We start from the raw sequence: 70,022 nt of genomic DNA on the forward strand, positions 1-70,022 counted from the left end.
AAGTGGAGGAAGGGGATTTTTTTAATTTGGCATATTTTTGGAATATTCCTTTTTACAGTTTAGTCATACGGGGTCTGCTAGCTCGGATGATTTTTCGGCCGGTGAAAACTGAATACAGGGTCCTCTACTCGTGTTTTAAGGGATGAAAAAATACGGGGCCTGTTAGACATGCTCTAATCGTTTGAATCCATGGTCACGACAAGTTGTCATCATAAACAGGGCGACGCATCACTTCGTAGACTGAATAATGCATGGCTCAAACTACAGCCACGGACAACTGAACATTCATTTCCACGCGCAAATTGATCAAACTGGACACAAACAGAACCATGGGGCGCGTCCGGTGGAGATGCTCTGAGACTTCTCGGTAGCAAATTGCATCTCCTCTGTTTTGTTTCCTCCAAGCTCATATATGCAGGCTGATTCGCTGAACGCCCATTTCTAACATTATTAGGCCCATTTCTAACATTATTAGGGGGAAGGTGCAAAATGTATCATGAAAGCAGAAGCACTTGTGCCGAAATTTCTTAGCTCTACTCGATCAGAGTAGAAACTTCATTTTGATGCGTGGAAACCCAACCAGACTATTATGAAGACACGACGTAAACTTGTATTTACATTACCACATCACGCTGCGCAGCGTCTAGCGCTGGCGTTTGTAGCACGAACAGAACTGACAAACTTAACTGAAGAAGAACACATACGTTAATCGTTTGAATTCATGGTCACGACAAGTTCCCATGCTCGAATTCGCAGGAGAACACAACTGAACATTCATTTCAACGCGCAAACTGATCAATCGGACAGAAACATGCCAGTACGGGCATCAATCAGGTGATCGATTATTTCATCAGTTGAATGAAAACACGAGTTGGCAAAAATATACCCTGTTAAACTTTGATAGTACTTGTATTTACATTACCACATCACGCTGCGCAGCGGCCGAGGCTGGCGATTTTAGCAGAACAGGAGTTACAGAACTGACAAACTGAACTGAAGAAGAAGAAAATCGAAGAACAAAAGAACTCTGGTCGTCGCGCGCCGATGGATGCTGGAACAGCCTAGAAATCGAAGCCACCGCCGTCGTCGAACCCAGCATCGTATCCCGCATCATAGCTGCCGGCGTCACTGATCATGTCGCCGATGAGGAGCCCGCCGAGCGCGCCTCCGAGGAGCCCCGCGCCGAGGCCCATCCCCATGCCGCCGGCCTTCTTGGGCGGCTTCACGGCCTGCTGCTGGTAGCCGTACCCGGCCGGCTGCTGCGGCGGGTAGCCGTAGCCGTACCCGCCCTGCTGCGGCGGGGGCGGGTAGCCGTAGCCGGGCTGCTGCTGCGGGGGTGGGTAGCCGTAGCCGTACTGCGGGGGTGGGGCGCCGTATGGCGCGCCGGTGCTCGGACCGGCCGCGGCGGCGGGGTAGGCGGTGACTGGCTCGTTGGTTTTGGATGGCTTTCCAGCGGGCGGGTAGCCGGCTGGTGCGGGGTATGCGGTGGATGGGTCGGTTGTTTTCCCGGCTGGTGGGTAGCCGGCGGGTGGCGGGTAGGCGTCCGCCTTGGCTGATGGTGGGTAGGCGGATTGTGGAGGAGGGTAAGCGTCGGCCTTGGCTGTGGGTGGGTACGCGGATGGAGGTTGGGCATAGGCGTCGGCCTTGGCTGCTGGTGGGTATGCGGATTGAGGCGGGTACGCGGGCTGAGGCGGGTAGGCGGCCTGAGGAGCAGCGCCGTACGCCGCGCCTGGCTGGGCCTGGGTGACCTCACCGAGCTTGTAGGAGAAATTGAGCGCGCCCTGGGGCTTCCCGGACCCGATCTTACGGACCTGGTAGGCGACGAACTTGACGGGGACGGGGCCGTCGGGGGCGCCGGAGAGCAGCTCGGAGAGCGGGATGTGGACCTCGCCGACGTCGCGGTCGCCGAGGGCGCGCTCGGCGCGGAGCAGCACGTGGAGGGAGCCCGCGGCGTTGGCGGGGACGGTGAAGCGGAGCGTGGCGTTCCATGCCGGGTTGCGGCCGCCGAGGCGGTCGGTGGGCACGCGCTGGCGCGAGCGCGGGTCGCCGGAGAGCGCGACGAGCGCGTAGACCTCCATCTTGGAGAGCAGGTTGACGTCCTTGAGGTCCTTGCCCGAGATCAGGGTCAGCTCCAGCGTGCGCTGGGCCATGGCGAACGATCGGGTCGAGGATCGGTGGGGAAGAGGAATTCGGCCTTGCGAGATCGGGTGGTTGCGGATTTGTGAATTGGTGGGAGGGGGACAGATCTGGGTGTTGGAGGAAGAAGAAGACTTGGGATTGTTGGGACGGCAGGGGCGCCTCGTTTTATATACCGTGGAAGGACTGGAGGAGGATGCGAGGGTGTTTCTCCCACGCGGATACTTCGTCTATAAGGCTGATACGTGGGCCTCGTAATGTGCGGGTCCGCCGTGTCAATGGATAGAGTATGGTAAGTGTAGGTGCTTCGCGAATACGCGTGATTTCTCGGGTCCAGTCTCCGGACACGCGGAGGATAGGGCGGCGGGAGCCGTTGGGCATGCATGACGCGTGGTCCCCAGCGCGCGGTGGGGCCCGCGAGTCATGGGAGTTCGCACGGGGGGCGGCGGCAGGTGCGTCCAGAATCTTCGGCTCCGCGCGGTTGATTGAACTCCGTAGTCCTCTCTTTCATCAGGCCAGATGGGCCCACGCGTCACCGGTAGAAACTTGGTGGGTCCAGCTTCGCGGCTGACGTCATCCCTCCGGTGTGCCATCTTCTTCTTTCTTTTGCCCCAAATGGAGGAAATCCTCACGCGCGCGCGTTGACGGCCGGGCCGGCCACCGTGCGCGTGCGTGTGGCGCTGCTTCTCGACGAATCTGGGCCGTCCTTAGTGGCGGCGGCGGCTGTACGCCATGATTATTCTGTTCCCTCGCATCGCGATTGGACTTGCAGGGTAAGAAACGAGACGCGTGAACGACAAAGGAAGCCCTCTCGACGCGGGCAGGACGCTGCTTCTCCGCCGTAGCTTTTCCAAGCACTGCACACGGATTCCCTCTTGAGTTTGGATTCTGCTCCTGCACCGTGGCTCGCTGCCCACCGCTCCGGGACAGCGCAAAGAATATGTTTTAGACAAATTTAAAATAAACTAGTACATACAAATCAAGTTAAGTGAATCACACATTAAAATAGACTAAATACAAAAAAAGGATTGAACCTTCAAATAACTTTGAACATCTTATAAATCCAAGCGGAGGGCACTACACCACAGTTGATTATTAGGGGCACTAAAAAGTGCCTTAAAATATAGTAAAAATGCCTTTGAAAATCTTTGAACGCAATAAAAAAAAGTGTTGTACCAAATGGTGTAGGGAAAAATCATTTAAGGCACTAATGAAAAGTGCCCCTAAAAATAGATCTTTTAAGGCACTATTGAAAATGCCTTTAAAAATATTTTTTTTGAGACACTTTGAAAACTGCCTTACATTATTTTTTGAGGCAATATTTGTGGAATGCCTCCAAATTTTTTATTGGCATTTTAAAAATGCCAATAAAAATAATTTATGGCATAATATAATAGTGCCTTAAAAAACACTTAAAGGTACTTTTAAAATGCCTTAAAACAACTAAAGGAAATTTCTAGAAGTACCTCCTTCAGGAATCATATCTTTGGCAGTGACATGACTAACTTGGTCACTTCAGTACTCATAAACAATGAGGAATTGCTCTCTCTTTCTATTTAGAAACTACAACAAACTTTAGGTTATTGCTGGGAGAACATTTATGTTCAGAGCATTCAGTACAATGCATTAGTTGGTAACTAAATTTCTGATCTAAACAACATCTGTGTTCATGCCTTCATGGCATCATGTGTGTTCTCTGAACCTGTCTTTAGTCTAGAGTTGTTGGTCAGTTGTCTCCCAGGAGTACATATGTTGCTACCTTTCTTCTGTACATATACCCCCCCTCGCTCCTCTTCTAGTCGTCGCATGAATTAGGTGGTAGCGGCGCACCTCCTAGAGGGGATGGCCATCTCCATCGGCCTCGTCGTCAACGTCTTTGCTGGAGGTGGAGGCAATGGCGCGCTGGACTTCATGTGACGGATTGGCCTCGCATAAAGTACAGTCTCCAGGGGAAACCCTAGATCCTTGGATCAGATGATGGTGGTGCTTGATACGTCTCCGACGTATCGATAATTTCTTATGATCCATGCCACATTATTGATGTTATCTACATGTTTTATGCACACTTTATGTCATATTCGTGCATTTTCTGGAACTAACCTATTAACAAGATGCCGAAGTGCCATGTCTTGTTTCTGCTTGTTTTGGTTTCAGAAATCCTAGTAAGGAAATATTCTCGGAATTGGACGAAATCAAAGCCCAGGGGCCTATTTTTCCACGAAGCTTCCAGAAGTCCGAAGACGAAACGAAGAGGGGCCACGAGGCAGCCAGAGCATAGGGCGGCGCGGCCCCTGCCCTGGCCGCGCGGCCCTATGGTCTGGGCCCCTCGCGCCGCCTCTTGACCTACCCTTCCGCCTACTTAAAGCCTTCGTGATGAAACCCCCAGTACCGAGAGCCACGATACGGAAAACCTTCCAGAGACGCCGCCAACGCCGATCCCATCTCGGGGGATCCAGGAGATCGCCTCCGCACCTGCCGAGAGGGGAATCATCTCCCGGAGGACTCTACGCCGCCATGGTCGCCTCCGGTGTGATGTGTGAGTAGTCTACCCCTGGACTATGGGTCCATAGCAGTAGCTAGATGGTTGTCTTCTTCCCATTGTGCTATCATTGTCGGATCTTGTGAGCTGCCTAACATGATTAAGATCATCTATCTGTAATTCTATATGTTGCGTTTGTTGGGATCCGATGAATAGAGAATACTTGTTATGTTGATTATCAAAGTTACATCTACGTGTTGTTTATGATCTTGCATGCTTTCCGTTACTAGTAGATGCTCTGGCCAAGTAGATGCTTGTAACTCCAAGAGGGAGTACTTATGCTCGATAGTGGGTTCATGCCTGCATTGACACCTGGGACAAGGATGTGAAAGTTCTAAGGTTGTGTTGTGCTATTGCCACTAGGGATAAAACATTGATGCTATGTCTAAGGATGTAGTTGTTGATTACATTACGCACCATACTTAATGCAATTGTCTGTTGCTTTGCAACTTAATACTGGAAGGGGTTCGGATGATAACCTGAAGGTGGACTTTTTAGGCATAGATGCAGTTGGATGGCGGTCTATGTACTTTGTCGTAATGCCCAATTAAATCTCACTATAATCATCATGATATGTATGTGCATGGTCATGCTCTCTTTATTTGTCAATTGCCCAACTGTAATTTGTTCACCCAACATGCTGTTTATCTTATGGGAGAGACACCTCTAGTGAACTGTGGACCCCGGTCCAATTCTCTTTCTTGAAATACAATCTCTTGCAATACTTGTTCTACTATTTTCTGCAAACAATCATCTTCCATACAATACGGTTAATCCTTTGTTACAGCAAGCCGGTGAGATTGACAACCTCACTGTTTCGTTGGGGCAAAGTACTTTGGTTGTGTTGTGCAGGTTCCACGTTGGCGCCGGAATCCCTGGTGTTGCGCCGCACTACATCCCGCCGCCATCAACCTTCAACGTGCTTCTTGACTCCTACTGGTTCGATAAACCTTGGTTTCTTACTGAGGGAAACTTGCTGCTGTACGCATCACACCTTCCACTTGGGGTTCCCAACGAGCGTGTGCTTTACGCGTCATCAAGCTAAATTTCGGCGCCGTTGTCGGGGAGATCAAGACACGCTGCAAGGGGAGTCTCCACTTCTCAATCTCTTTACTTTGTTTTTGTCTTGCTTAGTTTTATTTACTACTTTGTTTGCTGCACTAAATCAAAATACAAAAAAATTAGTTGCTAGTTTTACTTTATTTGCTATCTTGTTCGCTATATCAAAAACACAAAAAAATTAGTTTACTTGCATTTACTTTATCTAGTTTGTTTTATTTACTGTTGCTAAAATGGCCAACCCTGAAAATACTAAGTTGTGTGACTTCACAACCACAAATAATAATGATTTCTTATGCACACCTATTGCTCCACCTGCTACTACAGCAGAATTCTTTGAAATTAAACCTGCTTTACTGAATCTTGTTATGCGAGAGCAATTTTCTGGTGTTAGTTCGATGATGTGCTGCCCATCTTAATAATTTTGTTGAACTATGTGAAATGCAAAAATATAAAGATGTAGATGGTGATATTATAAAATTAAAATTGTTCCCTTTCTCATTAAGAGGAAGAGCTAAAGATTGGTTGCTATCTCTGCCTAAGAATAGTATTGATTCATGGACTAAATGCAAGGATGCTTTTATTGGTAGATATTATCCCCCTGCTAAAATTATATCTTTGAGGAGTAGCATAATGAATTTTAAACAATTAGATACTGAACATGTTGCTCAAGCTTGGGAAAGAATGAAATCTCTGGTTAAAAATTGCCCAACTCATGGACTGACTACTTGGATGATCATCCAAACCTTCTATGCAGGACTAAATTTTTCTTCACGGAATTTATTGGATTCAGCTGCTGGAGGTACCTTTATGTCCATCACTCTTGGTGAGGCAACAAAGCTTCTTGATAATATGATGATCAATTACTCTGAATGGCACACGGAAAGAGCTCCACAAGGTAAGAAGGTAAATTCTGTCGAAGAAACCTCTTCCTTGAGTGATAAGATTGATGCTATTATGTCTATGCTTGCGAATGATAGGACTAATATTGATCCTAATAATGTTCCATTAGCTTCATTGGTTGCACAAGAAGAACATGTTGATGTAAACTTCATTAAAAATAATAATTTCAACAACAATGCTTACCGGAACAATTCTAGTAATAACTATAGGCCATATCCTTATAATAATGGTAACGGTTATGCTAATTCTTATGGGAATTCTTACAACAATAATAGGAATTCACCCCCTGGACTTGAAGCCATGCTTAAAGAATTTATTAGTACGCAAACTGCTTTTAACAAATCTGTTGAAGAAAAGCTTGGGAAAATTGATATACTTGTTTCTAAAGTCGATAGTCTTGCTGCTGATGTTGATCTTTTGAAATCAAAAGTTTTGCCTAATGAAAATCATCATAATAAAATTTACTACAGCAAATGCCATTCAAGTTAGAATTAATGAGAATATAAGATTAATGGCTGAACTGCGTGCTAGGTGGGATAGAGAAGAAAATGAAAAACTAGCTAAAGAGAAGAATGTAGCTAAAGTTTGGACTATTACCACCACTAGTAATGCTAATGCTACACATGTTGCTGCACCTCCTACTAATACTAATAAAAGAATTGGTGTTAGCAATGTTTCCACTTCTAATGCAAAGCGCGAGAAACTGCTAAAATCGCTTAAACTCATGTGATAAAGCTGCTGAAATTTTTTCCAACATTGGGGATGATGATCCCATTGCTTTAGATTATAATGGTTTGAATTTTGATGATTGCCACATCTCTGAAGTTATAAAATTCTTGCAAAAACTTGCTAAAAGTCCTAATGCTAGTGCTATAAATTTGGCTTTCACACATCATATTACAAATGCTCTCATAAAAGCTAGAGAAGAGAAACTAGAGCGTGAAGCCCCTATTCCTAAAAAGCTAGAGGATGGTTGGGAGCCCATCATTAAGATGAAGGTTAAAGATTTTGATTGTAATGCTTTATGTGATCTTGGTGCAAGTATTTCTGTTATGCCTAAGAAAATTTATAATATGCTTGACTTGCCACCGCTGAAAAATTGTTATTTGGATGTTAATCTTGCTGATCATTCTACAAAGAAACCTTTGGGGAAAGTTGATAATGTTCGCATTACCGTTAACAATAACCTTGTTCCCGTTGATTTTGTTGTCTTGGATATTGAATGCAATGCATCTTGTCCCATTATATTGGGAAGACCTTTTCTTCGAACTGTTGGTGCTATCATTGATATGAAGGAAGGTAATATAAAATATCAATTTCCTCTCAAGAAAGGTATGGAACACTTCTCTAGAAAGAGAATGAAGGTACCTTTTGATTCTATTATGAGAACAAATTATGATGTTGACACTTCGTCTCTTGATAATACTTGATGCACACTTTCTGCGCCTAGCTGAAAGGCGTTAAAGAAAAGCGCTTATAGGAGACAACCCATGTTTTTACCTACAGTACTTTGTTTTTATTTTGTGTCTTGGAAGTTGTTTACTACTGTAGCAACCTCTCCTTATCTTAGTTTTGTGTTTTGTTGTGCCAAGTAAAGCCGTTGATAGAAAAGTAAGTACTAGATTTGGATTACTGCGCAATTCCAGATTTCTTTGCTGTCACGAATCTGGGTCCACCTCCCTGTAGGTAGCTCAGAAAATTAAGCCAATTTACGTGCATGATCCTCAGATATGTACGCAACTTTCATTCAATTTGAGCATTTTCATTTGAGCAAGTCTGGTGCCATTTTAAAATTCGTCAATACGAACTGTTCTGTTTTGACAGATTCTGCCTTTTATTTCGCATTGCCTCTTTTACTATGTTGGATGAATTTCTTTGATCCACTAATGTCCAGTAGCATTATGCAATGTCCAGAAGTGTTAAGAATGATTGTGTCACCTCTGAATATGTTAACTTTTATTGTGCACTAACCCTCTAATGAGTTGTTTCGAGTTTGGTGTGGAGGAAGTTTTCAAGGATCAAGAGAGGAGTATGATGCAACATGATCAAGGAGAGTGAAAGCTCTAAGCTTGGGGATGCCCCGGTGGTTCACCCCTGCATATATCAAGAAGACTCAAGCGTCTAAGCTTGGGGATGCCCAAGGCATCCCCTTCTTCATCGACAACATTATCAGGTTCCTCCCCTGAAACTATATTTTTATTCCATCACATCTTATGTGCTTTTTCTTGGAGCGTCGGTTTGTTTTTATTTTTTGTTTTGTTTGAATAAAATGGATCCTAGCATTCACTTTATGGGAGAGAGACACGCTCCGCTGTAGCATATGGACAAGTATGTCCGTGGTTTCTACTCATAGTATTCATGGCGAAGTTTCTCCTTCGTTAAATTGTTATATGGTTGGAATTGGAAAATGATACATGTAGTAATTGCTATTAATGTCTTGGGTAATGTGATACTTGGCAATTGTTGTGCTCATGATTAAGCTCTTGCATCATATGCTTTGCACCCATTAATGAAGAAATACATAGAGCATGCTAAAATTTGGTTTGCATTTTTGGTTTCTCTAAGGTCTAGATAATTTCTAGTATTGAGTTTGAACAACAAGGAAGACGGTGTAGAGTCTTATAATGTTTTCAATATGTCTTTTATGTGAGTTTTGCTGCACCGGTTCATCCTTGTGTTTGTTTCAAATAAGCCTTGCTAGCCTAAACCTTGTATCGAGAGGGAATACTTCTCATGCATCCAAAATACTTGAGCCAACCACTATGCCATTTGTGTCCACCATACCTACCTACTACATGGTATTTTCCGCCATTCCAAAGTAAATTGCTTGAGTGCTACCTTTAAAATTCCATCATTCACCTTTGCAATATATAGCTCATGGGACAAATAGCTTAAAAACTATTGTGGTATTGAATATGTAATTATGCACTTTATCTCTTATTAAGTTGCTTGTTGTGCGATAACCATGTTCACTGGGGACGCCATCAACTACTCATTGTTGAATTTCATGTGAGTTGCTATGCATGTCCGTCTTGTCTGAAGTAAGAGAGATCTACCACCTTATGGTTAAGCATGCATAATGTTAGAGAAGAACATTGGGCCGCTAACTAAAGCCATGATCGATGGTGGAAGTTTCAGTTTTCGACATATATCCTCAATCTCAAATGAGAAAATTATTAATTGTTGTTACATGCTTATGCATAAAAGAGGAGTCCATTATCTGTTGTCTATGTTGTCCCGGTATGGATGTCTAAGTTGAAGAATAATCAATAGCGAGAAATCCAATGCGAGCTTTCTCCTTAGACCTTTGTACAAAGCGGCATAGAGGTACCCCTTTGTGACACTTGGTAAAAACATGTGCATTGTGATGATCCGGTAGTCCAAGCTAATTAGGACAAGGTGCGGGCACTATTAGTATACTATGCATGAGGCTTGCAACTTATAAGATATAATTTACATGATACATATGCTTTATTACTACCGTTGACAAAATTGTTTCATGTTTTCAAAATCAAAGCTCTAGCACAAATATAGCAATCGATGCTTTTCCTCTATGGAGGACAATTCTTTTACTTTCAATGTTGAGTCAGTTCACCTATTTCTCTCCACCTCAAGAAGCAAACACTTGTGTGAACTGTGCATTGATTCCTACATACTCGCTTATTGCACTTATTATATTACTCTATGTTGACAATATCCATGAGATATACATGTTACAAGTTGAAAGCAACCGCTGAAACTTAATCTTCTTTTGTGTTGCTTCAATGCCTTTACTTTGAATTATTGCTTTATGAGTTAACTCTTATGCAAGACTTAATTGATGCTTGTCTTGAAGTGTTATTCATGAAAAGTCTTTGCTTTATGATTCACTTGTTTACTCATGTCATATACATTGTTTTGATCGCTGCATTCACTACATATGCTTTACAAATAGTATGATCAAGATTATGATGGCATGTCACTCCAGAAATTATCTGTGTTATCGTTTTACCTCGCTTCGGGACGAGCAGAACTAAGCTTGGGGATGCTGATACGTCTCCGACGTATCGATAATTTCTTATGATCCATGCCACATTATTGATGTTATCTACATGTTTTATGCACACTTTATGTCATATTCGTGCATTTTCCGGAACTAACCTATTAACAAGATGCCGAAGTGCCGATTCTGTTTTCTGCTGTTTTTGGTTTCAGAAATCCTAGTAAGGAAATATTCTCGGAATTGGACGAAATCAAAGCCTGGGGGCCTATTTTTCCACGAAGCTTCCAAGTCCGAAGACGAAACGAAGAGGGGCCACGAGGCAGCCGTGAGCATAGGGCGGCGCGGCCCCCTCGGCCGCGCGGCCCTATGGTCCGGCCCTCGCGCCGCCTCTTGACCTACCCTTCCGCCTACTTAAAGCCTCCGTGACGAAACCCCGCACCGAGAGCCACGATACGAAAAACCTTCCGAGACGCCGCCAACGCCGATCCCATCTCGGGATCCAGAGATCGCCTCCGGCACTCGCCGGAGAGGGGAATCATCTCCCGGAGGACTCTACGCCGCCATGGTCGCCTCCGGTGTGATGTGTGAGTAGTCTACCCCTGGACTATGGGTCCATAGCAGTAGCTAGATGGTTGTCTTCTCCCCATTGTGCTATCATTGTCGGATCTTGTGAGCTGCCTAACATGATCAAGATCATCTATCTGTAATTCTATATGTTGCGTTTGTTGGGATCCGATGAATAGAGAATACTTGTTATGTTGATTATCAAAGTTACATCTACGTGTTGTTTATGATCTTGCATGCTTTCCGTTACTAGTAGATGCTCTGGCCAAGTAGATGCTTGTAACTCCAAGAGGGAGTACTTATGCTCGATAGTGGGTTCATGCCTCGCATTGACACCGGGACAAAGGATGAAAAGTTCTAAGGTTGTGTTGTGCTGTTGCCACTAGGGATAAAACATTGATGCTATGTCTAAGGATGTAGTTGTTGATTACATTACGCACCATACTTAATGCAATTGTCTGTTGCTTTGCAACTTAATACTGGAAGGGGTTCGAATGATAACCTGAAGGTGGACTTTTTAGGCATAGATGCAGTTGGATGGCGGTCTATGTACTTTGTCGTAATGCCCAATTAAATCTCACTATAATCATCATGATATGTATGTGCATGGTCATGCTCTCTTTATTTGTCAATTGCCCAACTGTAATTTGTTCACCCAACATGCTGTTTATCTTATGGGAGAGACACCTCTAGTGAACTGTGGACCCCGGTCCAATTCTCTTTACTGAAATACAATCTACTGCAATACTTGTTCTACTGTTTTCTGCAAACAATCATCTTCCACACAATACGGTTAATCCTTTGTTACAGCAAGCCGGTGAGATTGACAACCTCACTGTTTCGTTGGGGCAAAGTACTTTGGTTGTGTTGTGCAGGTTCCACGTTGGCGCCGGAATCCCTGGTGTTGCGCCGCACTACATCCCGCCGCCATCAACCTTCAACGTGCTTCTTGACTCCTACTGGTTCGATAAACCTTGGTTTCTTACTGAGGGAAACTTGCTGCTGTACGCATCACACCTTCCACTTGGGGTTCCCAACGAGCGTGTGCTTTACGCGTCATCAGTGCTCTCAACTACCATGCCCTCCATGGAGGCATCGTCTACGTGCTTCTTTGTTACGGTCGATTATCGTCTCCTTCCAGGCAGACGGCAGCTCCTGGGAAAACCTAGATCTGGGTCCCCTGGATTGGGCGATGGCGGTGTGCAGATTCGTTCTCCCTCAAAGGGTATCGTTTTTGGAGCTGATGCTAGCTAGAGGGGATCTCAGACGGAGCAGTTTGTAGCTACCTCATCAAAGTTTCCGAGTCTCCGCGTCGTGGTGCAGCGGTGTCTCGGTGATGGACGCGGCTTGATGGACTCACGCAAGGTGGTGACGTCAGTTGGTGCCATGGCAACGTTGATGGAAGATTGGCAAGGTCAAATGCGTTGATCTTTTTCAAAGATGTGTCAGCGGAAGGTGGTGGAGGCGACTTTGCGAGCGTGGGAAGTGGTGTGCATTTAGGATCTGCTGAACCAGTTTGAGTTCCCGAGTCAATATAAGACGTTTTCCAGATGCCTCCGGTTTTCGGTTGGTTTGCGCGTTGTAAGGTCTGAGCACGAGGATATGTAGAACCTCCATTTAGAAAACAAATATTTTGCCAAACTAAGCGGTAGTTAGTTTCCTTGCGGCAGCAAAAAAAGTTAAACAATAAATTGATCGTTATCGCTATCCTGAGCAAATAAAGTGGAGCTCCACCTGAAATTGGAGTTTGTGGCTCGTGCTAGTATCACACATGATGACAAGGTTTAATTGGCAGATAATCCACCTAGCCGATCAGACGTCAACTGCTAGGTGGGGTAGTGCGCCTAACGACATGGTGCCATCTTTTAAAACTTTTTTATATTTAAAAAGAAACCAACGGCATGGTGCTGCTATCCCAATGTTATAAAGGAGAAAAGAGAGTTTACAATGTTGACCTCCCTAAAGTTCGGTAATGCATGGTGTAGGCTGCTTTATGAAAAAATAATTTACTTTTTTGTTTTGTTTTGATGGAGATGTGTGTACTACTTCACTAATTTGAAGATATATATATTTAGAGAGAGACATGCCAAGGGCACTTTGGCGGATTATCTGAAGGATTTTATACTACCCTACCATCAGCTCGATCAATTATTCTCTCTGTTTTCCACCAGTGTCTAACTTACGGATATACCAATCTCTCACTTACAGATATAGCAACCGCATCACTTACTCTTGCTAGGCCCTTCGGGTCGCTTTGGTACGCCCTAAAGGGTACACCTAGCGCTTCTTCTTGATCCATTATGCTGGCTCACTTTACTTTAGCAGGCTAGATGTCTGGACTACACATACTCCCTCACTCAGATCGGGATTTTTTATTTATAAGTATTGAAGCGTTGGTACTATAATGATCTGGATGGTGGTAATAGAAGCTTATGTGCATAGACATGGTTGTGCTCCCATTGTCACAAGAATGGAGTACCGATGATATTTTGTTCGGTAGCGGATTCTATGGTTTGGTGTTTTGATAACTTCTTATGGTATGGTGCACGAAAATATATCAAGCACATGAGGTTCTACCAATTACTTCCTCCGATCCATAAAGGAGGGCGCATAAATTCTCTAGTTTTTCCGAAAAGGAAGGCATGCATGTGCATGCATATTTTTCTTTTCTAAAAATGCCTCCACCATTAGAGACTCACACGTCACTATCATTACGACACAATACCCCTCCCAATCCCTTGTATCTTGCTGGGCGTTGATTCGAGAGAAAGGAGACAAAGCAATACAGTCGTTGTGCTAGAGATTTGGATGTAGGACCATGACATTACAGGAAAATATTGTAGTACCTCCGTTTAGTAATATAGGATTTTTTAGAGAGACAATTTAGCTTGGTAAATGGACTTATATTTTAGAACAGAGGTAATAACGCCTAGGGTCTAATGGAAACATGCATGGGCTATGTTGCATAAAGGCCAAGTCAAAATAAGTCTTCAAGCGTTAGTGCTATAATGATCTAGACTAGATGGCGACAAGAGAAGCTTATTTGCATATATATGGTTGTGCTCCATTGTCACAAGACTGGAGTACTGGTGATACTTTGTTCGGTAGCAGCTTCCATGGTTTGGTGTTTTCATAACTACAACTTCTACCAATTATTTGGCACATGGGGTTCTACCAATTACTTCGTCCGACCCATAAAGGAGGACATGTAAATTTTCTAGATTTCCCGAAAAGGAAGGCGTGCATGTATATGCATTTTTTTTTCTTCTGAAAATGCCTCCAACATTTGTTGCCCCACCCGTCACTATCATTACGACACAATACCCCCTCCCAATCCCTTGTCTCTTGTTGGGCGTTAATGGGAGATCCAAGGAGACAAAGCCATATAGTCGCATTACAGGGAAAATTTGTAATACCTCTGTTCAGTAATATGAGTCTTTTTAGGCAGCTAATTTAGCTCGGTAAACAGAGGCATAACACCTAGGGTCTCCTTGGTCCTAGAGCCAACTATTTGACGCCCCCCTTTGCCGATCGGAGGGAGCAGCAAGTAGTATTTGTTGTTGTGCCATGCATTTTTTTCATTTTTTTTTCATTTGTAGAACGTTGCAAAATTCTTTATGTAAATTGAGGAGTGAGGGCTTGTTGTTTCAGAAAAACATACATCCTTATTATCAATGTCACATTATCTTTGGATGGTAAGGTAAAACTTTGGAGTGCTTTTGGCTTTAGACACCCCAAAGTAGTGATAGTTGGAAAAGAAAGTGACATGACAAATTTGTTGCCAAGATGAGGAAAATAGCTCGAAATTGGTCTTAGGCAAAGGGTACGGTGGGGTCACAATTACAGAGGACTCCAACAAAGAATGCAAATTACAACACCACCCTTGGATTTTATAGAGAGGACCCATATCTGAAGTCAAATAAGCGAACGTCTTGTAGAACGGCCGCCCTTCGGCCAAAATAAACGGACGTCTTGTATAACAGCCGCCCTTCGGCCAAAATAAACGGAGGCAGGACATCGACGGTCGTCGGAATACCATCGAGGATGAGCTCGATAAAATCTTCTCTTGAGCATGTACTCTACGAACTCCCTTGTGACCATAGATCACCCGATATGTCAGAATGAACGCCAGGGATAGCCACTCTTTCCCCTCGGCACGAAGATGCAAGAAGAGGGGCACAATGTTGTTCACCTCCAATGTAAAGGCCTCATGAGTTTATTTAGAGGGAATACTACGAGGTTCTCGCCGCCAATCATCTGATCCAACCATTGGAGCACCATGGAAAGGAAAACCAACGGCGTCAGCCTCCAGACGCGGCTCGTCATAAATTCCCATTTGGCACAACATAATGGGTAAAATAAACAACTACTTTGTGCATTGGGAAGCCGGCCTCCTCTCCCTCTACTGCTCCGGCCAACGAGAATGCCGGAGGGGGAGGGGGGAGGGGGAGGAGCCGGGACGGAAAAAAAAGCACTCTAAATTCGAGAGGTGCTCGATAACTTGGCACCCTGCCTCATGGAGTTTGCAACAAATATCTTGTTTCCTTTTAGCAGTTACCATCTGTTAGATTTGTATAAGCTATCTGATTATTGTTTTTTCGAAGTGGTCCAGGGAAAAAATAATTAGATCATGGGCGATAGATGGCCCTAAGAAATTGGGCACACCAGTAGTGCTGCTGTTGAGCACTCGCATCATCCACATCACTTGAGGAACATCTCATGCCTCCTATCCGTGATCCATCTGCTTTTCACGAGGATTCGCTTTGACGCGCGCATTTTAGGTGGCACTTAAACGTTGTAGAAAGAGACGGGACTACACGCGATGTTTTTTCCTGATGAGATAAGAGACGCATTTGACGAAACTAAATAAAGAAGGAAAAAAGCTTACTAGAATAAAATGGTCAAAATCAGGAAAAAACGTGCTGACAGTCACAAGAGAAGGAGAGCTTTTCTCTCCTTTGACGCGAAACATACCATACCGTCTTGTCCCCAACAGAAACGGAGAAGGAGAGGAGAGCTCCGTCCGCCCCCAACAAGAGGCAAGAGCCAAACCCAGACCTGGCCGCCTCCCCACACAAACCTGAAACCGGCCCCGCCGCCGCCGCCATGGGCGCGAGGGACCCGGAGGAGCCGTCGCAGATGCGGCGGGCGCTGGTGGACACGCTCGCGGGGGCCATCTCCGGGGGCATCTCCCGCACCGTCACATCCCCCCTCGACGTCATCAAAATCCGCTTCCAGGTCCGCTAGAAACCCGATTCCTTCTCCGCGGCGGCGCGCCCGCTCCTTGATTGGGGGTCGGCGGCCGCGAATTGCATGGGGTCGGATGGCTGGGGTGGGTTGTTTGGGAGAACTTTTTTTGGGGGGTTGGTGCCATGTTTCGGGGTGGAAATTGGGATTAAGGGGTTTCATCAGCCCAATCCGGTTTTATGAACTTCGCATTTGGACGATTCGGTAGTACTCGAAGGGACGAGCACCACATGCCCTGAATTCCGTTTATTGTATCACTGTTCTATTAGCGAAGTAAAGCGTGGTGGGACAATGCATCATATATGTCGTAGTGCTATTTTTGTTTTGTTTTAGATATAATAATTTTGGGCTGTTTATTTTACCTGGACCCCCAAGGCCTTTGACTACTTTGTTTAGCATTACTCTGCTTAACTGTTTTAGGACGAGCTGGCGTAATGCTGATATTCCTTGCTCTAAGCATTTCTTTGGAATGAGAATGTAGCTGTTCTATTCCCGCTCCATGACACCCAAGAGTTGCCTCTTATCCCGTGTTCTGTAATTACTACTGCATTCTTGCTCCCAACTACTAACTATTGCTACTACTACCATTTGTGGTTTGTTAGCCCTTTGGCACAAAAATCTGTTTATTCTCTTGCCTTTGACCTACATGTAAATGCTTCATATTACATCAACTTCTTGTTTGTTCGGGAACATTAGTACATGGAATTCGACGGCATTTTTTGGGAGTTTTGGTTCATTGAGGTTTTGAGGGTTCTCTTTTTCTTTAAATCTCGACTGTTGCAATGCATAATTGTGCTGGGGGCGGCCGTACTGTATAAAACCCATAATTCTGTTTTGGATATTCAGAGGCCCTTCAACGCCCTTTGCAGGTTCAATTAGAGCCCACAACCTCGTGGGGTCTACTTCGGAAAGATGTCTATGGACCTTCCAAGTACACTGGACTTCTACAAGCAACTAAAGATATTCTCCGAGAGGAAGGTTTGCCGGTATCTGCTTTTCTTCAAACATTTCTCACCTCATGCTATACTTTGCATTTGCGTTTGATCATGAACTTGCCTTCTCTAAGTTACGTGAATTTTATCATGCCAAATGTCATCTTTATATCTAGCTGCCAGGTTTATTCTTTGAATCTTGTCAAGTTGTCATGTTGATTTGCTGGACTTGGTCCAGATGCAAAAATATGTCAAAGATGACCGTTGCACTCATGTAGTTTTAGATTGTGCCAACTTTAGAACTTTAACATTTGGTGCTATCCACTGATTCTGACTCCCGTTCTACCATAGTTAGTTGTATCTTATCAATAGAAAAAGACATATGGTGCTTATCTGTATGGTCGACCCCACCTGTACATCTTTCTGAACCTGATTATCCTAATTTTATGGCACACCAGCTAGTAGTTCTTTCGTGAGTGTAGCAATTCCTGATACTGACTAGTGTGATATTAATTGTGGTTTAGCGAGGAGAGTCCAGTGCTATTCTCGGTCTGGAATCATGCTAACTCTACTATCTTATGATCAAGTTTGTCGGAACCTGATTTAAGTTTTGCGCTTTTGGTTTATCCAGTCCTTGGTAGGGTGTTTATTTGATAGAATCTTGATATTCTTATGATTCTAGTGAAAAACTTTATAGCATTATGAGCGCACCTTCAACTTTACATACAATTTTACTGATCCTAGTAATCAATTGCCTGTATAAATAATAATGATTTTTCTCAAGCCGAACGTTTCTATTAAAACCAAAGAAGCCACTAAGTGGGTCCTTTCCTTGATGCAGTTTAAACAGATGCATTATCATGTATCTGTTTGACTGTCCGTAACAAATGAAATAAAAAATAATTGTTTGCATTCCTCCATAAAAATGTCAAATGAAGGTGGTGAGATTGGCTGCTTTCTTGGGTTTTCCTTTTGTGATATATCTGAAATTGCATCATTTATACCTTTGTGTTTTCTGTACATTGCAATTCTGATTTCTGCTTTGCTTCTTTTTTTGTATATATATATCTATGTAGCTTTTTTTGCATGCTCTCTGTTTGATTTAATTAGTTTATTTTAAACAAAAAGAAGAATTTGTAAAAGATGCTCATATGGTGCAAAATGCTGATCTTTCAGGGATTCTGGAGAGGAAATGTACCAGCCTTGTTTATGTATATGCCATATACAGCTATACAATTTACTGTTCTACACAAGCTAAAAACCTTTGCATCTGGTTCATCGAGAACAGGTATGCCCTTTCGGCTTTGTTCATCGGTTTATTTTTAAGTATCAATTATAAGTGTTATCCTCGAACCTTATTTTAAGTGCTTGCATTAGCTAGAGTTTCTACCAAAACTTATACAACTGGCACGTTAAAAATTCTGGGTACACTCTAAATTACTTTGCTATCTGTGCAACTCATCACAGAGAATGAAGTTGTAGTCCTTATCTGATATATTTCTCATTCCCAGAGGATCACCTACACTTAAGTCCGTACTTGTCTTACGTAAGTGGGGCTATTGCGGGATGTGCAGCGACAGTAGGGTCATATCCATTTGACCTTCTCAGAACTATTCTTGCATCACAGGGTGAACCAAAGGTAAATATGATCTTATGTTTGGTTTCCGGTACTGTTTCTCCCCCTCAGAGTGTGAGCACTTACTTACAAACGTATGGTGTCACTGGTTTGGTTTTACACTTCTGTTAGATGCTTGGTCATGTTTTTATTTACTTCAGAGTATTTGCATTATTTTATAGTAATCACTTCACTGATATTATGGATTGTCACTGCTCTATCATGCTTGAAGTTGAATATGTTATTTTTCCAGTAAAGTCACATTCAGTTTCATTTCAACATGGACTTCCTCTTGCACTTGCTGTTTTGGTTTTGTCATGCTGCTCAAGCTTCTTTTTTCTTATTTACTCTTCTTGTTCTGCAGCTATATGTTTTGTAAGTGTCAACTGTCTGCACAAAAATTATGTTGTTCATTTATAGATGACAAATCATTTTGCTCTTATTCCTTGCTGATTGTTTTCCACAATCAGTGTAAGCTAATGCATGATGAATATTTGTAACAATTATTATCACGCCATCTTTTTGCTGATTCACAGAGAGTTGTATTTTTCTGTAGGTTTACCCCAATATGCGATCTGCACTTTTTGACATAATTCAAACTCGTGGTGTTCGAGGGCTTTATGCCGGTTTAACGCCAACTCTCGTTGAAATCATACCATATGCTGGCTTGCAGTTCGGTTCATATGACACCTTCAAACGTTCAATGATGGTAACAATGCTAAAACTCACCATTTTACGTGTACCTACTAGATGAATTTGAGGTGATTTATATAAACCTAAAGTCTATAGCATGCTCATATATGTAAATAGAAACTAATGTTGTGAACTTGTGATTGACTTATTCTTCAATTATAAAGACATGGTAATGCTTCAAAAGAAAACTGCACTTATGTTTGGCACTAACATTTTTTTGGTATGGGTCTCTGTGAATGTTGGTTATGTTTCAGCTTCTCTTACATTATCTTATTCATGTAGTCTTGGAATAGATATAGACACGGAAGTGAGGAGGATGACTCGGCGTCAAGCTTCCAGCTATTTCTTTGTGGATTTGCAGCTGGAACATTCTCAAAAGCTGCATGTCACCCACTTGATGTTGTAAAGAAAAGGTTCCAGGTAACTTGCCTTGCCTTCAAAGTTGCTGATTTTTTCATTCATGATAAATTCCTGTAATGAGAATCTTATTAAGCATATTATGGTAGAACTGGTCACAAATGACAAGATTAATGGGCTTCATACTGGTCTGCATTGAAAATCTAGCATACATTTGAGTTGGGTTGTGTACGCTTTACCTATCACAATTTGATCTTGTTTTGCCCCTGCTGAGTTATGTGCCCATTTCCCTGTTAGGATACCTTCACTTGTAGTACCCCTATTTTTCACGGGAGCATGTTTTTCCGCAACTCATAATACGCATTTAATTCCAAGCTTGTGCTGGCAGTGGTGCTGTAACACTAATTTCTCAAGTTCAGTACTTCGTCAAATGTACATCATTTAGATGTGACTATGAATTACTTGAGTATGATGGTGATACACTGCTAGGTATACAATCTTTCTGCATATTTTGGAGGCTTGCAACACTAATGTTTCTCCACCACTCCGCAGATCGAAGGACTAAAGCGCCACCCAAGGTATGGGGCGCGGATTGAGAGCAGCACATACAAGGGCATGTACCATGCCCTAAAAGAGATTGTTGTGAAGGAGGGGTTCGGAGGCCTTTACAAAGGGCTTTTCCCATCTGTGGTGAAATCGGCTCCTGCTGGTGCTGTGACCTTTGTGGCATACGAATACATCTCGGACTGGTTAGAGTCAATTCTCATGTGAAAGATCTTCATGCAGCATTTTTGCTCAGCTTGTTGTGTGTTGTCCATAGTCCTTCATCACATTTCTATTAGCAAATGGATGTTATGTCTTGAAGAGGCTGCAGTTCCTTTGGATCTTGCAGCCAATTCAAGATTTTGGGAGCCTACATAGCCAGCTGGATGAGTTAATGCTTGTAAGCTTCTTTCATAAAAATTTGGAAGACCACTTAAGTTAGCCAAATTAAGTAGTCAGATCGAAGATCAAGCATTTGCCTAGCTTAGTATTCCTACTCATCCATGCACACATTTTCTTAAAGAAAATGCTGTACATGTTTCTCACATATTATGTATCAATATCTCTGCAAGTTACTGAACCTGAATTTGATTGGCAGGATAGCAAGCAAGGCCGGAGTTGAGTGAGTTTGTTGCTGGATAAAGGATCTAACAGTATCCACACACTGGTCATGAGTGGGAACATTCAGCTGTTTTGTGGCCGCAAGGTCAATGGAGAAGTGCATACAATTGATTATTCATTGAGAGTTGCTTACCTGTAAAGCCTTACTATAGAATGAGCTATTTTGCTATTTTCTCTCCCTTTTTTCTTGCCCCATCCCCTAACATCGAGGCTGAGTAAAACTAGTGGAGCTTGTGACTTGTGATGAATGTCAAGAGTAGCAAGCATTTTTGTTTAGAGATGTGTACCATACAGTTAACCACTTTTTCACTTCTTATGTAATACTGCTGCTTCGGATGCAACCAATCTGCTTTGGCATATGTATCTGTGGAATACATTTTGCTATGTTGCGTTCATTACTTGGCTATGCATATGGCTCGTGCTTGACATTATGAATCCACACACCTGGACCTACTCTTGATGGCTCATGCCTTGTGAACAGCACATGGCGAGCATCTGAGCACCGGGATGTTTTTACTGTTGTATGCCGTGGCAGCAGGAGTGAATGGACCGTGATGCGACGATCCACGTAGATCGTCAGGAATCTAAGCTGCAGCTAAGAACTGACTGATGAGCGTGCCATTTCCTTTCTCTTTCTCATCAAGTTGTTCGGTGTGTGCTCCAGTTGGTCGCAAGCACAAAATTTCATATCTCCTGAATAAACATTTGTTTTTGTCATTCCGAGTGATGTCACATTTGTTTTCATATTTTTGTGAAAGCAGAAACGAAACGAATACATAAACCTAGAAACAGTTAGATGCGGACCGAAGATGGTGCGGATACATGAACCAACAGACTGCTTAAATTATGAAGAGAAAATCAAGCAACACAAGAAAATGACAAACCTGATTCTAAGCCTAGTGTGATTGCTCAATATATGGGGAATAGGGGAAAGGTTGAACAGTGGAAGTAGTCGTCTATTTTGGAATGTGCCGCTTTGATGGTTCGGCTTGACAAGATCATATATTGGGGTTGATGGTTTGAGTCATGCTTTCAAGACCCAAAATGGAAATTCGGCCGGGGAATTTCCGGTTTCCACTCCTATTTCGCTAGAAAACGGCATCTTGTTTGCTTTTCCACCAAAAGAATATCATTTTTGTTTTCATATTTTTGTTTTGTTTTCATATTTTCTCGAAAAACCCGGAAATTTTGTGCTCCACTTTCATCCCTAGTTACTGCTCTCAACCTCTCCCACGAAAGACGATAGATCTCCACCTTCTCGACGGGAGTCTAATGTTTCCCCTACCCTCAGTTCGCTGCTCTGGTTGTGTGAGGTGAGAGAACATTGCTTTCCACATATTCGACGTATAGCTAGTGTTTGGGTTTGGTGTCGTACTAGCGTGGCGAAGCTGTGTTGAATAATGGTACCCCGACTTCAACCTATCTCGAAAGCATGCTCAACGGTGTAAAGGAGTTTGTGGGTCCATGTCATTGAGGACTTGTGCTCTGGCCTTATGCGTTGTTGGTTTGGTCGTAAACCTACTGGCCTTGTTGTCAGCGGCCACATCCTTGCCTTGTGTACGTGGGCTGAGCCATCGGCGACGGCTCTCACTAGCTATTCTAGCATGACCGTCAACACATAACAAACATGACTCATGTTGATTTAACTTCTCTCCCCCATCCCCAAATCCCCTTGCACGCGACAACAATTGGTTACTGTAACGAGGTACAAAGAGTTTTCATCTAAAAGCAGGAGTGGACAACCTTCGTTCTCTTGTTCGGCATGCGGCGGTGACCAATCCAACGGTGGTGGATTCAGTTGTAGAAGGTTTTACTTGGGGTTTGAATGTATAAGTTTTCTTAGGTTTATTATTTAAATGCAGGGACAAAGGTCCTAGCTTTGGATATTTCTTTGCAATAGTTTTTCTTATTTAATACTAATGTAGTCCTGACATTGGTCCTAATAAAAACACCGTGACAGATCTGGAAAGAATAATCAGTGACACAAACTAACCTACTGCAAGAGAAATCCATCAAAGAAGATAAACATCTGCTGCAAGAGACTGGTGATCTACTAGTATAGGCAGAAACCATAAATGGTGCCCGGGCTAGCCTGGTATTCCTCAAAATTCAGAAATAATAATTTAAAGTTTTTTTAAAAAATGAAGAAAAATTCTAGATGTAGCCAATACCGTATTCTACAAATCTGCAAAATCTCAAAGAAAAATACTTAGTATTCTAGGCTACACTAAAATGACAATAGTTGACAATCTTCAGAGATTTGAAAAGTTGCAGTGTTCCCTCTTTTAGATATACAATTTTATTAATTTTACAGTGCCCAAAATACAGATTACTTCAGAGTGGTTTTCTGCACACTGATAGAATGAATCATTATCTACATCTAAATTTTTTGTTCATATTTTTTTGAAGTTTCGAATTGTTGATTTCGATTTTGTTTAAAAAGGCTACACGTAGCCCATCCTACATTTTGCCACTCTCTGCACTTCTGCGTAGCATCGAACACAACATAAACTTGACTCTGACACGTGGGCCCACGGTGCAGTCCAAGGCTAAAGACACAGGGAGAGAGAAAAAAAAAAAAATACTAGCCCACCTCATCTGTCCATCTCGCCGGGTCGCGTCCCCGTCCCGTCCGCTTCCGTCAGCTCGTCCGCCGCCAAACCCTAACCCCGGCAGGCAGCGCCCACGCCGACGGAGAGAGGGGGCGGCGGCAGCCTGGATGCGAGCAGCCGCCCGCTGCTGGGGCAATGGAGCTCGTCCCCTTCACGCCCGCTGCCGGAGCCGGAGCCATCGTCGAGGCGGGCGGCGCGGGCTCGATCCCCGCGATGGTGGCGGCGCAGCAGGCGACGCTGCACGCGCAGGTGGACCAGCTCCAGCGCCTCGTCGTTGCCCAGTGCCACCTCACCGGCGTCAACCCGCTCGCCCAGGAGATGGTCAGGGGCTCCCTTTATCCAATCTCTGCCCCTCCTACATTTTTCTCGATCTATGCACTCGTATGTTTTCTCTAGCGGGATGAGTTTTGTGCACAAGTAGGGATTTCAGAGCTTAGGTCGACTTCGGTAGCTTAGGTTCTTGCGAATTGGTAGCTTGACCTGGTAGTCCTTTTGGTGATGTATGATGTGAATTCATAAACTTTGGCCAAATGGATACTGAATTGGAATGAGTCTGTAGTGGTCTACTACACCAGGTGTGTTTATATCTAATATCTAGGTCCTAGTACATCCATGATAGTATGTAGTTTATTATTCTGACAACAGAATACTACGAATGTAAACGACAGAGTTGTAACTTCGAGAAACTGAGAAATTGGAAGCTATATTTGGGGGCAACAGGGTAATGAGCACTGATTTTGTAGCTACTCTGATGCCCACATTAGGTTTAGCTGAACATGGAAATTTCTTCACTTCTTGGTCTGGCAAATGGTGTATAGTGAAATTACTTACCTGTTCTGAATTATTGTATCTTAATTATAAGGAGTGTGTTTTAAATGGATGCTTAAGTTGTTTGATGAAGATAGTAGGATGTACTTCTCTATCATTGCCAGTTTTGTGTTTTAGACCCTTCATGCTTGCTACAATGACTCTCTTGCCTTTTCAGAAAATTGTTCATCTATGGACTAATCTTGCATTTGGTTGTTTCTTGCAGGCTGCTGGTGCATTGTCTATCAAAATAGGTGAGCTGTTTGTCTGCATCGATTGGATTCAGATCTGCGCAGTTAATTTTGTCGAGACATTAGTAAAATATTTGATAAACTGACACGAGCATATTTACTCAATAATTGGCAGATACGGAAAGTTTTACTGGATTTAAGCTTGACTTTGTCATGCATAAGAATCATTTTAAGAATTATTCCACAGTTATTATAATTAGTGTCGGCTATGCACCGCATTTCCATATGATGGTTCAAATTTTGTAGGTAAAAAACCAAGGGATCTGTTGAATCCAAAAGCAGTTAATTACATGCAGTCACTTTTTGCTGTGAAAGATACTATTGGCAAAAGAGAAACTCGGGAGATTAGCGCACTTTGTGGGGTTACTGTTACACAGGTCTGCTCTTTGTCTCACATGTGCTGTTGTTCTCTCTGTACCCTGATTTCTATACATATTTATGTGCTCTTATACACTTCTCTTAAGATTGATTTGGAATGAAATTATGCCCATTCATCATTTCATAACATATAAGTGAACAGTAGCTATTAAACTGGGTTCAAGCTTCAAAATAATCTTGCTATTTTTGCCCTTTTGTTCTAGCTTCATTGCTTACAATGTGTTCGCTTCCTATCTCAAACATGAACTGATGATATCATTGAATTTCCTTTTCCTTGAGTTATTGTTGATAAGAAAGATTAACTCAATGGTTATAGGTAAGGGAGTTTTTTGCAAGTCAGCGTACGCGAGTAAGAAAAGCTGTCCGTTTGTCACGAGAGAAAGCACTCGAATTAGAGGCATCCAAGATGCCTAACAGTGTATGCTCCATGAGCACTGAGCAGACACCTCTCCACATTGAGACGCATGCTCAAGTTGTTGAACCTTTGAACACTTTAGGACCAATAGAGATGTTGCAAAGCTCTTCTCAACAAGCTGACACCCTGCAGAATTCTCTACAACCAGCAGAGGCCCCGCAGAATTCTTTACAACAAGCAGAGGCCCAGCAGAACACTGCAACCCCAACCCCAACCCCAACACCTGTCACCCCTATGGAAACAGCCGAACTGACGGATGCTAAGATTAATCCAGGCTCTGTTCAAAAGGAAACTAAACAAGAGGAAGTTGCACCAGGTGTTGAGTCAGAAGATAAAAAGTTCTTGGATAGTATCTTTGCCTTAATGCGGAAGGAGGAAACGTTTTCGGGACAGGTCAAGTTGATGCAATGGATTCTTCAAATAAATAATGCGATGATTCTTAGTTGGTAAGATAGGCCTTATAGTACGTACAGAGTTTGAAATGATTATATTGATCGTAGCTTCACCTTTCAATAACCGTGCAGGTTCTTAACAATGGGTGGTTTGACTATTGTGTCAACATGGCTGAGCGAAGCAGCTACTGAAGAGCAAACAACCGTTATTCTCGTTATTTTCAAGGTTCTTATTTTTTTCAGCTGGGCATGTATATGTCTATGGCATATTGGCATGTATTTTGAACTATCGTCTCATTGCTGTAGGTTCTTCTTCACCTTCCACTACATAAAGCTTTGCCAGTCCACATGTCAGTTGTTCTGCAAGCTGTTAACAGATTGCGGTTTTATAGGACACAAGGTGTGTAGAAACCGCCATGAGACTTAAAATTTTGCACATACTTATCACATGATATTTGGCATGAAAAAGATGACTAATTGCAAATGATTAATAGTTTGATAATGTTTTGCAAGTCTAATTATGTTGTTAATTTATATGCCTACTTGTCCAGTACTGCATCATTGAGATGCATTTTCCCATCTGGATTAGTTCTAGCATTTGCTTGTATCTCCTGTTCCACTGCTGTATCTCCTGCATATATAGATTCTCTTAGTTTCTTGGGCTGTTTAGTAATACTTATCTGATTTTTGAAGATCAGACATATCCAGCAGGGCCAGGAACTTGCTCTCCAGATTGAGCAAAGTGCTCATACGGAGTCAAGCGTCGAAGAAACCTCAAAAGGATTTAATTTGTAAACAAAGGTGAGTTGTCCCTACTTGAACATTTGTGCTGTATTTCTATTGTTTGGCATTACATTTTTTGAAGGTTTCTATTGTGGTCAATTTATTTTTTTCTTTTGCAGGATAAGTGAAATTCTCCGTGATGACTCCTGGAGATCTGAAGTTGATATTACTGTAAGTATCTATCTAAGTAACGATATACATTGAGTACATACGTACACATGTTCTGCTGTTTAATCGCTCTGGTCTATCAGGAGGAGATCCTTTCCTTGACTGAAGGTGCAAGTGAGAGCAGGTGCCCTTTAAATAGCTTAAACTGTAGACATGCTAAGTGATTTACATTACCTATATTTTGGCTAGCAAGATATTGATTGGCTTGGTCTGTGTGTCACTGTGCAGAAAGCCTGAGTCCAAGAAAACTCCACTGCTGCTCACTGCTTCTGCCGATGATTCAGTTAAAAACAGTCCTGTGAAGCCAAGTATCCTTTCGCTAAGTTTAAGTTCAGCACTACCAGTTTTACTTATCTTTTCTTAGCGTACTATTGCCTGTGCCTGTGTATAAAAGGCATTATAGCTATTTATTATTCCAATCACATGTGTCTTATAGTTTTTCTTAGCAAATAGGGACTTCTTACCTAATTTATACTTAGATCTGATGACTTTTCTTGGTAGCTACATCAGTGTCTTGCACCTGTTACATAGAAGGACCCTTTAGGGACTTCTAAATATTCAATTTGCCCACAAATGTTGTCTGGTTATATTGATGTTACTAATAGCTTTCTTTTCCATTACAGCTTGCGAATCAGGCTATATAGGTCCTGAATATGCACTGTTGCTGTTTATTGCTGTTTTAATGTGTAAATAGGATGGTTCATGAATATGATAAGTTTATGGTTGTGCTTGTTGACTTCATAGCAGTCATTACTATTGATACACCACCTGTATCATCTTTAAATTGAATGTTTTACCTTATTACTTCACTCGTCTTGATATTTATCATAGCTCAAACTGCCTGTGTGGACTTCCTTAGCTAATTTACAGAGTCCAAAGAGAGAAGAAAAGTTCTACTTGTAGAGCATCCAAATCGGAAAGTTGCCGGGAAGAACGTTCAATCTGCTAGGAGCTTATCTACAAATAATAGCAGACCATTATCCGCAGATGATATCCAAAAAGCAAAGATGCGTGCCATGTTTATGCAGGAGAAGTATGGCAAGGTTGACAAAAGTAAAGTGACTGATAAACTAGAGACGACAGAAACTCAAAAACCATCTGGATCGGTCAACTCAAATGTGCCTCCTATGCCTTCAAGTCCCCTCACATCAACTACTAAACAACCTGTTGACCCAAGCCCATCAACTCTTATACAGAATGGAGTACCCTCGCCTGATAAGCCAGAAATCCTGGCCAGTCCAAAGCTAAACTTAGCTGCCAAAGAGAACTCCGTAGTGAAATTGGATTCCAAGAGGATTCGTTGGCGGATACCACCAGGTATACCTTTGCTTTGTGCTCCTTCACTTGCCCAAATTCTTAGAATGTTGGATATTTCAGAGTTCAATAAACCTTTTTGGACAATGGGAACCAGTGAGATCATATGGTTAATGGAATGTTTCGCAGCTTGAGAACTTGAAGTGCATTGTCTTTTATTTGTAAGAAAAGATTTTGTGAATTGCGTAAACTGTAGCTTATACCAGGTCTTATCTCCAAATCAATATGTTGAGACGAATCAGCTTCAGTTGAAATGGAGAAAAGTACACCTCAAAAGAATCTAGGCGTGAGTTATTTCTTTTGTTTGATCTCGCATGCACCAGTTATATGGGCAATTTCCAACCGCTATGAATAACTCATCTGAGATGCACTCAAATGAAGGTTCTCCAAAACAATGCTTGGCTGTAAATAGCTCTGCACTTGGTTCAACATTATGTACAATTTGCTGCAATGGCACGACAAATTAACAGTTACTGTTATCTCCTGCGTACCATATGAATACACGTGTAGTAGCACCATCCTTTCAGACTCGGTGCAATGCTAGAGTTACTTAACTCATGTAGGATGTATGCTGAGCTGAGTACATCCACAACGGTTAATACATGTACCCATGTTTAAACAGTTGCTAAGCATACTGAGCCGCAAGAACACAAACAAGGATGGAAATGGATTATGGTGTCATAGCATTTGACCTGGAAATCTGCATTGCACATGTTGCATTGAATTTTTTGCCCCTTCAAAATTCAAACACAAGCGGACAAACAAGTACTGCTCTTGAAGCAAATTGAATAGTTGTGGTTTGGCCTGGTACATGCCATGCTGTTGCTTGGCGCTTCTGACTTATGCAGGCTCTTTCGAAATCCTCCTACACATAATTATGCATCAACAGGCAACCAGTTCATAAAAAGAGTCCAGCATAATCTAAATTCAAACACAATCTAAATTTACTTGCCAAAAGCATTCAGCATTCAGGAGGTGCGTTTTAGTTCATAACTCAGTGATTCCTGACAGCTGTAAACTAGTCAGATTATTTCTGGGGGTTCGCAGATGAGAAACTCTGGGATCTTTGCCTGTATCAAATGTTCACACATTTACCCCGTTCTGTAGTTACATGGACCATGAAGAAACACTATGCTGTTTATTTAACTACAGATGGTGTTTGCTTGTGCCTTAATTTTCAGTGCATATGGGGGGTTTGTAATGTAGTAAGTTTTATTATTTGGTCTTATTTGACCTGCAGCTGTTTGTGTGTGACTGACTCTGGCTGTGGTAGGCCTATCCGTTTCTATATCAGAAGCAGCCTCTCTTTGGCCCTTTCAGTTTTGTTACTTGTTTGCTGCAAAGTTTCATATAACCGGACATATGCTAGTGTCCGTAACAATCTTCAACTTGATATTTATGTAAATGGACCACCTCACATTTTTTTATTTTCATTGTTAATTCTCATAAACAATTCTTCCACAAAGGTCAAAGTTTGTGTATCATGTGCTGCGACTGACTAGGAAGATATTTCCGAGATACTGCTGATTGTTATGCTGTCAGCAGTTGCTGTTCCGATAACAGTTAGCAAAATACAAAAGCTATGAATTATATTAAACAAAAAAGAAAATTAAGGATCTTGTTAGCCAAATCTTAGCTTGAAGAGGCAGCAGGTCGAATGATGTATTCCAGCTATTTTAGCACAGCTGAGCTTAAATGCAAGGAATTTACCAGTCCATATCATCGTGTATTGCCTGTTTCAGAGATTAAAAAGTTACTTTTTATACTTTTCTGTATTTTATTAAGCTATTTCTTGAGCATGACCTGTACTATATTGGTTTCTGTTCATTGTTTGAAGTCTATTACCTCTTGTTGCAGAGGTATGGATAGATCCCTCGTGGAGTTTAAGTACTGGGGAAAATAGCAAGGAGCTTGATGTTCAAACACAGAGAAATCGGCGCGGGAAGGAGACCTTTTATGCAAGTCTAAAGGACATTCCATTGAATCCCAAGGACCCATGGGATTTGGAAATGGACTTTGATGACAGCCTGACCCCAGAAATTCCAATTGACCAGGCACCAGATGCTGACGCTATGGAGTCGGATAGCGTGGATGCAGCACCTCCTGACATTGGCTTTCTTGATGAAAACAAGCAAGTTGGATCAACCTTGTCATCATCTTTGACAGTTACTGCTGGTGCTAACGGTGCAGCAACTGAGCCAGATCTTGAGCTGCTTGCAGTGCTGCTCAAGAATCCGCAGCTTGTATTTGCACTATCATCTAACCAGGTGGGGAACCTGCCAAACGATCAGACTGTCGCGCTTCTGGACATGCTGAAGCAGACTGGCCTTGGACTTTCGGAGCTGGTAAATAGTCTGGCTAACAGTGCTGGTGTCCCAAAAGAACCTGAACCTGGCCCTGAAATGATCCCTACTTCACTTCCATCACCCACTCCTCCAAAAGATCTTCCAGCAAGTGTTAGTCTGCTGGCTCATTTTGTTTGTTTTCCAGTCTTAATGCTGCACGTTTTGTTCATATATGTGTATTTTCCCTTTGGCAGGCGGGCTGGAGATCTGAATTCCCAACACAAGCAAGCGCAGCAAACTTGCCGCAGGCACATTTATCCAATAGAGGAAGCACACCTCTGTCCAATGCAGTGGACCAAAGCTTCTCAAACGTTGTTAGTCTGTTGCCTTCACAACCTTATACTTCAGTTTCTGCCATGCCGGCACACATCCAAAGTAACATCCCGTCTCTACCTCAGTTGGTGGTCTCGGTAAATCCGCTAACTCAGCATGTTGCGCCTGTGAATAACCTGTTGAACAGAACTCCGGTACATCAGCATACCCAGCCATATGCTATGGTTTCTGATCCCGCTGCAGTGACCATACATCAACAGCCAGCTGCAAATAAACCAGCCCATGAATTTCAGAACACCACAAATCCGGCTCCAGCACATTCCTTGACGCCTGATCCAAATGCATCTTATACGACACTCCCCTGGCAATCTAGTGCTGCTAATGTTGCCAGCACTGGACGAAGCACAACACCTGATCCAAATGCATCTTATACGACACTCCCCTGGCAATCTAGTGCTGCCAATGTTGCCAGCACTGGACGAAGCACAACACCTGATCCATGGGCTGCACGTACAACTAATTCATTTAATGACGCATCAGCGGCCTATCTTAACCAGAGTGCATACAACAACCAAAGCATGCAGACTACATACGATGCTTATGGTACTATGCCAGTCTCATCTCAGGGACTGGCTAGAAATGTTTACGCTCAAACGTCAGAGTATCAGGTGTCGGGTCGTATAGCTCACCAGCGGCATTCGCTATCCCCTGAGCCTGGCGCTGCTAGAGTCTATGGTGGCACACAAGGGTACATTCCAGAGCCCTCGAAACTGGGGAATTATGGGCAACAAAACTATAATTCCGTGGCATCAAGGGACTGGAGTTCTGGGCAACAGAGCTACACTCCTGCTGAACCATCAAGGCAACAGAGCTACACTCCCGTGGAGCCTTCAAGGCAACAGAGCTACACCCCAGTAGAGCAGCCTTCAAGGCAGTGGAGTTCCGGACAACAGAGCTACGCCTCAGCTGAACCATCAAGGCAACAAAGCTACACTACTGCAGAGACTTCAAGGCAGTGGAGCTCCGGCCAGCAGAGCTACACTCCAGCTGAACCTTCAAGGCAGCAGAGCTACACTTCAGCTGAACATTCAAGGCAGCAGAGCTACACTACAGCCGAACCTTCAAGGCAGTGGACCTCAGGGCAACAGGGCTACACTCCACCTGACCCTTCAAGGCAGTGGAGCTCCGGCAAGCAAAGTTTCACGCCCGCCGATCCCAAGCGGACATGGAGCACGGCTAACCAGGGCCAAAACCCTGACACATCAAGGCAATGGACCACCGGGAAGCAAGATCGTTACAATCCGAGCGACGGTCAAAATGCCTATGATCAGCGCCGGAGAAGACGATGGGAGTGAGCTGTACATACATTAGCTAATTCTTTGTGAGCTCTCTGATTGTGATGTTTGATTCGTTAATCCTGGTCTCTCTGATTGATGCAGAGGCCATCTAGAAAAATATACATCATGTAATGTAAACTTGTAGTAGCAGCAGGTGGCGATGGGAGATAACTAGAAAGAAAGAAGGAAACAGGAAACTATAGTACTTAGATGACGATAGGTCTGCATCAATGATAAGCCAAATTTTCTTTTATCGCGCCTCGTTCGTTACAGAAGCGAATCTCGTTTTGGCTTCCGAACAATTGCCGCTAACGAGTCTCCCGTTTTGGCGACTTGTCTCTATCTTGGCATCTTTTGCACAATTTTTGTGTGTTGTAGAGGTACGCAAAGTAGCGTTCTAGGAAAAGTGGGCTTGTTCCTCTTTTTTTCTAATCACCAGTCAATTTCTTACCGACCTCCTTTTCTATCTGTTTACTCATTTTTCACACGCATAAGTTTGGTGTCCGTTTGCTAGTCACTGGTACTTCGTTCGATCGCAAGATCTGCTGGATTAGTTTTTTATTCTCAATTCTTTGGAGGTGTTCACATGGGTAGAATGTACATATCTACGGCACAAGGATGAGTGTACGTAAGTATTTCTGAATGTCTGCACATGTTTTGTGTTTCACAAAAAAGGTGTAATTCAATATAGAATGAATTTTGAGATGAAAAAAAGGAGAAATGAAAACTAGATGTTGTTTTCTCTTGGCCAACAAGTAATCTCTTAAATACATGATAATTTTCCTGATCGCGTGAGGCACCATCCTTTTAACACAAATTATCTCGATTAGCTTTACTTTTCACATGTTTTTATGTTTATACAGGCATTACAAGCCAAAATGATACTAAGAATAATCTATTGTATAACTTGTTTTTTCCTTGCTAGATGATGTGGATCTATACAACAGAAAAACTCCATTGGACTTGCATTAGGAATAGGGATCATTCAACTGACCTACCCCTCCTTCCTAAAAATGAATGTCTGAACTTTATCTAGATTTACTTGTATCTACTAAAACTTGTCTAGATATATGCATACTTAGATAAAGTTGAAACATTCTTTTTAGGACGATGTGACTATGTGAGTAATATAAACTAGGTTGAGAATTAAGGCACGTGGCTGAGATGGCTAAACAAACATGATACATAATGGATTGTCACCTGGTGTTATTTATAACAATTAATTCTTACATGTTAACTACTCCCTCCGTTCCGGTATTCTAGTCTCCTAGTGAAAAACTATTTGTTCCAAAACACTCATGAAATAAGGCCCGTTTCAATTAATGGTCTAACTACTACTACTATATTAATGACATCATGTAATATATAATGGAGGGTCATCCCATGTTAAAGTGATTCGAGAATGCTATCATCTTTTTTGTGTGTATTCCCCTCTCTTCTAACTTTTCTAAATTTCCAAGTGGCATCTTTAAGAGAATATTGATGTCATGGATTTATAGAAAAACTAAAACATCTTACATTAGTGAACGAAGGGAGTAATTAATTTGAGAATCTCAAATACTTGATCATGGATTGGAGGTTCCTAGATTTGTTCTGATATGGTGTGCAATACCAGTAAGGTAAGCAAAATATAGAAAATTTGATTCTCTAGAATCCTTTGTGATTTGTAGTTTTCCATACTGGTATACAGTTAGAATTACTTAGTATTAATTTTTTTCTAATATTATATACTATACTTATTTGGGAACCAACTTCTTTTTTCTCATAATTTTGAGCCTCTCTCTGAATTAATCTGCAGGTGACACGTATCCCTTTTAGATGGCTTGGTTTTCGTGGGGATTCTCCAGTGTGCAGTTTTGGTGCTGTGTAGCATTTGGATTGTTTCCTGTGGTGTAGCCACGTGTGCTATACCATCTGTTTAATTCGTGGGCGGTGGATCAGTTTACCTGTTGGAGCGTTGCCTGATGGTCAAAGCGGCGTTGTGCCCATGTCCCACCACGCCTGGGCTTCTTTATGGCCCTTCTCGTGTTTTCTTTTGTCTCCTCTCTCTCTCTCATTATTTTCCACCGATCCCATCGTCCTCTCTCTGTTTCATCTTCCTGAATTTTTTGCGTGCTTCGCCGGCTGCCCCCTCGATGCTGCTTTGGCCGATAGCGACTGCGAGGAGGAATTTTCCTCCATCCAGACTCTTCCTTGCCGCGAGATTCCCGCTTCTCCATGGCCGACAGCCATGGTGAGGCTCGGCTCATGCTCCGGTGACGTCGGCTGCCGCCTCGGAGCTGGTTTGGCCGACGGCGACTGCGAACTCGAAATTTCTCCCGCTCTGGTTCTCCCCTGGCGCCAGATCCCAGCTCCTCCGTGGCCAGCGGCTATGGTCAGGCTCGGCTCCTTCTCCTGCTCCTATGTAGCGGCCGTCGACGAGGTGCTTCGGCTCCCGTGATGCAGCTCCTCACCTGGAAGCGGTTCCTGGACCCAAGTCATTTGGTTGCTTCGGTGCTCTGTATCTTGGAGAGGAGTGGCTCTCAACGACGCTGTTGATTCACAGCTGTACCACGTCTCCGTTGGTTCATTGTTTCCGCATGCCCAGCCGGAGGTCCCTGTGTGTTGGCCGAGCTCGGCGGCGGGCCATGGTGCCATGTATGGTCGTGCATCATGTGCATGCCGCCACCGACGCTCTACAGCTGGAGATCGCTCCGTTCCGATTGCTATCTTCGGCCTAGGCCACACCAACCCCGCGCGACCGGTGGAGATGGAGCGTGACGGGTCCGACAGGGTTCGCGGTGGCCAATTCATTGAGGAGTGGCGTCCCTGGTGCCGTGCGGTCCAGTCTTGGCAATGCCAACTCCGCGCAACTCGCTGGAATCGGCGGAAACAGAGCAGGGCGGGTACAAAATAATGATGGAGTGGGCGCGACGGAGGTGTCGGGGTTCGCGAGGCACGTCCTGCAGCGGGTGTACGCGCGGCGACCGTGGGAAGTATGACTGTTTTCGCCCAACTCATTGCTAGAGTAGGTGCACGACGCCTTCTTCTCGAGGCGCTTCGAGCTCTACACACTGCCATGGCCCTTGCCCTGTGACCTGACCCCAGCAGCTGAGAGCGTCAGCCTCATGGCGCAGAAATTCGACACAATTGTAACATAAGTTGTGTGAGAATATATTGCTAATGTCTGCCAGTGTTGAAATTAATCTGTCCATTCAGTTATATGAGTTGCCTCATGCTTTGTTTTGGTTTCAGGGTGGTTTGCTAGACAGCTAGAGGTCTGCCTGCGCTGTCTCGCCTCACCGACATGCCACTGCCGCTATTTGCCGACGCCACCGAGCAGCGGCAACATGGATGACGGCCAACAGATATGCGATGATGGCCACAAACGGGCAAGGTAAGAAATCTCATGATCAGCTATGTAGTGTTTGTAGCCCGTGTTCCATGGGAGGTTGCAGGTTTTACTCTGGTGCCCATTCTCAGATGTTCTAACGTGTTCTTGACATGTGCTGGCGCCAACTGTTTTCATTTTGGACTTGGTTTGTGTTCTAGGATGATGCGCCTTCGGCATGAAATCAGGTCGTGCATGTGAATTTCTATCTTTGATGAGTTTAATACATTTATCTGAATCTGTTACAGAGGGCTTTGCACTGCAAATTAGTTTAGTTACCATGCTCTTTTCAGATTTATATTAGTAAATAGTAGTCGAATTCAGCATGGAGTAGTAGGGTGGTGCTTCAATGCTTTTGATTGATACCATTGTTCTTTCGACCTCATTGTTGATTTTCAGCTCCAGTCACAAATTGAGTAGTTGAACTACTGGTAATTGGGGTTGATGTACGTGTATGCACAGTTCTGAATTCATGTATTGATTGTACAACACGATTAAACGGCTGTGAAGATGCACATATTTTTTGTAGATCCTTTTTTTTCGTTCTTTTAAATTGTTATAAGAAGCATTTAGGGTACAAGAATAGTTTGCTTCCTTGGTTATTCTAACCAGCTGCTTTTTGTTCTGAAATTAGCAGGAATAGGCATGTCTGTTGCATTATCTCAGCCTAATGCTATCCTTAATCAGATTGATCCTTAATCCTCTTTGCATGGTGAACTATTATACCGTATCTGAGAAGATAAGATATTCATGTAGTGTCCATAGATAATGCAATTTATATTTATCTCTTTCACTCTTCATGGAGAGCCCCAATAACAAAAAGAAAATCATTTTAGTGGAATGATCAGTGGTTATTACATTTCTTGCTAACTCATACAACATTTTCAGCATGCCTAGATGCAATATATAGTCAGCTGCAGTGTGATTGATTTTATTTATTTTGGCTTCGTGATCTTTCCCTGCTCTGGGTTTGTGGATTTTCTTTGCTGCACAAAAAAAATAAGATGGTGATTAATATAAGGTGTTTATTTTTGTATTCACACTGTAACTGGTTGGAGAACAATATTTATTGTAGCTGGCCAATGCAATGCTACATTTTCACGTTTACTGCAAATGAGAAAATGTATAAGATTCATAATGCTGACAATTCTACTAATGCATTCCTTTTGTGGGATGTTTCTTCTTCACCATTTTGACAGTATATGTTCCATCTTACATGTAGGTATGCATAATTCTTATAGATAACAATCGTATCTTGCTTAACTTTAGTGTTCACGTATGGGTTCTGTTCTTTGTAATGTAAAATAATTTACTTCTGCATATAAAAAAATCAGTTATCTCCTAAATGACAGTGGGCACATTTTGTACCGAGCAGACCACAAAATACCTTTTTCGACATGGATCTGCAAAGTTTGAAAATGCCAGATAGAAATCGGATCTTGCTAAGCTTTAGTGCTCTCATGTGAGTTCCAGTTTTTGTTTTTATAATATGAAATAACTTCTTTGCATGCTAAACCTTTGTTGACTTCATTTCCAGTCTATCGGTTAATTTGTTGCTTAAAAATCAGTTCATAGGATAGAGTAAGAGAGAATATTCTTTTATTCACGATTAGTGGATTATTGGTTATCATATTGTCCTTTTTACGGTTCTTAATCTGCGTGTGTTTTTCCTTATCTTCCTAGGCTAAGAGATATGTTCTTTCTTTTTTGTTGACATCCAATGCTCATGAGGTGAGTTATCCTCTTACAAATTTATCGAGCCAAGTCTGTTTGTCATTCTGGATGTGGTATAATTTATTTGAAAAGGAAGAGTTTGATCACACATCCATATTTCATTGACTAGCTAACTATCACTCAGGACTAGAGTAATTCCATACCATGCATATCATTTTCTAGGTAGTTGGTATCCTAATCCAGCAGTAGGAGCCATCCACAATAATTGAAATGCAGTGTTCTATGATACCGGTGAGGTGAGCAAACTGATTTCTAGCATGAAAGGGATGTTGGAATAAAACTTCTTCGTGGCGATGCATATAATTGCCACAGCCAAGATAATCTTATTTTTTATATATTATATACTGTTAATTAACACGAATAGTTTTTTCTCTTACAATTTATGTGATCCTAAATTGTTCTCAGGGTCCGTGCTTCGTCGTATAAATAAATGGCATCCACAACACCATTTCAGTATAACAACACCAAATATAGCAACTCCCTTAACTACATTGCTAAATACCATTTCGGAACTACGAACATGTTTCCCATGTCTATAATGATATTCCTTCTCTCTGATGCATCCCATTGCTTAGTTTCTACGGACATCGAAGGTTGCAGTATTTTTTGTTGTCACTTTTTTGGTTTATATAAAGATTATAGTGGAACAATTGCATACTTCGGTTGATACAAAATTCTGAATCAGGACCGGTAACTAAGCTCGGGACTATTATTCAGTTCGTTCATAGGTACGAAACAATGTACTAGCTAATAAATTGATAGGTGGTGAACATTTAGTCTATTTCAACTTAACATGTTACTCCCTTTCAATTACTTAGCCATTCTTTTTTTTATTTGCTTCTCTATAAAAGGGGATCTTGCACACATGGTAAATCTGTGGTTATGAACCAGTGCAAATATCTATCTTTTCTCTGTCTCACACTAAGTTATTACTCCTAAAACTTCCAAATACGGTACCTAGACCGTTTTGGTTGATCAGGTTAATTATACAAATTATCGACTATGTCCTTCCATATTGTCAATTAATCTCTTAAATTGCAGTGATTATAATTAACACACAATACTATCAGTCTCGACAATAGTGTACATCCCCCAACAATTTTAATCCATAAGTTGTTCCACAATCTTTGTGACATATTCATGCCATCTCACGCATTTTCCATCAGTTAGCCACGGCACAGGCGCGGCGGCATCCATCGCTAGTATAGATTAATTTGGAAAGAAATCGAGCTTGCAAAGCTAACACTCACAAGTGATGTCGCCGTCTATCTATACATGTGTTAGAGACGTGACCGTCTGTCTTAAAACTTGCTGGAAGAAAGGTCCCCTGGTAGTAGTGTACTAAAGATCATCCGCCGGCCAAAAATGGGCAACGTGGAGCACTGGAGCACGACAAGGAAACGCGGGCGACGACCAGCCGCTCCGTCCGTCGGCGGTAACTCGGTAGAGCAACTCGTTTGCCATAGGCGCGTTTGGTTGACCGGGTGGAATTCTTGCATGCCTGCGCCAGCGAGATGAGAGATATTGCACGTTGCGAACGGGCCATAGGTCTTTTGGTAGGTCGTTTGGTAGCTTGTGCAGCCTTTTGCGCATCAGAGAAGAAACCCAGGCCCCATCGTTTGGTTGCCCGTTTTCAGCCCATTCTTCCCTGAGCGTGCGGCCCACATCCTGTTTGGTTGCAGATAACCCAGTGATGTGGTAACTCCTTCACTTAGAGTGGTGAGGTTACCCATTACTGAATAACATCACACATGAGATTCAGTTCATCAGAAAAGATGCTCGTAATACACACTAACTAGTACTTAGTGGGCGATGCATCACGAACGAAGCAACTACTTCGTGATGCATCATAGGTTCGTCACGAGGGGTTAGTATATACCACCTCAAACAAGTTCATCATTACAAACCGGGGATCAGGTTGTAGCAAGTCCTAGCTAATGGAGGGATACAAGATCACCTCCCAAAATCAGCGGATCATGAGAAGGCAGCAGAAGCAGTAAGCAGGAAACTGGTTGCGGAGCCAGGTCCTAAGCCAGCTCCTCCTCTCCGGTGGCTGCAGCTTACGGTAGACGGCATACTCGGCTTCATTGTCTGCAATGAAGTCGATAGCCCTGACCAGCAAGTTAGGCTGGAACAGCTGCGCCTTATAGACGAACCGGAGAGTGAAGATCGTCTTCATCTTAGCGTAGTTGGTGATCGGGGTGCCGACGTACTGACGGTGCTTCGGGGACCGCTGCAATCGACAAAGAACACCTGTTAGTGCGGACGATATTGACATGTATATACTTTCAGATCTATGCAGGAGCTCAATGAGGATTCGTACCAGGATGTACTCATCCGCCGCCCCTTCATCACCGCCGGAGAAGCAGCAACCAGCTTCGCTCCAGTCCAGAATGCGATCGGATTTCATCTTCATGATGACGCTCCACTTCGTCCTCCAGTTTCTGATGTGGTTGTACAGCTGAAGAGTGGTGACATGTACGCCGGCGAATGCAAGAACATCCGCGGCTATTTTCTTTATCTGCTGCTTCTTGAATCTCATGTTGAAGCAGACGCCGCTACGGATGAGTTGAACCAACCGGTTCAGCACAAACTCTGATAGCTCAGATTTCCAAACCATGGCTAGTTTGCTTGCTATCAGAGATGGTTGAGCATTCACAATTGGCGCAGACAGATCAGGGGAGCCCAAAGGTATGATCGCCTATATGACAAACACTAGCAGACCAATGAACTACCACATGGACATCCTTAAGCACTAGCAGATCTATGAACTACCAGTACCACATCAAAGAACAACAGGATAGGTAAGATCAGCCTTACAGTCAATGGAGCCACACGCAACACCGAGGTAGGGTAAGCAGGGGACCCAGGCGAAGATGCAGTCAACACCACCGTCCCAGTGGAAGATGCAGGCAGCACCACCGTCCATGTCGTATAGTTAGATGGAACGTGGAAAACCTCGACAACCTCCACCGGCGACGAAGGAATGTCCTACAATGGATTCGTTCACCCCGGTTGTGTACCCATAAGATCTAGATCTAAGGCTAGGGTTTGCAGAAGCTTATCACAACTGAAGTCATCAACACATACGAAGAAGATGATCATCCTCCACGGCCAGTAGCCGCCGCAATCCTCGCCGACCGTGCGGGTGAGGTAGAGCCACCCCCGTTTGACCAGCCATCACCCGTGTTCGAGGAGGCTTTGAGAACCAATTCCTACAAGAACGTGGCATCTAGCATCGACAAGGTAACCAAACAGACCGAAAAAAGCTAAACCGGTGCGAGGCAAGGGGTATTGAGACTACCAAACGCGCCCCATTTGACCAGCCATCACCCGTGTTCACTCGTGCTCCTGCGCGTGTGTCCAACAGACTCAGATCGGATCCGGATCCGATCGGAATCGCGGCGTGTAGTGGCTGGAGCTGGACGGAGAAAGCAGCAGCAGCAGCTCCATCGGCGCCCAGCCGGACACGCATCCCACTCCCAGATCGATCACTCACACTGTGTTTGGATGTATGAATTGAGCCTCGGAATTGGCTGTATGGAATTGGTAGACCGAATTCCGCTGTTTGAAGTGGCTCAGAATTTGGACCGTGGAAACGTCGACCCAATTCCACGCCCGCCCGCGGCCTGTGTTAAGTGGCCTCGTTTAATTTCTACTAAACTTCTACTACTTTACTATATGATCTCTGATTGTTGTGTGTATTTTGTAGGCTAACAAGGAGGCAAAAGCATACAAGAACAAGGTAGTGAGAAATTGGGATGATATTCAGACCATCTATTCAAAAGACCATGCAAATGGTGTTGGTGCAAGGACTGCTGGTGAGTGTCTTCAAGAAAATGACACACAAGTTGCTGAAGATTCTCCTGAGGTTCCTCCAAAACGGCAACGCCTTGGAGATGCTATCTTGTGCATGATGGGAGATATGACTAAGTCTTTTGATGAGGCTTTGAAGACTACCGAGCCACTTCCTATGCCAAAGGTGACTCCTCCAACTGAAGTTCTTGCTGAAGTCAAGAAAGTAGATGGTTTGGGTGATTCCGAAATCATAACAGCGTATGCGAAGTTGACTGCCAATGAACGCTCCTTTGAATGTTTCATGGCGCTCCCCGAGGACATGAAGAAGGCATATCTGTTGGCCTTACCATGATGATTCCTATGATGTGTGGTTGTTGAGATGAACTATGTTTTATGTCATGTACTTTGGTTATGAACTGTCCTCTTGTGTTATTTGTGAGAGACATAATCTATCGTATGTAAGACATAATCTATCCGTTGTGCTATTTGTGTGAGACAATCTTATTATCCATGTTATGATGGTTTTTAATGTTATTATGTGTGGAAAATTATATGATAAACATCGAATATACTGTTTGTATACATGTAGACAAGTTTTTATTGCAAAAACTGAACAAAACTGTCAATTCCATGCCCTGGACATCCAAACATGATTTAGAATTGGGTGCTAGCCTGTGATTCCCTGCAGAAATTCCATATACATCCAAACAGCAGAAATGGAATTGCAGTCCATTTCCTTTCCAACTTGGAAATGGAATTTCTGGCCCAATTCATTTCCGAGCTCCAATTGCAACATCCAAACACAGTGTCAGTGAAAACGAAAATAAAAAGACGCACCGGCAGTTCCCCCACCACACCACCACCCAACTTTCTCCCCTCCTCCTCCCGTCGCGTGGCTCCGGCCACCGCGCCGCGACCAACCCAAAGGCCATTCCATGGACACAGCAGCCGCGGCGAGGCACCAGCACCACAACCCGGCGCTCGGCCGCCGGCGTCGTGGGGGCAGCGGCGAGGTGGTGCGGTGCTCGACCTCGCCGGCGCAGGAGTTCGCGGCGCTGGCGTCCGTGTTCCGGCGGAGGCTGGTGGTGGGGGCGTCCACGGCGGCGGCGGCCGCCGTGGGGGCCAACTTCGGGGGCGTCACCAGCTTCCTCCTCGGCCTGTCCCCGGAGCTCGGCCGCTCGCTCAGGCTCGACGTGCTCTACCCCGTCGGCGGGTTCACACGCTGCCTCGACTCAGACAACGGATTCGGTAATCCTAACCGCTAGCTAACATCTACCTCCCCTCTCCAGTCTTCTCATCTCCTGCTAGGTTGGCCACTGTCCTCATTTGCTGTTGTTCACTAGTACGGATTACCGGAAGCTGGTTTTGTGCATCGAGGGATGATTGTGCGCATCTAGCATGTTACTAGTCTCATTTCTTCGATTTGTTTGGCCTTGAGGGAGTGGAATTCCTTCATATTCATCAGTTGACTTCATAGCATATAGTCCTGCACTCAACAAGGAGCACATTGAGCTATCCTTCTTGATTTATCATGTCATTTTGTTCATTCGGATGTTAGGAACTCTAGTTATAATCATTATAGTTTTGAATTTAAAAAACAACTAGAACATATTTGGGTCAACAAGGTTTTTGGCAGCACTGGTGAATATTGAATACTAGGTCATAGCGCTTAGCCGATTCACACTGAGGGTAACACATGAGGGCACGTTTAGAATGCTTGATAAAAGCAGAAACTGGCCACGAAGGCGATTAGAGAAGAAAAAAAACTCTGTTTTTATTGACGTTCTAGCAAAGTGACGCACGGTCGAGGTGATGCTTGCCATCAGCACACGGAAACAGAACTCAAGGCACCCCTGCGCGTGCATGTTGCTATCAGGTTGCAACTTTGTGCCCCCACCAGAAAGTACAGAACTAGTGATGCCAAGTGGTTGTGTTGTGTTCACATCCCCCACCCACACAAAAAGGAATGGAAAATTGTATATTTCTTTTCAGATTCTCGTTGGTTCTGGAATATATTCTCTTCTCCTTGCAGTGCAATTCATTGTTTTTATGCTTCTGATGGCGATATTCCCTGGAACCATTATCACAGTCAAAACAATTTTTCCTTGTCTTCCCTTATGTGAACAGAGTTCTTTTTGTTGGACTAACAGAAAAAAAAATCTACCTTCATTTTATACATTTCCTTGTTTCCATCCAAAAAATCGAGCTTTGTCCTTTGTGGCACAAACAAGAGTGGCTACAAAAATGTGGTCCTTGCAGCTTCAGCCTACTATACCCATCTGCTATGTTATGCCTCCAATGGGATTGCGTTTATGGATTATGAGCTATCTGGTGCCGCATTTAGAACCAGGAACTGAATGCCACCTGTGCTCCATGTCACATGATTGATCCTTGATGGCATCTGGTGGCTGATTCCCAACAAGATAACATTTTTTCTGTTGGATGTTTTCCCGGCTAAGGATAGGTTAACAAGATACCAGAAGTGTGGACATTACTTTATCTAAAACATGCGTCAATAAGAAGAATCATGTGAAATATTTATTTAAAGTATCAGTATATCTGCCAATTTGTGTAAATGCATTAACTTTGATGTCTTGTAACTCTGCAGAGTTCATCTATCCAGCAAACTGGGTTGGAGATCAGACAATACTATACAATCAAGTGAGGAAAGCAGAGCAGCAGAGATCACTAGACCCTCCACCATTGTCAAATGGGAGGTTATCTCGACCTCAGAATACCAGTGGACCTGTGGCAGCTTTTGGCCCCCCAGGATCCAATGGAGAGCTTAATGTTAGTGTCATTGTGTCACCAGTCCCACAAGACTTCTCGTAAGTACACTTATATGCCAGTTGCAGTTTCTTTATGGAATGACCGTTATAAGTTGGATCCCAAACAAAATCTTTCAAACTTGCTTAAACAGTACTACATATGAGTTGCTGTGTAAAACGTGATCATATACAGTTCGTGTCACATTAACATTTTACTACCCCACTGAAAGTTCTTAGGGAGATAAGTGCATGCTGTCCTTTGTTTGAAAAATCTTTGGCCAAATTATCAGCCTACCGTGTCCTCTAAAGCTATCATTGAACTGTTTGAAACAGGATCGAGTCTTTTGGTGGTCCGAAAGACGTCGGGGAAGTGGTGCTCAGGAGGATCGCAAGGACAAAGCGGAATCCAGATATCAGAGCTACTCTTATCGATGCTTCGTTGAGAGAAGATGCCGAGACCAATGTCAAGTACTACAAGCTAGAGTTCTGTGTTGAAAGCCCTTCGTTTCGACGACACAATGTCGCCGTGTGCTGCGTGAGGGATGGCAGGCTGTACACCCTGAATGCCCAGGCACCGGAGTCAGCATGGAAGGCTGTTCAGAAAGAGTTCTTTGCGATGGCGGATTCCTTCAGCCTAGTGACCGATGTTTGATCTTGTAAATACACAGTTTTGTATCCCTGACACTTGAGCCTTTTATCCATTAGCCTGGAACTTGCCTTGCACGGGTCACGGTTTCACTTAGACGAGATGTAAATGTAACGTAAATGTTTGTGTATCATAATGTTCTTTGTTGTTACCTCGGATGTCTGAAGTTGGTTCTCATTTGACACTTCCCCTGCGCGGTCGCGCAGGCACGGTTTATATAGAAGAGGAGAGATGTCATCTAAATATTTCCTGTATCATGTATGAACTCTTCTTTTTCATAGAGAATTGCGAATCTCATTCCATGATGATACATTATTAGTCTCAAGCATCTCTTGAGATCTCTGAAGAAAGTTTCAGAAATCACAATTCAGTTTGCTGTCTGCCATTTTCAACTTCAGACTTAAACGTACTTGTTGGCAATCTCTACAAGGAGATCTGAGAACTCCCTAGGCTTTGAGAACATGGGCATATGATCAGCCCCCTCGAGCCCCCTCACCTCCGTGCCGGGGTTCCACGACGCCATCCGCCGCTGGAACTCCGGAGACCAAGACGCATCTTCCTCGGCGACTATGTACACGCGGCTCACCGCGCCATACCTTTCAGCCGTCAGGACCCCCTCCCCGTTCATCGTGGTGTCGTCGACAAATTGCCTCGACGGCCTCACCAGCATCGTCGCCAGGGTCAGGTCCTGCGTAGAAGGAGCCGTCAGAGGAAGCATGGAAGAAGTCGGTGCCGACAGTTTATCCCGCCGTCGTTGTGGTTATCTCACCTCGGGTGGGCTGAGCTGGTACAGCTTCTCCGCCATGTACTCCGGTCCTAGCAGGAACGTCTTGCAAGGACGCCGGAGATCGTCGCCGGCGGTCTCGATCACGCAGTCCTTGAAGAAACCCGGGCCCCTTTCTTGCGCAAACTACATCGTGTACTGCTAGGATCATGGAGGTGTGGATCGAGTATTAGTAGGGGCAGTCGGCGCGCACGCACCTGCTCGGATACGAACTTCATGGGCTTGCCGGCGACCGGCATGGCGGCGGAGGCGAAGACGGCGACGGCGATCCTGTCCGGGTGCGCCTGTATCGCCAGCGCCAGGCTCTGCCCGCCGTAGCTGTGACCCACCAGCACCGCCTTCTCTCCCGGCGGCAGCGCGGCCAGCTCGTCCAGCAGCGGCCGGCTGTACTCCTCGAACGAGCCCACCTCGACGGCGCGCCCCGGGCTGGCGCCGCACGAGGCCATGTCGAGCGCGTCGACGCGGTGGCCGGCGGATCGGAGGATGGTGGCCACCCTGTACCAGCACCACGCGCCGTGGCAGACGCCGTGCACGAGCAGGAAGCGGTGCCCCCGCTCCTCGCCGGTGGCGCTCTCCATCGGTTACTGGACTGTTTTCGCGGATTCACCTCGCTCTCTAGTCTCAGAGGATTGGGTGGAGAGGAATTTAAACAATTGAATAATTGGCACCGGTATGCTAAAGTAAAGTGGCATAATTTGTACTCCCTTCGGTGTCTTTTAATTGACTCAAATTTAATACTGTATAACTTTTATATCAAATTCGAGTCAATTAAAAGAGACCGGAGGGAGTAGTTTCAAGTGCAGGCACGGTGGGGCAAGCGTCAGTACTTGATTTCGACTAAATGATACTAGAAGCACAATCTACACACGACGCTCTCCTATTCTGTTTTTGTTTTGTTTTGAAAGGCCCTTGGACCTTATCCTCTCCCGCTACAGTAACGAGAGAGGATCCACCTCACCGTCGAAGCTCCACCGGGTCCCTCGCTCTTCGTCGGCCGCTCCGGCGGCGGGAGGGTGGGGGAGCCACGGAATTCGTCTGTACATAGCGTAGGGTTGTGCAGGTACCAGCTGGCAGCGTTGAGGAGGTGGCGGTGCGCCCGGAGTGGCGTTTTGGGGCGGCGGTCGACCTCTTCGGTGGTGATGCTCCGGTGGAGTCTCGTCGCAGATCGTCCGCCTTTCTCTAGCCCGCGAGTGGCTCCACTCCCTCTTCCCCCAACCGCCATCGTCGGAGCGGGCCGCCAAGCAAAGCCCATGCAGTTCCGGTGGCGACGGACCGGCTTTTACTCGTACACCAGGCAAGGGGCGCAGGGTCTCCCGTGCTACCGGTAGTGCGTCTAGGGCGGTGGTGGCTCGGTGGCGGCCGGGCAGTGGCGACACAGCCGCGTGGCGGCTAAGACGGCAGGCGGCGGCAGCGTGGCACCGCCCAACCCCCTCGGGGGTGACGGGTCTACACTGTTCCACTTGTTCGCAGGTGGAGGTGAGGTTGCTAGTGATGGGTTTTGTGGCGCCGCCACCAACCTGTTGCGGTGCCGCGACGGTCCTTACGGCCCCATTCTGGGCCTGACCGGATCCTCTTGGGACTGGTTTGCCTTCACGAGGGGCTTTTACGAGCGATATCTACAAGGTCACATATTGCATGTAGGTGAAGGTTGACCGTTAAAGGTTTAATTGCTTATTATTACATTCATTCAGATGCGCCTACATCGGCGAATTCGAATCATCCATGGCGATGACTCCATAGACGGTGGCGAAGGTTGCAAAACCATGTTGTATTTCTGAAAATGCTACATACAATACATAATTTTTTTTGTTAGGTTCGGATTTTCTTTGCAACAATGACATGCTTTTTGTAGCAGTGACCTGGGACCACTAATGCATATAAAAGCTAAATTGGCTGTTACAACGGTGCCATACCAAAAAGACAATACTACAGTACATCAATATTTACATTTCCAGATTCTTCCCTTGAGGGGTAAAACCACAAATTTTGACGCTCCTGGCTCTCTCCTTATGGATGAATCGGCAATCCATCTTTCGACTTTACAAGCCATGTGGTCGCCCAACTTCTCATTCCCGGTGTCAATACGCATTTCTTGAAGAACCATTGCGTTCTCCGCGAAGAACTTGATAAGCTTGACCCCAAAACAGTTGGCCTCCTCCAGCCTGAACCGCAAGCCCACTCTCGTCAATGAGCTTTGCAGGCAGCGGAAAGATGGGCGACTCAAGGCAGGGATCTCAGAAACGTCCTCGTAGTTATTAGCACCTTCAGCTATTGTCAGCAGGGGCAGACCAGCTATAGCTGAGTTTCAATGAGGTTCATATATCAAAGTTTTTTTTTTCAAAAGAAAACAGTGCATTTGTAGGATTATTGTGAATAGAAGGATCTCAACAGTCTTCGGGGAATCTACCTCTCCCCGTGCAACTATACTACTATCTGCAACAAAATTCAGTGTCACCTTTTGAGTGGCAAGACTACAAAGCTTGTGGCCCCTGAATTTCTCTGTTTAGATGGATTCGAGAACCATCTCTCGATCTTAGGATTGACGTGCTCGTGTAACTTTTTGTTTCCAGCGTCGATATGCATTTCTTGGAGAAGCATCGCATTCTGGGCGAAAAATTTGATGAGCTTGATACCAAGACATGTAGCCTTGTCGGACTGGAATTGCAAGCTCACTGTCTTGAGGGAGCTCTGCAAGCATTCCGACGAGCACTGCCGACTCAATGCAGGGATGTCAGAAACCTCTTCATAATTAACACCATCGATATCTTCTTCTCGTGAAGCAAATGCCGGCTGTGAATCACCCCAGCCGCCGAGACGATTGATGGACTTGTCACGGTCGTATCGGATTTTCCTTTCCAGGAATTCGTGCACATACCGGGTTTCTTTGAAGTCGTCGTGCTGCTCCGCAGTGAGGTTGATCCGGAGGTCATGGAGCACGGGGCAGCAACGGAGCATGTTCGCGATGGTAGCCCCCGCGGTCTTGCCTTTCGGCCGGTGCGCCCCTTGCAGCTCGAGGCGCTCGAGGCGGCGGAACACCGGCAGGAGCTTGACCCGCGTCGCCTCCCTAAGGAGGGCAATGTTTTCAAGGTTGATCAACCTGAGCTTCATCTCCTTGGCGCTGCTGAAGCTCCGCATGAACCGCCAGAATGTCACGAGGTCGCACCTTGGATTACGGTAATTATCCGGGAAAAACTGGAGGTCCACTTGTTCTAGCTCCGGCGGCTGTGGACTGAACGAGAAGGGCCGGTGAACTCCCTTGTACCTGAAGCGATGCAGCCTTGGCGCGTCGATCTCCATCGTGATGAGGGGTATGGCCTCATCATACTCGACGCGGAGGCGATCATCGTGCCAATTGCACCTGTCCAGGACGAGGACGGTGGCCGCCGGGCACCGGAGGCGGGGCGGCCGGCGAACGTCCTCATCATCATCGTCGTCGCCGCTTTCTGAATATTCTGTGGTGTCGGTCATGTTGATGAAGACGGACTCGAGGCAGACGGTGGCGAGGGCCGGTGCGGCGTCAATGATGCTTTGGAGAGAGGCAATGTGCTGGGAACAGTGGCGCAGCCGTAGCGACGACAGCCGCGGGAGCACGACGACGGCGGCCTCCCCCTGGTAGAGGCCCTTGCAGTTGGTGAGCTCGAGCACGCGAAGGGTCTGTGACGGCAGGGAGTCGAGGGTGACCGTGTAGTGGCCTACCCGATCCCAGATGAACTCGCCGTTGTAGTACGCGTCGCTTCTCCACTCCTTGGCGACCAGCCGGAGCTCCTCGACGCCGCGCGCTGCCCTGTGGGAGAGCACGATGCCGATCAGGCCCTTTTCGCGCGACTCGCCGCGGTACTTGTAGCTGTCGCCGTTGAGGAAATCGCCGACCGCGTCGTCGCGGTCAGACTTGAGGCATACGGTGAGCCTCGTGACGGGGACGGCGGCGGAAACGAAGGCGTGGCGCCGGGAGAAGAAGCTGGCCTTGTCACCTCGGGTCTTGTCGCCGTGGTGGTAGCGGTCGTAGTCGTCCACGCGCGTCTCGAGGTTAACGGCGCCCGAGGAGAGCCAGAGCGGCGCGCGCCAGCGCCGCGAGAGCGCGGTTGTGGACGCACCTTCCTTGACTGGGGCGAAGTACAGGACACGCCGAAGGAGGTCGTCCGGGAGCTCGGACAGGCGGTCGTCCCCGCCGGCCATCGTCTACGTCGGCGCCGCCTGCAGCCCAGCGATGCGATCTCGATGGGTACATATGTACATGAGTCGGTTTGTATCCGCGACGTACACCCTAACCGGGCTGAGTTGCAAATTAATCGGGGCTTATTTAGCCTTTCGCAGAAATTTAGTTTTATTGGACTGGACCGAGTCGTGCACCTGAGTTCGGTATTTTTCCAAAAAATAAGTAGCTAGATTTCTTTAGTCAAAAGTCAACATCTCTAAATTTGTCGGTTCAAAAAAAAAAATCTCTAAATTTGAAGGCAATTATAGACTCGGGTTACTCCCATCGAAAGTGCTAGACGCGCAGTTTCGACTTTAAGAAAAAAATAGGATCAAGTATTTTTAAAAACTATAGACATTCGGATGAAGGCAATTATAGTCCCTTCCCGAAGCTTTACTTCGGCCAGTCACTCGGGGGCTAGCGATGTGAGCATTACCCTTCGGGTAACCAACATTACACTACCTCCTTCAGCCCAACTAGGGGCCTATAAAAATTACCAACAATCAAGGTGGGTCTATACATCGATGCCAGAGAAGGTGACTTATCCGAAGAAGGATTATTGGCGAACAAGGCAAGAAAACACTATACAAGGAAATATTCGAATATATATATATATATATTTGTAACCTAGTCGAGTCCGGACATAACTCTTGGGACCTGGCCTGTTATATAAAGGTCAGGAGAGGGTCTCCCGAAACACAACTTCAACACGTAGATTCATCGTAAGTCAGAGCCAGAACACTAGAACCTTAGCTTCTCGACGAGACCATCACCACAGCCTATCGGCTACCCCATTGTAATCCGATATATTCGATAATCAAGATCAAACATGCAGGAAGTAAGGGGTTTTACCTCATCGACGGTCCTGAACCTGGGTAAATCTCTCTCGCCGTTTGTTTGGTATCCGATGTCTCGTGTCAGCCTGCAGGATTCTGTCAACCCTAAGCTCCTCATGCTGGGCATTTCCGGGAAGCACCCCCGACAAAGACTCTTTATGGTGCTCAAACAAATTATGCCACTACTGTAAAAAAAAATCAACTGTGATCTTTGCTTGTGATAAGTTTAGACCTTGCATAGTAGATTCTAAAGTTATTGTGCACTCTGATCATTCTACTATTAAATATCGTATGAATAAGAAAGATGCTAAGTGTCAACACCCAGATTTTTAAGTCCAGATGCCTATTATGCCATACATCGCAATCCCAGGAAGATTGTTTTTGCGAGACATAACAGTTGAATATCATAGAGTCATCATTCATTACAACACCATAATGGTCTTACAATAAAAAGGATCACATGATCCAGTCTCCTTACAACACTTGATCTATTGATCATTACATAACACGTAGCGGAAGCGAAGTAGTAGTGGACTATCTATTCCACAGGAAACGCTTGACGTTAGAAGAGGCTCCTAGTTGTCGTAGACGTCCTGCTGGCCGTCATCTTCATACTAGTGTTCCACTTCATAGTCTGGCCATTTGAATAGACAGGGACACAGCCGTGATTACTTTAAAGTACTCGCACTAATACTAGTGTAAGCACTACCAGTTTGAGGGAAAGTATGCTAAGCTCTAGGTTATTTGCATAGAGCCAATTTTAGTTCATAAACACTTTAGTAAAAGACTCCTCATATGTTAACTAACTCAAGTGGGAACATTAGTGTCATTCCCACAATTCTGTTGTGATTCAAATCAAAGTCACCCTTCAAATTCAATTCACAAGTCACATTTGAGGAAAATTTCTGATGACGGAACAGTATGCCCTTTCCAACTTTCCATGACCGCGGACGCGGCTATTCGAATAGGTTTACACTCTGCAGAGGTTGCACACTTGTGCCACAATATTTGACTACATCCGTCAGGGATAACCCTGAATAATCATAACTCAGTATGCGGATCATCAACCATTAACCTTTCACTTACACACCCTAGTATAGGCACCTCTCCCCATGAGCTTGGCCTCCCGGTGATAGCCAACTGCTATCCCGGGAACTGCACAAGGCTTGGATCGTACATTCACCTCATTTCATGTCATTTCACTTTCAACGGAGGCAGCTTCGGCATAACCTCTATGACGCTTGTTTAGACGGAACCCATAATAAGACACATAAATTTCCAGCTAAAGCCTTACCCATAATCAGGTATTGTGGGGGTACTCAAGAATTGGAATGGTATCGCATCCAACTCAATCATCAGTTTTTATCAAATTCACCAAGTCATTCAAGTCACATTCACCTTCAAAATCTTTCAATAGAATGACTCATCATTCCAAGGTTTGCAAAGTCATTTTCAAATCACATGTTCCCATCTAGAGTAGTCATTTTTAGTTTTAGCACTAGCAACTAGTCATGAGGGGTGCTAATTAGCTTGTATTGCTCTAGGCTAACTTTGATACTCTTGCAATACTTCATATCTAGACCAAAGTGAGCTAGGAACAAAATAAACTTTGATACCCAAAGTAAAGCTTGTAAGAATAAAACTTGGGATTGGATCCTTAAAAATAAAGTAGTAGTAATGGTGCCTTGCCCTGGAAGAGCTTTGCACTTGCTAGAATATTAGCTTGCCTTGGTTGGTGTACTGATCAAAGTGGTCTTCTTCTTCCTGGAAGTAGACCTCCTCCTCCTGGAACTCCTCGATACTAGCGTCTAAAATCGAATACGAAGTATACAATCACCAAACAAGTCTTAAGGCTATACTAACCACTCAATTGGTTCACATCCACTATTCAAGCATCACAACACAAATCACAATGGGGTTTGGCTTGTGTGTTAAGAAAATTTGTGAGAGAGAAATAATTTCCTCTCATTGAATCTTCTCACGATTTAAGTTTCTCAAATAATAATAAGGTATGAATTCATGTTGATCAAGGTCAACAATTCATATCTATCACTTGGGGAAAATGATTTAAATGAGGTGCTAACCTCATACAATTTAATCCTTACTCCTACAACAATTTAATGTCTCTAAGTAATCCATTATGAGATGATATAGACCAGGTCAACACATCACTTTGAATTGCTTAGGACCATGATTTAAATGAGAGGGAACCTCTCATACTATTTGAGAAATCATTTTGGATAAGTTTAAATGGACTAGAAATAGCTACATAGCCATTCTTTTGCTCTAGTCCATGATCATACAAACAACTATGTGATGCTTTTACATAAACATGTGGAGTAGGTGAAATGTGATTTATGAGAGTTGGAATCAACTCAAAACCACTTAGGGTTGATTTTTAATAAATGTTTGAAGTTACAAAAGTCTTTGCCTTGTTATTTTTGTCACATTAATTCTACCACGAAATTAAGTCTGAGACACGTGGGGTTGGATAGAGCTTTTCATAAGCTTTCCAACAATACCAAATTCATCAAATTTGGCCCAGTGGATTTGAAACTATTCAATTTTGAAAGTGGAACCAGTAAGCAATTTTGGAAATAACTGAAAAGTCGAATTTGAATTAAGTGGGCTGGCGGGAAACGAAACTGGGTCTAATCCGTTTAAAAACGCAAAGACCAGCCCACCACGCGTCCAGCACGCGTGGGCTGCCTGGCAGGGTGGGGGCCACTCGTCAGTGAGTTTAACTCACCGAATCGGTACGCTGCTCGTGGGGCGTTGGATCAGGCGATGATCGAACGGTGGAGCGTCGTCGTCGGCGGTGAGAAGCGAGTGCTAGCACGGCGGAGGTAGGGGTCAGCGGCGATACTGGGCTCCGGTGATCGACAATGTAGTGCGGCGGTGGCATTGTGGACGGCGGCGGATCTCCTTGAACAAACGGCGTCTCCTGGGGCAGCTCCTAGCTCCTCCTTCTTCCACGGCGGCGCTACGGCTACGGTGGTGAAATTGGGCGGCGCTAGTGGGCAATGTGCAGCGGTGGGCGGATGAGGAGAGGTCGTGATGAGAGGGGAGGCTGGTGGTGTGGTTGATTTGGAGCGGGTGGCCCTCCTTTTATAGTGGCGAGGAGAGGCCGAGGCTCAGCGGTGATGTCTACTGCGGCGACGTCGCTACAGGGGAGCTGGGGCACTGGCGCTGACGCAGGTGGCTCGGCGACGTCACGGCGGTGACGCAGGGCTTGATCGCGGTGAAAACGAGGCGAAAATGAGGATGGGCGCGTGCGGTCTCTGTCGCGGGTACCGGCGGATGGCGTCGACGGTGGCATCGCGCACATCGTTCCCACGGGTCAGCGAGCATGTCTGCGGCATAGAGGGTGACGTTGGGGAGTTGGTGACGCAGAGAGAGGGGTACGGGGTGACGTCGTGGCCGAGCGTGCTCTGGCGCGTGTCTGTGCACGCTCTGGCGTGCGCGTGCATGTCTGGGCGCGTTCGTGCCGACGTGTGTGGTGCACCAACGCGCCGACGAGCGTGTCTAACATGTGCAGGGGAGTGAGAGGAAGAGAGTGGAAAAGGTCGTGCACGTTGGAGTGAACCAGGGAGTAGGGTCGCATGTGTGTGTCCATGTCATGCCACGACATGGCATGGTTTGGTCAATTTGGTGACGAATGAGTGTACCATTTCTTGTCTCTGGTGCTTGGCAAGGTGTAGAGGGGTCAAAGGAGTACAGGTGATGACCTAGGGTCGATGGTGGAGGCAATTATCCACTGGATTTTGCAATGCACATAGTTGGCAGGTTTATGCACATAAAATGTTCGACCAAATGGCCGCAAGAACAAAAGTTTGGAATTTTGCAGTGAATTTTGGTGGGATTGATTTGAATAAGATTTGGAGTAGAGTGGTGGTGGTGGTGGTCAAGTTTGAGTTGATTTGCAAAAATCCAGAATGCACATAATCTTGAATCTGCTTCAAAGTCTCCACTTTGCTTGATCATATCTTTGAATCCAGAGAGAGTTTGCAGGGGTGTTCTTGAGCAAAGTTGTTCTCCTTGATGAGGTATTGGATGAGGTGCAAAGAGTTGGATTTGTTTGGTTTAAGAATCTCTAAATACAGAGGCTCAAAGTGGGCATCATGCTAAAAATGGCAGATTTGACCATTAGTGCATGTGAGCTCATTTTGAATTCAAATTTGATTTGATTTGAGTTTCTTTGATTTCAAAAGTGTTTATAAGTGTTTAGTAACCATCTCCAACCAAAGGTGCAAGCCAAAATGGTCTAGGTTCAAGATTTGCGAAAATGGTATAAACCATATGTGAGGGTTTTGTGATTTTCTAACTTTTATTTTTTTCTTTTTGTTTTTGCTTTTCTTTGTGATCACAAGGGATCAAAGTTAGGGTTTGAGTACATTGGTAAGAGTTGCAAACACATATCATGGCAATGTCACACAGATGCATAAACACTATGCATAGTACTATATGCAAAAATATAAGTTTTTGTTGGTTGCTAAATTTGAATTTTGGAAACCACCATTTCTCATTGATTGAAAATTTTGGGATGTTACAAACCCTCCCCCCTTACAAAAGATCTCGTCCCGATATCTTAAAGAAAACAAGGTACTAAAGAGATCGGGAAATTTCTTCTTCATATCTTCTTCTCGCTCCCATGTGGCTTCTTCGGTATGATTGCTCCATTGAATCTTCAGGAACTTAATACTTCTGGTGCGGGTGGTTCTGAAAGCTTCTTCCAGGATGTGAATAGGTACTTCGTGATACGTTAAGTCCTTGTTGATATCCACCGATCTGTGATCGATGTTCTTGAACACCTCCGTCTTCTCTGGCACTTCTAAGCACTTCCGAAGTAGTGATATGTGAAACACATTGTGCACAGCGGGCATTTCTTCCGGTAGTTCAAGCTGATATGAAACTTCTCCTCGGCGACTTAGAACCTTGAAGGGTCCTACATATCTGGGGGCAAGCTTTCCTCTGATTTGAAATCTCTGCAATCCTTTGAGGGGTGAGACTTTGAGATACAGAAATCTCCGATATCGAAGGTCATCTCTCGGCGTCTCTTGTCGGCGTAACTCTTCTGTCTTGACTGGGCGGTCTTGAGGTATTCACGGATCTTGTGAACCTTCTCTTCGGCTTCGCGGAGAATATCTAGGCCGAAGACTTGACTATCTCCGACTTCGGATCAGTTCAGACGGTTATGGCACTTCCTTCCGTACAGAGCTTCAAAGGGGGCCATTTGTAAGCTGGCTTGATAACTGTTGTTGTACGAGAATGCTGCGTAAGGCAGGCAGTCTTCCCACTTGGATCCATACTCTAGCACACAGGCTCTCAACATATCCTCCAGTATCTGGTTGACTCTCTCGGTCTGTCCGTCAGTCTGCGGGTGATAAGCTGTGCTGAAATTCAGCCGGGTTCCTAGTCCTTCATACACTTTCTGCCAGAATCTTGAGGTGAATTGAGATCCTCTATCTGACACTATGGACTTCGGGGTTCCGTGCAGGCTGACTATTCTGGAGATGTATAACTCAGCTAGCTTTGGGCCATGGTATGTGGTCTTGACGGGGATGAAATGGGCGACCTTGGTTAGTCTATCGACCACTACCCAAATAGAATCATTTGCTCTACTTGATTTGGCAATCCTGTGATAAAGTCCATTCCTACCGAGTCCCACTTCCATTCGGGAATCTGTAATGGTTGCAACAGTCCTGCGGGTCGCTGATGTTCTGCTTTGACTCGCTATCACACTTGGCGATGTAGCTTCCAATTTCTCGCTTTAGTCCGTGCCACCAAAATTGTTCCTTCAGGTCTTGGTACATCTTGGTTCCTCCGGGGTGAATGGAATACAGGGTATCATGGGCTTCCTTCAGAATGACTTGCTTTAACTCTGAATCTGACAGCACACATAGGCGTCCGTTGTACCATAGAACTCCTTCATCTTCGGTGAATCCTGGTGCCTTTCATGCAGCTATTTGACTCTTGATTCCGTCAGTGCTGGCATTTCCCTTCTGGGATTCTTTGATTTGACTCATCAAAGTGGGCTGGAGCTCAATGCTCGCTAGGAATCTTTCGCTAACTAGCTCAAGTCTAAACTGTTCAAATTCTTGATACAAACTAGGTTGTTCTTCTGCGATCATGGAGTTCAACTGAATCGGTTGTCTACTCAGGGCATCCGCTACCACATTGGCCTTGCCGGGGTGGTAGTGAATTTCCATATCATAATCCTTGATTAACTCTATCCATCTGCGCTACCTCATATTCAGTTCCTTCTAGGTGAAGATATACTTCAGGCTCTTGTGATCCGAATAGATCTCGCATCGATTACCCATGAGGTAATGACGCCAAACTTTCAAGGCTAAGACTACGGCTGCTAACTCCAAGTCATGGGTTGGATAGTTCTGCTCATGTTGCTTCAGTTGCCTTGACAGGTATGATATCACCTTGCCTTCTTGCATCAATACACATCCAAGACCAATCTTGGATGTGTCACAATAGACGTCAAATGGCTTGGTGATATCGGGCATGATCAATATTGGGGTTGTGGTTAATCTGCGCTTGAGTTGCTGGAAACTCTCTTCAAACTTATCAGTCCAGTCAAACTTCTTGTCCTTCTTCAACAGTTGAGTCATTGGTCTTGCTATGCTGGAAAATCTTTCAACAAACCTGCAGTAATATGCCGCTAATCCGAGAAATGCACGGACTTCAGTCTGGGTGGTTGGGGCTTTCCATTCCTCAATGGTTTTGATCTTAGACGGATCTACGGCAATTCCTCCTGCAGACAAGATGTGTCCCAGGAATCGTACTTTCAACCAAAACTCACATTTGCTGAACTTGGCGTACAACTTGTGTTGCCTAAGAGTTTCTAGGATAACTTCCAAATGTTGCTCATGTTCTTCCTCGGATTTGGAATAGATAAGGATGTCGTCGATGAAGACAACGACAAACTTATCCAAAAAGTTCATAAAGATCTTATTCATGAGATTCATGAAATAAGCGGGGGCATTGGTCAATCCAAAGGACATGACATTGTACTCATACAATCCATATCTAGTGGTGAAGGCAGTTTTGGGGATATCGGTTGCAAAAATCTTCAGTTGATGGTAACCAGTCCTAAGATCAATCTTAGAGAATACTTTGGCACCGGTCAGCTGGTCAAACAGGTCTTCTATCTTTGGCAAAGGGTATTTATTTTTTATGGTGACATCGTTAAGCTTACGGTAATCCTTACATAAACGAGTGGCACTGTCTTTCTTATCCACAAACAAAACTGGGGATCTCCAAGGCGACGCACTTGGTCGAATCAGACCTTTGTACATCATATCATCCAGTTGCTTCTTCAGTTCCACTAACTCTGCGGGGTTCATGCTATAGGATCTCTGGGTTATAGGTCCTGTTCCAGGGATTAACTCGATGATAAACTCGATATCCCGATCTGGGGGCATACCGGGTAGATCATCAGGAAACACATCGGGGTATCAACAGATGACCCTGATCTGATCCAAGGTTGGCTTGACTAAACTCTGGTTGCAGGTGAACTTTTTGGGCAGCCTTTCAGACACATGTTCTACTAATATACCGGTGCTACTAGTCATGGTGATGGCCTTCTTGGCACAGTCAATTAATCCATGATGTTTCGACATCCAATCCATACCCAGTACTACTTCCAAACCTTTTGTTCCCAGAACAATTAAATTGGCATAAAAATCTATTTCATGGATTCTGATGGGTACATTTTTGCAAATTTTTCTACCTTTTGTAGTTGAACCAGGTATTTGAACTATCATTACATGTTTCAAACTGATTTGTTGAATCTTACTAGTGCATGCAAAATCTTCGGTAACAAACGAATGCGATGCTCCGGAATCAAACAACACTCTTGCAGGTATTGATTTAACAGAGAACATACCCAGCACTACATCTGGTGCTTCCTGGGCTTCCTCGGCGTTCATGTGGAAGAGGCGGCCGCCGTGGTTGTTCGGGTTGTTGGGGGTGAACTTCCTGCCGGTGGAGACACGGCGTTGCTGCTGAGAAGGGGCAGAGGCATTGGGGGTGGTCTTGGCTAACCTTTTGGGGCACTCATTGGAGTAGTGACCCACTATTCCACACTCATAACAAGTGATGGTGGACTTGTCCTTGGGGGCGACAGGGACAGTGTTGCTCCCAGTCCTTGGAGCGGTGTTGGGGTTGTTGTTGTTGGGGGCTCTCATCGGGGCGCGGTTGAAGTTGTTGTTGTTGTTGTTGTTGTTGTTGTTGTTGTTGTTGTGGCCTCCTAGCCTAGGGTGTCCTCCACTCCGGTTCTGAAAACCCGGACATGACATCGGTGCATTGGGCTTGTTGTTCCTGGGGTTGAATCCTCCGCTTGAGCTGGGGCGATACCTTGGGGTATTGCTGGGCCCACTCTGATTCATCAGGCGGCGCTTGCGGTTCTCGTTGGCTTGATGCAGTTTGCCTTCCATCTGGATGGCTGAATCTACCAGGGCTTCAAGGTCGGCAAAGGGGATGTTGACCAACACAGTCTGCATCTCATCATGCAGTCCATTCAGGAACCTTTCCTTTCTCTTCTTGGTGGTGTCGGTCTCGTCTGGGGCGTACCTTGACAGTGTGAGAAACATGTCGCGGTATTCTACCACAGACATTCTACCTTGCTTGAGTTCCCGGAACTCATCCCTCATCTTCTTTATCAGACCCGGGGGCACGTGATATTTGCTGAACTTGAGCTTGAAATCTGCCCAAGTCATGATTTGGCCGGCATTCATGGCACGGGTGCTGGTCCACCAGGATCTTGCAGGTCCTGCTAAGTAATGGGTGGCAAACAAGACTTTTTCTGCGGCCTCGACTCCCGCAACTTCTAGATTGTTCTCCATGGTCTGGAGCCAATCATCGGCATCGAGGGGTTCTTCGGTCTTTCTGAACATTGGTTGGTTTGTGTTCTGGAAATTCTTCAGCTTTGACCCAGGGTGATCATGGTTTCCATGGCCATGGTTGTTGTAGCAAGTTGTTGAAGTGCTGCAATGTTGGCCTGTCGTTCAGCTCTTTCAGCCTCTCTATCTTCCAACATGATTTGCAACATCTGCACCATGGCATCCTGATTTGTGCTACGGGTTGGAGGGGCCATCTGAACATTGAGATAGATCATGAGATAAGAGGGAATTTTCTATGGCTTTTTTTTGAGTAAGTTCAAATAGTTTAAAACTTGAATACTTTGTAATGTTGACAACAAACAACACTTTCATTCATTGCAAACAGCACACATTACAAGTTAACACACTAATGGTTTTAAGAACCATTTTTTCCAAGCTACGATACAAGGGATCCTGATACAAACTCACACCTACGCAAGTGAACAAGTGCAACTACTCATCATCTACATCTATCGGGATGTAGTCATCTTCTCCGGCATCCAGAAACTCGTAGTCCTCAACATCAGTGTTCTCGTCTTCCTCAAAGTCATCATCATCACTCAGGAAGGCTCCTCCTCCCTGAATGTCTTCACCTTCTTCTTCCATCTCCCTCAGCTGGTCCTCTTGGGCCTTGATAGTTGCCTCCAAGGATACTATCTTTGCGCGAAGATGCGCGATGGTAGCGTCATTCTTGGTATGCTGCTGGCGGAGGGACTTGCGATCCTTTGCAAGCATCTTGATGGCATCGCCCTGCTGAGTTATGTGGGTGTGAGTCTGGTTGACGTAAACACGGGCGTTGTCCAGCTCCTTCTGCGTCTGGAACAACATAAAGTCCAGGTGCTCCGCGTGGTGCCTCAGCTCGGGGTGAGACGACAGGTCCATGGGTCCTCCAATGGAGTCACGCCTTACGAGGTGAGCAAAGCGAGACCCTAGGATTGCCACCACATTCTGCCCGCACAGACGGGCAAGTGCTTCCTGAAGAGCACGAGCAAGTCCATCCAGCCAGTTGCTTTCGCTGAAGGAAAAGAGGATCCTCTCAGAAGTAGGAGGCTCCATTTTGCCCCTCAGATCAGCGGTGATAATCCACTGAAGTTCCCCTCCGGGCTGGTCGTTGACTTCAACTCCGTGGAACTCGGGGTGAGGGCGTCCAAGGAAATCCGATAGGGCATTTAAGTCCATCTCGAAGATCAGGCTCCCACCGTTCCCCAGCTGGTAAAACTTGGTGTTGATTGGATCCATCTGAAAGTGAATTGGAGGAGTAAGTTAGAGAAGTGTAAGTGTATCACAATTTTAGGTAGAATTTCAAAGTGAAGCATGAATTTCATCTTTTGGAAAAAGTCTCAAGGGTAAGAGGGTGAATAAGTTTTTTGGCAACTATTCACTTCATTTTTTTTTGAAACTAAGTTTTTCAGAACGTCCATTCTAACTAGGGTCTCCTAAGGTCAAACAATGGCTCTGATACCAACTTGTCAACACCTGGATTTTTAAGTCCAGATGCCTATTATGCCATACATCACAATCCCAGGAAGATTGTTTTTGCGAGACATAACAGTTGAATATCATAGAGTCATCATTCATTACAACACCATAATGGTCTTACAATAAAAAGGATCACATGATCAATCTCCTTACAACACTTGATCTATTGACCATTACAGAACACGTAGCGGAAGCGAAGTAGTAGTGGACTATCTATTCCACAGGCAACGCTTGACGTTAGAAGAGGCTCCTAGTTATCGTAGACGTCCTGCTGGCCGTCATCTTCATACTGCTGTTCCGCTTCATAGTCTGGCCATTTGAATAGCCAGGGACACAGCCGTGAGTACTTTAAAGTACTCGCACTAATACTAGTGTAAGCACTACCAGTTTGAGGGAAAGTATGCTAAGCTCTAGGTTATTTGCATAAAGCCAATTTTAGTTCATAAACACTTTAGTAAAAGACTCCTCATATGTTAACTAACTCAAGTGGGAACATTAGTGTCATTCCCACAACTCTGTTGTGATTCAAATCAAAGTCACCTTTCAAATTCAATTCACAAGTCACATTTGAGGAAAATTTCTGATGACGGAACAGTATGCCCTTCCAACTGTCCATGACCGCGGACGCTGCTATTCGAATAGGTTTACACTCTGCAGAGGTTGCACACTTGTGCCACAACATTTGACTACATCCGTCAGGGATAACCATGAATAATCATAACTCAGTATGCGGATCATCAACCATTAACCTTTCACTTACACACCCTAGTATAGGCACCTCTCCCCATGAGCTTGGCCTCCCGGGTCAGCGAGCATGTCTGCGGCGTAGAGGGTGACGTTAGGGAGTTGGTGGCGCAGAGAGAGGGGTACGGGGTGACGTCGTGGCCGAGTGTGCTCTGGCGCGTGTCTGTGCACGCTCTGGCGTGCGCGTGCATGTCTGGGTGCGTTCGTGCCGGAGTGTGTGGTGCACCAATGCGTCGACGAGCGTGTCTAGCAGGTGCAGGGGAGTGAGAGGAAGAGAGTGGACAAGGTCGTGCACGTTGGAGTGAACCAGGGAGTAGGGTCGCATGTGTGTGTCCATGTCATGCCATAGCATGGCATGGTTTGGTCAATTTAATGACAAATGAGTGTACCATTTCTTGTCTCTGGTGCTTGGCAAGGTGTAGAGGGGTTAGAGGAGTACAGGTGATGACCTAGGGTCGATGGTGGAGGCAATTATCCACTGGATTTTGCAATGCACATAGTTGGGAGGTTTATGCACATAAAATGTTCGACCAAATGGCCGCAAGAACAAAAGTTTGGAATTTTGCAGTGAATTTTGGTGGGATTGATTTGAATAAGATTTTTAGTAGAGTTGTGGTGGTGGTGGTCAAGTTTGAGTTGATTTGCAAAAATCCAGAATGCACATAATCTTGAATCTGCTTCAAAGTCTCCACTTTGCTTGATCATATCTTTGAATCCAGAGAGAGTTTGCAGGGGTGTTCTTGAGCAAAGTTGTTCTCCTTGATGAGGTCTTGGATGAGGTACAAAGAGTTGGATTTTTTTGGTTTAAGAATCTCTAAATACAGAGGCTCAAAGTGGGCATCATGCTAAAAATGGTAGATTTGACCATTAGTGCATGTGAGCTCATTTTGAATTCAAATTTGATTTGAGTTTCTTTGATTTCAAAAGTGTTTATAAGTGTTTAGTAACCATCTCCAACCAATGGTGCAAGCCAAAATGGTCTAGGTTCAAGATTTGCGGAAATGGTATAAACCATGTGCGAGGGTTTTGTGATTTTCTAACTTTTTTTTTCTTTTTGTTTTTGCTTTTGTTTGTGATCACAAGGAATAAAAGTTAGGGTCTGAGTACATTGGTAAGAGTTGCAAACACATATCATGGCAATGTCACACAAGTGCACAAACACTATGCATAGTACTATATGCCAAAATATAAGTTTTTGCTGGTTGCTAAATTTGAATTTTGGAAACCACCATTTCTCATTGATTGAAAAATTTGGGATGGTACACTAAGCCTATACTTATTAGATGGGTTTTATTATTGCAAGAGTTTGATTTACACATTGTTGATATAAAGGGTGAGGATAATCCTGTAGTTGATCATTTGTCTAGAATGGAAAACATTATGGATGATCCAACCCCTATTAAGGATAGCTTTTCTAATGAAAAACTTGCAAATAAAAATCTCGGGACGATGTTTAATGACATCTCGGGACGATGTTTAGTGAATTTTTTTACTAAGTGGTGGAAGCAATTCCGACAAAGAATGGTGAACATGCTACTGCAGTGGAGATGTTTAATGACATCATTCTTCCTAGGTTTGGAGTTTCTAGATTTTTAATTACTGACGGTGGTTCTCACCTTATTCATCAAGTTTGTAGAAAAACCTTGGCTAAATATGGTGTTAATCATAGAGTAGCATCTCCATATCACCCATAAACTAGTGGTCAAGTTGAATTGACTAATAGGTAATTAAAATTTATATTGGAAAAGACAGTTAATAAGTCCCGATCTGATTAGCCAACTAAAGTTAATGAAGCATTATGGGCTTATAGAACTGCTTTTAAAAATCCTATGGGAATGTCTCCTTATAGAATGGTTTATAATGATGTGTCATGTATATGAATATAAAACACGTTAATACTTGATGTGTTTAATGATGTTTTCTACTTAATATCTTTTAAGGATAAATTTATTGCTATAAGATGATGTTTTTTTAGCATAAAAAGATGATGTTGATTTTGAGAAAATTATGGTAATCTATCATTTTTGAATATTATGTTATGAAATTTATTTATTAATTGAGCAAGTTATTTATGATGATGTCATTACTATGAAATTTATGTCTAGGTGATGTGTGTAACACCCCAACCTTTGCAACCTTGATTATTTGTCCAAAGTGCAAAAATTAGGGGGAACAAAAACTTTTTCTATAGACTATTTAAGATGAATTGCCTTGATCTGTCTGTTAAGATGAATGGCTTTGATCTGTTGGTAGATGTATTGTCTTGTTTTGCTTGTTGAGTTTTGTCTTGAGTTACCTCAAAGAACAACACCTCTAGTGGTCAGACAAAAAAACTCACCTAATAAAACACATATGTGACTTAGGAAAAATTGTTTTCCTTTCTACTACATCAAACTCTTCTTCTGATGACAACAGGAGTGTGCCATCTTGATTTTTCTCTTTGTGGTACAAGATAGCTCAATCATCCTTGAATTCAAAACTTGGGATCATCTACCCCTTAATACATCCTTCTCTCTTACCCTAGTCAAAAACCCTAAGGCATCATAAATTTGGCTAAGTCCCAAAATCTGTTTAAGGTTCCATTTTGGAACCCCTGGATTAAGCTACCCGTTGCCATCTAAGGCAATGCACTTGGTCCTAGACCTACCTTATCATGACCACTTCCCAACCATGCCCTTTCCTTGAACCAAATCTTTCTTATACCCACTTATCCTTGATGATTTTGAAGCCAAGTCAATAAGATGTTTTGGCAGGCTTAAAATGTTCCAACTTTGGCAGTTGTTTCTTAAACACCCACAACTGTTATTGGTGATCTCAATGCATGGATCTCATCTATGCAACACCCTCTACAACTTCCACGTCGTGCATGTCCCATGCAACCCTTGAAATTCTTATATTCACTTGACCTTCTACCCTATCTAGTGTTACACCACTAGATCCCATTTTCAACTTCCATACCTTGTCTTCTTTTAATTGATTTCCTAATCTTCAAACACCTTGGTGTGAAAATGATATCCACACTAGGAGATCATCACATACCCTTGAGTTATTAATCTCCTAAAAATTTATTTACTTTTCTTTCTCCCAAAATCCCTAAAACCCTAATGCTTTCCTCTCTAGTTTCCACAGAAAACTATTTCTAGTTTTATCAAACCTTTTCAAATAATTTTCTCAAATAAAATAGGGAATGAGAGTGTAATTTAAAATAACCTTATTTCCATCCAAAAATAAATTCTGTATAATTATTCTCTTGTTTTATTTTGTTTTCACCAATATGCATGTTAATGGTATACATGCCTTTTTCTTGCACTTTGCTTTACCAAGTAATTTTTGAGAAAGTTCCACTTAGCCTTATCAGGCAAATAGTCCTTTTCCATTCAAAATATCATCTTGGCTACTTTAAATTTTCTCAAAGGCAAGACCAAAATTCAAAATTCGATCAACTCTTATATAATTTTTGGAGACCATTCCTCAACCACATCTCTCTCAACTATTATTTAACATCATCATCTAACCATCTCTCTTGGTCCAAGTATGTTTTGCAAAGGAGATAGCCGACCATGCCAATTTGGCGCATGCACAATACCTTCCCATCTCTCTCTCTCACACTTTAATTTTAACTTGATCACCTCAAGTCCATCTCTTGACCTCTCCATCCTCAGCACGTCCTAGACAAATGAGCATGACCAACTTGGATTCACTCATGCTCACTCAAACTTGGCCAAGGAGAGAAGGGTCGGCTATGCATGCTTGTCTTGTGGATGCATATGCCACTAGTTTTCCTCTCAATCTCTCTCTCTCTCATATCTTGCCCACCCAATGGTTAGCCACGACCTGCAACCCTACCCTGCTCCCCTAATCAACCCTACACAACCCCTCCACCATCATTGCTCTTCTTCTCCTTCCCAATGCCATTGAGTGGCATAGGCTTTGACCCAAACGTCCTAGACCTGCCCCCTGGCACCTCTAACCTTGTCCAGCACCAAGCCCTGGATTCCTGGAGCCCATCAATGCCTCTCCCTCGTGCCCCAACGCACCCAACACCTCTACCCGAGCTTGCCATGGACGTGGTCACCAAGTTCTGGGTAGAAAGCTGCAGGCCATGTTTTCTCCCGAGACTGCGCCATGATGATACCCTGGCATCCCCTTCCCCGATGTGCACGCTCCCGAGGCCAGTGCTGCCCACAGAAGCCTCGCTCGTGCTCGCTCCGACGTGATCACCACGACATGCCGTGTGCACCGTGTCCACCATGAGCCCGGCCTCGGCTATAAAAGCCGGCAGAGCACCCCAGACTCTCCCTTAGCCTCACCTCCACTCCACCCCACCTCTCCCACCTCCCAGAAGACGCCGAGGCGCCCCCTCTTTGTTGCTGCACGCCGGCAAGATCACCACCGCCGTGGTCACCGCATGGGTGGCGGGCACGGTCACGGACGCCCCCGTCGTTCTCAACGCTCCCTCTCTGTTTAAACTTCTCCCCCATCCCCTTCTGGTCCTCACCATACCCTCCTTTGCCATCCAGGACCGCCGGAGCTCGCCGCCGTCGACATGCCCGAGGACCTCTGCGAGGAAGTCGCTGATGAGGCAAGGTTTCGAATTTCGGCCCGAAAAATCGAATTTCGTCCGAAATTCGTCCATTTCGTTTGGGCCCAGAATCTGTACGATCCGCTCAAATAAATTCGGCCCATTTTAAATTTGCAGCCCGGCCCAAGGTCTAGAATAGTGCAGAGATAACCCTAGGAGGTATAAAAGGTCGAATTGGGTGCTTCCTAACCCTAATTTTCATTTTTCCCCACTTGCCTCTCATCTGTGCGGCGGCTGCAGGCAACCAAGAGAGTGAGGCAGGGGCAGCGCCGCCTCCGCCCGTAGCCATCCTTCTCCCGAGCATCCGCCACTCCCCAACCTTCTCCTCCATCCACTCCCTCCCATCCACGGCCATGGAACGTGAAGGCGTCCTCAACGGCCGTCGTTCAGCCATTGACTGGTTCGGTAGTGGCACCTCAACCATGGAGCGCGACCGCACGCGATCGTTGCTGGGGAATCGGGGCTCAGGCGGCGACCGGGTTGACGGCGGCAGCAGCATGGAGCGCAGCCACACGCGGCCGATGGTGGGGCTGGGCTCAGGCAACGCCACGCCTCCAGACGCAAACAATGCTGGGCAAGGTGAGAATGAGAAGTAGCGTACCAGTTGTTATCACCAGAATTTGACCGGATCAGAGGTGGGCCGCGATCGAGATTGGGCTTGAAGAATATACATGGAAGAAATACGTGAACCGGCCTTATACACGAAGTTTGGGCAGTTTGCCCTTGTATCTGTAAATATAGTAGGATACGTGTCGGTTAGTTAGAATTTGGCTCGTGCACGGTTGGGATTATTCCCACGTTAGAAAGTCTACGGACTATAAATATGTATCTAGGGTTATTGAGAAAAACAACAATCACGTTCATCACAAACCAATCTAGGCGCATCGCCAACCCCTTGTTTCGAGGGTTTCTTCCGGGTAAGCATCATGCTGCCTAGATCGCATCTTGCGATCTAGGCAGTATACGTTTATTCGTTGTCCATGCGTTGCTCGTGCTGAAGCCTTGTTGATGGCGAGCAACGTAGTTATCATAGATGTGTTAGGGTTAGCATTGTTTTCATCGTATCACATGCTTTCGTTCATGCAACCCTTAGACGTCTAGCCGCCCTTACACCTTTCCTAGGTGTAAGGGCGGCACCTTGCTTGATCATTGTTTAGTAGATCCGATCCGTTATCTCCTTGATTCATCAAGGATTAGTTTAATATCTGCATAGTTAGGCCTTACAAACGGGTTGAATGATCCAGTAGCACGTAGGGTGTAGTTTGCTAACCCTAGACAAGATGTTCCGAGGATCAACTTAATGTTGGTTTTTAGGCCTTGTCTAGGGTCGGTTTATTAGCATCGTGCGTGGCTGCCAGGCTCAATCACGAGTAGGATGTTCCGATTATGCGGTGAAAACCCTAGATCGTTGTAGGTCGTTTTAGCTTTGTTTTGATCAAGCAGGACCACCATGCAATCGTAAACCCCATACGAGTCATGGGTGGATCGGCTCCTTGAGCCGATTCACGGGACAACCTGAGAGCCGATCGAGGCTCGTATTTAATGTTTACGTGTATGCCATGCAGGGAACTAAGCGAAACAAATCCATCACCTTCCTGATCAGGTATAGATCAGGTGGCACGCCCTTGCACCAGCATCGGGACGTGCGTACCAGGAGCTTTGCGGGCCGTCGCTCGGAGGGACCAGGGCCAGCCGCAGCCCTAGGTTGTTCCCGGCTCTTCGTGTTGCCAGCCGTTGCTCGCCGGTGGGTTTCGGACGCCAACACATTCTGGCACGCCCGGTGGGACAATCTTCGACATTAACTGCATCACCATCTACATCTGAGTTGGCGGAAGGTACTCCAGTCACGTACGAGGATCTGCCCGAGGAGCTCAAGAAGAAGTATGACGACGTCAAAGCTATCCTCGAAGCCGACCTCATCGGCTCTTTCCACAGGACCCGCTCGCACGGCATCAGGTGGAGAGGGTTCACACCTGAAGGCGCGCTCGATGGAGTGGACCTGTCCACCCCTTCAGAAGAACGCACCAGGTCCTTGCGTCAGGAGATCAATTTCATGGTAGCTCATTCGCTACACCGCCATTCTGAGAGCCTGGTGAACACTTTGGAGCGTGTCGCCCTTCGGGTGCTCCATGAAATCTTGAGGCATCAGTACTCTCCGTCAGGACCTGCTCTAGGGACTCACCAAGGAGAGCTACCACTCCAGAGCCGACCATCGCTGCCGTTCGCGCTGGCAGCACCAGAGGTGCCGAGTACACCGGCATTCGTCGTCTACAAGATCGGTGGCGATCCTAGCGATTACCAGTTCTTGTATGAGGCGCCTAAGGAAGTCCCTCACGGATACACGTGCACATACGTGCCAGACAGCAGTAACTGGGCACTCATGAACCAGGCTGCAACAGCAGGGACTTCTGGAACAGCAGGAGGAGCTTCTGGATCAGATCTTGAGAAGCAAACGTGGCTAGCTAAGTATGCCACTCCGACGAACCTCCAGAGCTCAACTCCTGTAGCTAGCTCAGATCTTGAGAAGCAAGCGTGGCTAGCTAAGTATGCCACGCCAGCGAATCTTCAGAGCTCCACTCCTGCAGCTAGCACTGCGGATCAGATCAGCACGATCTTGAGAGACCAGTTCGGCATGGTGCCGAAAAGAAGGGCAATCGGCTATTCCAAGCCGTACCCCAACGACTACGATTTGATCCCACTACCACCCAAATATCGGCTCCCTGAATTCTCCAAGTTTAGTGGGTCAGATGGCTCCAGCTCTATCGAGCATGTAAGCCGAATTTGGCGCAGCTGGGCACGATCTCAGCTGCAGATGCACTACGCGTGAGGTTCTACGCACAGTCCCTCACAGGATCGGCTTTTGGGTGGTACACATCACTGCCACCAGATTCGATCCGGACTTGGAAGCAGTTGGAGGAACAATTCCACATGCAGTACCACTCAGAAGCTTCCGAGGCTGGCATTGCCGATCTAGCACAAGTACGACAAAAGCGCGGAGAAACAGTGTCAGAGTACATCCAGCGCTTCAGGACCGTGAGGAACCGATGTTATTCGGCTCGTTTGACTGAAAAAGAGGCAGTCGAGTTGGCGGTGGTGGGTCTCGCATCACCGATCAAGGATATGGCTTCCCAAGCAGACTACCCATCACTGGTGCATATGGTTCAGAAACTGTCATTATATGAACAGTGCCACCCAGAACTGTATGATGGCGTGTACAGCACACGTCCGTTGGGAACCCCAAGAGGAAGGTGTGATGCGTACAGCGGCAAGTTTTCCCTCAGTATGAAACCAAGGTTTATCGAACCAGTAGGAGCCAAGAAGCACGTTGAAGGTTGATGGCGGCGAGATGTAGTGCGGCGCAACACCAGGGATTCCGGCGCCAACGTGGAACCTGCACAACACAAACCAAGTACTTTGCCCCAACGAAACAGTGAGGTTGTCAATCTCACCGGCTTGCTGTAACAAAGGATTAGATGTATAGTGTGGATGATGATTGTTTGCGTAAAAACAAAGAGAACAGTATTGCAGTAGATTGTATTTCAGTATAGAGAATTGGACCGGGGTCCACAGTTCACTAGAGGTGTCTCTCCCATAAGATAAACAGCATGTTGGGTGAACAAATTACAGTTGGGCAATTGACAAATAAAGAGGGCATGACCATGCACATACATATTATGATGAGTATAGTGACATTTAATTGGGCATTACGACAAAGTACATAGACCGCTATCCAGCATGCATCTATGCCTAAAAAGTCCACCTTCAGGTTATCATCCGAACCCCCTCCAGTATTAAGTTGCTAACAACAGACAATTGCATTAAGTATTGCGCGTAATGTAATCAGTGACTACATCCTCGAACATAGCACCAATGTTTTATCCCTAGTGGCAACAGCACATCCATAATCTTAGAGGTTCTTGTCACCC

General features: G+C 44.9%; 6 protein-coding genes across 8 annotated transcripts in view; 4 read left to right on the forward strand and 2 right to left on the reverse strand.

Annotated features, from left to right (window-relative positions):
- Window positions 1–871: 871 nt before the first annotated feature.
- LOC127345548 (uncharacterized) lies at window positions 872–2,289 on the reverse strand. Its single transcript, XM_051372034.2, has one exon. The coding sequence runs from the start codon at window positions 2,148–2,150 to the stop codon at window positions 1,062–1,064; it is 1,089 nt and encodes a 362-aa protein (XP_051227994.1). The 5' UTR covers window positions 2,151–2,289; the 3' UTR covers window positions 872–1,061.
- Window positions 2,290–16,143: 13,854 nt separating this feature from the next.
- Window positions 16,144–21,586, forward strand: LOC127345550 (mitochondrial thiamine diphosphate carrier 2). 3 transcript variants are annotated; one of them, XR_007878743.2, is made up of 8 exons: window positions 16,144–16,421; window positions 17,300–17,416; window positions 18,539–18,650; window positions 18,874–19,001; window positions 19,534–19,686; window positions 19,953–20,090; window positions 20,580–20,970; window positions 21,169–21,586. XR_007878743.2 is itself a non-coding variant. In XM_051372035.2 (8 exons), the coding sequence occupies exons 1-8, from the start codon at window positions 16,290–16,292 to the stop codon at window positions 21,194–21,196; spliced, it is 1,005 nt and encodes a 334-aa protein (XP_051227995.1). In that variant the 5' UTR covers window positions 16,153–16,289; the 3' UTR covers window positions 21,197–21,586. The 3 variants fall into 3 exon arrangements, 2 of the variants coding, with proteins under 2 accessions (XP_051227995.1, XP_051227996.1); XM_051372035.2 differs by having other exon boundaries at window positions 16,153–16,421; window positions 20,580–20,776; XM_051372036.2 differs by having other exon boundaries at window positions 16,284–16,421; window positions 17,300–17,408; window positions 20,580–20,776.
- Window positions 21,587–23,764: 2,178 nt separating this feature from the next.
- LOC127345551 (homeobox protein LUMINIDEPENDENS) lies at window positions 23,765–32,519 on the forward strand. The gene is made up of 13 exons (XM_071828652.1): window positions 23,765–24,124; window positions 24,837–24,864; window positions 25,108–25,238; window positions 25,556–26,100; window positions 26,179–26,272; window positions 26,353–26,446; window positions 26,745–26,847; window positions 26,949–27,000; window positions 27,081–27,121; window positions 27,226–27,305; window positions 27,868–28,314; window positions 30,169–30,767; window positions 30,851–32,519. The coding sequence occupies exons 1-13, from the start codon at window positions 23,939–23,941 to the stop codon at window positions 32,282–32,284; spliced, it is 3,834 nt and encodes a 1,277-aa protein (XP_071684753.1). The 5' UTR covers window positions 23,765–23,938; the 3' UTR covers window positions 32,285–32,519.
- A 9,487-nt stretch (window positions 32,520–42,006) lies between these two features.
- On the forward strand, window positions 42,007–44,729 carry LOC127345552 (psbP domain-containing protein 7, chloroplastic). The gene is made up of 3 exons (XM_051372040.2): window positions 42,007–42,416; window positions 43,777–43,996; window positions 44,270–44,729. The coding sequence occupies exons 1-3, from the start codon at window positions 42,104–42,106 to the stop codon at window positions 44,586–44,588; spliced, it is 852 nt and encodes a 283-aa protein (XP_051228000.1). The 5' UTR covers window positions 42,007–42,103; the 3' UTR covers window positions 44,589–44,729.
- Window positions 44,730–44,836: 107 nt separating this feature from the next.
- LOC127345553 (probable esterase PIR7A) lies at window positions 44,837–46,008 on the reverse strand. The gene is made up of 3 exons (XM_051372041.2): window positions 45,564–46,008; window positions 45,352–45,492; window positions 44,837–45,270 (listed from the first exon to the last, which is right to left on the reverse strand). The coding sequence occupies exons 1-3, from the start codon at window positions 45,942–45,944 to the stop codon at window positions 44,983–44,985; spliced, it is 810 nt and encodes a 269-aa protein (XP_051228001.1). The 5' UTR covers window positions 45,945–46,008; the 3' UTR covers window positions 44,837–44,982.
- A 20,284-nt stretch (window positions 46,009–66,292) lies between these two features.
- The window catches only part of LOC127345554 (uncharacterized), a 22,375-nt gene continuing 18,645 nt past the window's right edge, over window positions 66,293–70,022 (forward strand). Inside the window, exon 1 of the mRNA XM_051372042.2 lies at window positions 66,293–66,675. Within this exon, the coding sequence (XP_051228002.1) occupies window positions 66,450–66,675 (226 nt within the window). The 5' untranslated portion in view covers window positions 66,293–66,449. The remainder of the gene's footprint in view (window positions 66,676–70,022) is intronic.

This window comes from Lolium perenne, chromosome 3, assembly GCF_019359855.2.
Source record: "Lolium perenne isolate Kyuss_39 chromosome 3, Kyuss_2.0, whole genome shotgun sequence".
Taxonomy (NCBI): Eukaryota; Viridiplantae; Streptophyta; class Magnoliopsida; order Poales; family Poaceae; genus Lolium; species Lolium perenne.

What these genes read in the sequence shown, in the direction of transcription:
- LOC127345548 (XM_051372034.2), bottom strand. Translation starts at nt 2,150, where the DNA reads ATGGCCCAGCGCACGCTGGAGCTGACCCTGATCTCGGGCAAGGACCTC.
- LOC127345550 (XM_051372035.2), top strand. Translation starts at nt 16,290, where the DNA reads ATGGGCGCGAGGGACCCGGAGGAGCCGTCGCAGATGCGGCGGGCGCTG. An exon ending in TCATCAAAATCCGCTTCCAG is followed by an intron (nt 16,422 to 17,299) that starts GTCCGCTAGAAA and finishes CGCCCTTTGCAG; the next exon opens with GTTCAATTAGAGCCCACAAC. An exon ending in CCTTCAAACGTTCAATGATG is followed by an intron (nt 19,687 to 19,952) that starts GTAACAATGCTA and finishes TTATTCATGTAG; the next exon opens with TCTTGGAATAGATATAGACA.
- LOC127345551 (XM_071828652.1), top strand. Translation starts at nt 23,939, where the DNA reads ATGGAGCTCGTCCCCTTCACGCCCGCTGCCGGAGCCGGAGCCATCGTC. An exon ending in GAAGGTGCAAGTGAGAGCAG is followed by an intron (nt 27,122 to 27,225) that starts GTGCCCTTTAAA and finishes GTCACTGTGCAG; the next exon opens with AAAGCCTGAGTCCAAGAAAA. An exon ending in AAACAGTCCTGTGAAGCCAA is followed by an intron (nt 27,306 to 27,867) that starts GTATCCTTTCGC and finishes GCTAATTTACAG; the next exon opens with AGTCCAAAGAGAGAAGAAAA.
- LOC127345552 (XM_051372040.2), top strand. Translation starts at nt 42,104, where the DNA reads ATGGACACAGCAGCCGCGGCGAGGCACCAGCACCACAACCCGGCGCTC. An exon ending in CGACTCAGACAACGGATTCG is followed by an intron (nt 42,417 to 43,776) that starts GTAATCCTAACC and finishes GTAACTCTGCAG; the next exon opens with AGTTCATCTATCCAGCAAAC. An exon ending in CCAGTCCCACAAGACTTCTC is followed by an intron (nt 43,997 to 44,269) that starts GTAAGTACACTT and finishes TGTTTGAAACAG; the next exon opens with GATCGAGTCTTTTGGTGGTC.
- LOC127345553 (XM_051372041.2), bottom strand. Translation starts at nt 45,944, where the DNA reads ATGGAGAGCGCCACCGGCGAGGAGCGGGGGCACCGCTTCCTGCTCGTG. An exon ending in TGAAGTTCGTATCCGAGCAG is followed by an intron (nt 45,493 to 45,563) that starts GTGCGTGCGCGC and finishes TACACGATGTAG; the next exon opens with TTTGCGCAAGAAAGGGGCCC. An exon ending in ACCAGCTCAGCCCACCCGAG is followed by an intron (nt 45,271 to 45,351) that starts GTGAGATAACCA and finishes CCTTCTACGCAG; the next exon opens with GACCTGACCCTGGCGACGAT.